Here is a 72,089-nt window from a genome sequence, read left to right on the forward strand (position 1 = left end):
AGCATTCACTGCCCCCTTTGCAAAGCTGAGACCTGCCAGTGTAATGGATTGTTCTCAATCATCATCTGGGAAGACCAGGTGATGTCAATCTCAAAGGTTTTAAATGCCCAGACTCATCTGACCTTGCCCCAACAATCAGCACCATGGCTTCTTCAAAGCAGTTGTCTAGAAATCTGAAACTGAAAATAGTCGATGCTCACAAAGCTGGAGAAGGCTATAAGAAGATAGCAAAACTATTTCAGATGTCAATATCCTCTGTTCGGAATGTAATTAAGAAATGGCAGTCATCAGGAACAGTGGAAGTTAAAGCAAGTTCTGTAAGACCAAGAAAAATATCAGACAGAACAGCTCGCAGGATTGTGAGAAAAACAATTCAAAACCCACGTTTGACTGCACAATCCCTCCAGAAAGATCTGGCAGACATTGGAGTTGTGGCACACTATTCCACTATAAAGAGATACTTGTACAAATATGGTCTTCATGGAAGAGTCATCAGAAGAAAACCTCTTTGTTACGCCGAGCGCTCCGGGTCCCCGCTCCTCCCCGGAGCGCTCGCAGCGTTCTCTCATTCGCAGCGCCCCGGTCAGACCTGCTGACCGGGTGCGCTGCAATATTACTCCCAGCCGGGATGCGATTCGCGATGCGGGACGCGCCCGCTCGCGATGCGCATCTCGGCTCCCGTACCTGACCCGTTCCCCGTCTGTGTTGTCACGGCGCGCGCGGCTCCGCTCCTTAGGGCGCGCGCGCGCCGGGTCTCTGCCATTTAAAGGGCCGCTGCGCCACTGATTGGCGCAGCAGGCCTAATCAGTATTCTCACCTGTGCACTCCCTACTTATACCTCACTTCCCCTGCACTCCCTCGCCGGATCTTGTTGCCATTGTGCCTGTGAAAGCGTTCCCTTGTGTGTTCCTAGCCTGTGTTCCAGACCTCCTGCCGTTGCCCCTGACTACGATCCTTGCTGCCTGCCCTGACCTTCTGCTACGTCCGACCTTGCTCTTGTCTTATCCCTTGTACCGCGCCTATCTTCAGCAGTCAGAGAGGTTGAGCCGTTGCTGGTGGATACGACCTGGTTGCTACCGCCGCTGCAAGACCATCCCGCTTTGCGGCGGGCTCTGGTGAATACCAGTAGCAACTTAGAACCGGTCCACCAGCACGGTCCACGCCAATCCCTCTCTGGCACAGAGGATCCACCTCCAGCCAGCCGAGTCGTGACAGTAGATCCGGCCATGGATCCCGCTGAAGTCCCACTGCCAGTTGTCGCCGACCTCACCACGGTGGTAGCCCAGCAGTCGCAACAGATAGCGCAACAAGGTCACCAGCTGTCTCAACTGACCGTGATGCTACAGCAGCTATTACCACAGCTCCAGCAACAATCTCCTCCGCCAGCTCCTGCACCTCCTCCGCAGCGAGTGGCCGCTTCCGGCTTACGATTATCCTTGCCGGATAAATTTGATGGGGACTCTAAGTTTTGCCGTGGCTTTCTTTCGCAAAGTTCCCTGCACTTGGAGATGATGTCGGACCAGTTTCCAACTGAAAGGTCTAAGGTGGCTTTCGTAGTCAGCCTTCTGTCTGGGAAAGCTCTGTCATGGGCCACACCGCTCTGGGACCGCAATGACCCTGTCACTGCCTCTGTACACTCCTTCTTCACGGAGATCCGAAGTGTCTTTGAGGAACCTGCCCGAGCCTCTTCTGCTGAGAATGCCCTGCTGAACCTGGTCCAGGGTAATTCTTCTGTTGGCGAGTACGCCATCCAATTCCGTACTCTTGCCTCCGAATTATCCTGGAATAATGAGGCCCTCTGCGCGACCTTTAAAAAAGGCCTATCCAGCAACATTAAAGATGTGCTGGCCGCACGAGAAATTCCTGCTAACCTGCATGAACTTATTCATCTTGCCACCCGCATTGACATGCGTTTTTCCGAAAGGCGTCAGGAGCTCCGCCAGGATATGGACTTTGTTCGCACGAGGCGGTTTCTCTCCCCGGCTCCTCTCTCCTCTGGTCCTCTGCAATCCGTTCCTGTGCCTCCCACCGTGGAGGCTATGCAAGTTGACCAGTCTCGCTTGACACCTCAAGAGAGGACACGACGCCGCATGGAGAACCTATGCCTGTACTGTGCCGGTACCGAACACTTCTTGAAAGATTGTCCTATCCGTCCTCCCCGCCTGGAAAGACGTATGCTGACTCCGCACAAAGATGAGACAGTTCTTGATGTCTACTCTGCTTCTCCACGCCTTACTGTGCCTGTGCGGATATCTTCCTCTACCTTCTCCTTCTCTGCTACGGCCTTCTTGGATTCCGGATCTGCAGGAAATTTTATTTTGGCCTCTCTCATCAACAGGTTCAACATCCCGGTGACCAGTCTCGCCAGACCCCTCTACATCAATTCTGTTAACAATGAAAGATTGGACTGTACCGTGCGTTACCGCACGGAACCTATCCTAATGTGCATCGGACCTCATCACGAAAAAATTGAATTTTTGGTCCTCTCCAACTGCACTTCTGAAATTCTTCTTGGATTACTGTGGCTTCAACGCCATTCCCCAACCCTTGATTGGTCCACAGGAGAAATCAAGAACTGGGGTACTTCTTGTCACAAGGACTGTCTTAAATCGGTGCCCAGTACTCCTTGCCGTGACCCTGTGGTTCCCCCTGTATCCGGTCTTCCTAAGGCTTATATGGACTATTCTGACGTTTTTTGCAAAAAGCAAGCTGAGACTTTGCCTCCTCACAGGCCTTATGACTGTCCTATTGACCTCCTCCCGGGTACTACCCCACCCCGGGGCAGAATCTATCCTCTGTCTGCTCCAGAGACTCTTGCCATGTCGGAGTACATCCAGGAGAATTTAAAAAAGGGGTTTATCCGCAAGTCCTCCTCTCCTGCCGGAGCTGGATTTTTTTTTGTGTCCAAAAAAGATGGCTCCCTACGTCCTTGTATTGATTACCGCGGACTTAATAAAATCACGGTAAAAAACCGCTACCCCTTACCTCTTATCTCGGAACTCTTTGATCGCTTACAAGGTGCCCACATCTTTACCAAACTGGACTTAAGAGGTGCTTATAATCTCATCCGCATCAGGGAGGGGGACGAATGGAAGACCGCATTTAACACCAGAGATGGACACTTTGAGTATCTGGTCATGCCCTTTGGCCTATGCAACGCCCCTGCCGTCTTCCAAGACTTTGTTAATGAAATTTTTCGTGATCTCCTATATTCCTGTGTTGTGGTTTATCTGGACGATATTCTGATTTTTTCTGCCAACTTAGAAGAACACCGCCAGCATGTCCGCATGGTTCTTCAGAGACTTCGTGACAATCAACTTTATGCCAAAATGGAGAAATGTCTCTTTGAATGTCAATCTCTTCCTTTCCTAGGATACTTGGTCTCTGGCCAGGGACTACAAATGGACCCAGATAAACTCTCAGCCGTCTTAGATTGGCCACGCCCCTCCGGACTCCGTGCTATCCAACGTTTTTTGGGGTTCGCCAATTATAACAGACAGTTTATTCCACACTTTTCCACTATTGTGGCTCCTATCGTGGCTTTAACCAAGAAAAATGCCAATCCCAAGTCCTGGTCCCCCCAAGCGGAAGACCTTCGTTTCTCCACGCCAGCGTCTCGGGATTCTCAAATGGGGACACTCCTCCCACCTCGCAGGCCATGTGGGCATCAAAAAATCCTTGCAACTCATCTCTCGATTTTATTGGTGGCCGACTCTGGAGACTGATGTTATTGATTTCGTGCGGGCCTGTACTGTCTGTGCCCGGGATAAGACTCCTCGCCAGAAGCCTGCTGGTCTCCTTCATCCTCTGCCTGTTCCTGAACAGCCTTGGTCACAGATTGGTATGGACTTTATTACGGACTTGCCCTCATCCCGTGGCAACACAGTTGTTTGGGTGGTCGTTGATCGATTTTCTAAGATGGCACATTTTATTCCTCTTCCTGGTCTTCCTTCAGCGCCTCAGTTGGCAAAGCAATTTTTTGTACACATTTTTCGCCTTCACGGTTTGCCCACGCATATCGTCTCAGATAGAGGCGTCCAATTCGTGTCTAAATTCTGGAGGGCCCTCTGTAAACAGCTCAAGATCAAATTAAACTTCTCTTCTTCTTATCATCCCCAATCCAATGGGCAAGTAGAAAGAGTTAATCAGGTCCTGGGTGACTATTTACGGCATTTTGTTTCCTCCCGCCAGGATGACTGGGCAGATCTTCTACCATGGGCCGAATTCTCATACAACTTCAGAGTCTCCGAATCTTCTGCCAAGTCCCCATTTTTCGTGGTGTACGGCCGTCACCCTCTGCCCCCCCTCCCTACTCCCTTGCCCTCTGGTTTGCCCGCTGTGGATGAAGTGACTCGTGATCTTTCCACCATATGGAAAGAGACCCAAAATTCTCTTTTACAGGCTTCATCCCGGATGAAAAGATTTGCTGATAAAAAAAGAAGAACTCCCCCCATGTTTGCTCCCGGAGACAAGGTATGGCTCTCCGCTAAATATGTCCGCTTTCGTGTCCCCAGTTACAAACTGGGACCACGCTATCTTGGTCCTTTCAAAATCAAGTGCCAGATCAACCCTGTCTCTTACAAACTCCTTCTTCCTCCTTCTCTCCGTATTCCCAATGCCTTCCATGTCTCTCTCCTTAAACCACTCATCCTTAACCGCTTCTCTCCCAAAGTTGTTTCTCCCACTCCAGTTTCCGGATCTTCTGACGTCTTTTCTGTGAAGGAGATTCTTGCATCCAAAACGGTCAGAGGTAAAAGATTCTTCTTGGTCGACTGGGAGAATTGCGGCCCTGAGGAGAGATCCTGGGAACCTGAGGACAACATCCTGGACAAAAGTCTTATCCTCAGGTTCTCAGGCTCCAAAAAGAGGGGGAGACCCAAGGGGGGGGGGGGGTACTGTTACGCCGAGCGCTCCGGGTCCCCGCTCCTCCCCGGAGAGCTCGCAGCGTTCTCTCATTCGCAGCGCCCCGGTCAGACCTGCTGACCGGGTGCGCTGCGATATTACTCCCAGCCGGGATGCGATTCGCGATGCGGGACGCGCCCGCTCGCGATGCGCATCTCGGCTCCCGTACCTGACCCGTTCCCCGTCTGTGTTGTCCCGGCGCGCGGCCCCGCTCCTTAGGGCGCGCGCGCGCCGGGTCTCTGCCATTTATAGGGCCGCTGCGCCACTGATTGGCGCAGCAGGCCTAATCAGTATTCTCACCTGTGCACTCCCTACTTATACCTCACTTCTCCTGCACTCCCTCGCCGGATCTTGTTGCCATTGTGCCTGTGAAAGCGTTCCCTTGTGTGTTTCTAGCCTGTGTTCCAGACCTCCTGCCGTTGCCCCTGACTACGATCCTTGCTGCCTGCCCTGACCTTCTGCTATGTCCGACCTTGCTCTTGTCTTCTCCCTTGTACCGCGCCTATCTTCAGCAGTCAGAGAGGTTGAGCCGTTGCTGGTGGATACGACCTGGTTGCTACCGCCGCTGCAAGACCATCCCGCTTTGCGGCGGGCTCTGGTGAATACCAGTAGCAACTTAGAACCGGTCCACCAGCACGGTCCACGCCAATCCCTCTCTGGCACAGAGGATCCACCTCCAGCCAGCCGAGTCGTGACACTCTTCTACATCCTCACCACAAAAATCAGCGTTTGAACTTTGCAAATGAAAATATAGACAAGCCTGATGCATTTTGGAAACAAGTTCTGTGGACCGATGAGGTTAAAATTGAACTTTTTGGCCGGAATAAGCAAAGGTACATTTGGAGAAGAAGGGGAACAGAATTTAATGAAAAGAACCTCTATCCAACTGTTAAGCATGGGGGTGGATCAGTCATGCTTTGGGGTTGTATTGCAGCCATTGGCACAGGGAACATCTCACGAGTAGAAGGAAAAATGGATTCAATATAATTTCAGCAAATTTTGGATGCTAACTTGATGCAATCTGTGAAAAAGCTGAAGTTAAAGAAAGGATGGCTTCTACAAATGGATGATGATCCTAAACACACCTCGAAATCCACAGGGGATTACATCAAGAGGCGTAAATTGATGGTTTTGCCATAGCCTTCACAATCTCCTGACCTCAACATAATTGAAAATCTATGGATAGACCTTAAAAGAGCAGTGCGTTACAGACAGCCCAGAAATCTCAAAGAACTGGAAGACTTTTGTAAGGAAGAATGGGCAAAGATACCTCTTGGCTGGCTACAAAAAGCGTTTACAAGCTGTGATACTTGCCAAAGGGGGCAGTACAAGATATTAACTCTGCAGGGTGCCCAAACTTTTGCAGAAGCCATTTTTTTCTGTTATTTTGAAAGTGTAAATGATGGAAATAAAATCTTACTTTTGTTGACATATTATAAGAATGTCTAGTCTGAAATGTGATGCCTTTTGGAGATTTTTCCATTTTTTCTTGGCTTCTTTATGCACATTAATACAAATTTTTACCTGGGGTGCCCAAACTTTTGATCCCCACTGTATAAAATGTTCAAGGACCTTTGGAGGTCATGTGATATACCCAGAGTTCACTGGGTTCATAACTTACAGGTTTGCCAACCAATGAGCTTTTGTCCAGCCCTCTTAATATATAAGGGGCTGCAGCCACTAAATTTGGGTTCTTATTTCCTGGCTTCAAAGCAAGCAGAAGCATCTCAGCATCAGCATCAATTCAAGCTAGGCCTGAAGAATTACTTTCAACAGCCACAAAACGTGAGTTACTCAACGCTCAAACTACTAAATCCTACTATCAGCTCAAAGCTTCTAAAATAGAAGAACAGTGGCTAGCATCAAAAGCTCATTGCTTCCAAGTCCCAGCAAACCTGTGAGGAACCTGTATCCCAGTTCACTCTTGAAAAGACTTATGTTCAATACCTTTGCATAAAATCTGCAAGTAAAGTTTCTTCAGTTTACTTCATAAAATCTGCTGTGGACATCCCTTTATTTCTCCCTGCCGTTTGTGGGACGGTTGGCGGTAGGAACATTACTATTGAGGAAACCGCACCCTGGCGTCACAACATTCAAGGGTTAATACCACCAGATCCTACACTATTAGACACCATCACTCTCCCGGCACCACACTTCTGATTTTCCCCCCATCTAACTTCAATTTGTGCCCCCATGTTCACAGAAGAAGCATAGAGTTCTTGACAAGTACCTCTTATGGGGAACTGCCTTACCTAATAGCAGTGTAACACTCACGTTTCAGCAGACAGGTACAACGGTGGATGTGGATCCACTGGACCTGTGTGGCAGATGAGACGAACCGTACCAGGGAGTGGAGTCTAAGGTGCCGCTGATTTTCACCAGAGCCCGCCGCAAAGCGGGATGGACTTGCTGCGGCAGCGGCACCCAGGTCGCTACCCCGGAATGGCTCGACCAAAGGCATAGGTAGGATACGGCAACTAATGGTCAGGATAGCAGAAGGTCAGGGCTGGCAGCACAGTAGCATAGTCAGGAACGTAGCAAGTGGTCAGTAGGCAGGTGGCAAAGGAGCAAGGTCAGTGCAAAGGATATGATACATGGCAAAGCAATACACAGGAACACTTTCTCTCAGGCACTAGGGCAACAAAGATCCATCAAGGAAGAGTGGTAGGTTGAGAAATGTATTAAGTGAGCCACAGCTGTTTACTTAATTAATGGGCATACTGGCCCTTTAAATTTCAGAGCTCCGACGCGTGCGCCCTAGGGGATGGGGACACGTGCACCGGAACAGAGAGGCAGGAGAGAAGGCAGAAGAAACAGGAGATGAGTAACGGGCTGGGATTTGCATACGGGTGCGTCCCACGATGTGAATCCCAGCCGGACTATGGATCTGTTCATATTATAGGTCTGTTTTGGAAATTGATGTGCTAAGTCTCCCATATTGACAAATGCTACTGATCTTTGCAGTGTTGGCTTACTGTATATATGGCAAGACATTCTGCCTTGTAAGTATTGTATCATAGAACCTACCTATATGGTAACAACAGTAGTCACTTTATGGTATAGAGAGTTGCATTAGTAGTTAGTATGTAAGAAGAATATGAAACTAGTAATTTTGCAGTTAGAAGTACACTAAAAGTAAGCTGCAAAACATTTCACATCATACCTCAAACCACACAACAATCCGATCTGGTGCTAAGTATTAGGAACGCTACCATTTTCCTATTTCTAGTATCTTACTGTTTTTTGAAAGCATCCATGGACCAGGGAGCTGACAGCAGAACACTGATGGTGTCCAACTGGACAATAAGAGAAGTTAACAATAAAAAGAGAAAAAACACAGGGGCGCTTGGGGCTTTAACACAGAATATGCAGTGTTGGTGGTTGTGTATACTTCTTACCTGGAGCGTATTAGTAATACGTCTATCACCCTTAAATTTAGGGTAGAGATGGTTTTTCCACTAAAGTGCTGCTGGGCCATAGGGTAGCAGAAAAGGTAATCCACATAGAAGCAACCAAGAAAATCATAAAAGTTCCCTTTCAAAGGCGCTGCACCTTGCACTGGATTCCACAAAGACAATTGTATTTCAATATATTTATCTAGTAACAAACCAAAAACACGTTTCAGGATTAACCCTTTATCAGATTGTAAAAAGAGTAGTTAGGTAGATGGTGTAATTTGTATCTTTTAGGGTGCGTTTACATCACTTTTTTGTTTCCTAGAAAAAAATGTATGTGTTAACGGATGCTAAAAATGAATGCTACTGTATGCCCCCAGTTTCCCATTGACTCAGATTATTAAAATAAAATAAAAATACTATAGCATAGTTTTATACAATAGTGCAGGCCCAAAAGATATAGACTACCGTATTTATCGGCGTATAACACGCACTTTTTAGGCAAAAATTTTTAGCCTAAAGTCTGTGTGCGTGTTATACGCCAATACACCCCCAGGAAAGGCAGGGGGAGAGAGGCCGTCGCTGCCCGCTTCTCTCCCCCTGCCTTTCCTGGGGTCTAGAGTGCTGCTGTCGGCCCTTTTCACCCCCTGGTTATCGGCGCCGCTGCCCGTTCTGTACCCCTGACTATCGGTGCCGGCGCCGATAGCCAGGGAGAGAGAAGCGGCGCCGACATTCTCGGTGGCAAAATTACCTGAATCGGGTCCGCGCTGCTCCTGGCCTCCCTCGTGCGTCCCCGGCGTCATTGCTATGCGCTGAACGGCGCGGCGCATGACGTCAGAGCGCCGCGCCGTGCATAGCAACGACGCTGGGGACGCACGACGGAGGCCTGGAGCAGCGCGGACCCGACTCAGGTAATTATGCCACCGGGGATGGGGGGAGGCAACGGGGCAGCGGCGCCGGCAATGGGTGCCGCTGCCCCTTCTCTCCCCCTGGCTGTCGGCGCCGCTTCTCTCCCTGGCTATCGGCGCCGGCACCGATAGTCAGGGGGACAGAACGGGCAGCGGCGCCGATAACCAGGGGGTGAAAAGGGCCGACAGCAGCGCTCTAGACCCCAGGAAAGGCAGGGGGAGAGAAGCGGGCAGCGACGGCCTCTCTCCCCCTGCCTTTCCTGGGGGTGTATCGGGGTATACACGCACACACACGCACCCTCATTTTATCATGGATATTTGGGTAAAAAACTTTTTTTACCCAAATATCCTTGGTAAAATGAGGGTGCGTGTTATAGGCCGTTGCGTGGTATACCCCGATAAATACGGTACGTTTGCATACAGAAAAATTTAACATACTGTGATGGAAATGGTGAAGCTGTTTGGATGTAAACATTGCTATGAATGGAATAGTCTTCTTAAAGGAATTGCCAAGAAAAATAAAGAAATTAATCCGGGAGCAGAAAAAATAAACATTACTCACCTGTTGAATCCTGTTTGAAGTTTCTGTTGCCAGATTCATTTCTTGATCTCTCCTATAGCCGCTTTTAATCAAATATCATCACAAATCTCATTGGGGTTTATTTCTCATTTAAGGACTATGCATTTAGAATTGCAGGTGTGCAATACATGACTATTTTATATTCGTAGAAAAATTTACTTACAGTACCTTGATGTTGCAAACCTGTCATGTGTTTTTCAAACAAGGAATCCATGGCTTTATGATGTAGAACTTAGTCTTAGAATATGAATTGAATGAATAACTAAAAAGGTGGGGTTTAATGTAAACATAAAACAATGTAATATCAGTATTGGGAATTGGGGGTTCACATTTACATAACTCATTTAACCGGATCTACAATTTGATTCACAGCATGATTGCTAGTTGGAAACCACCACAAACATGTTTATTATGCATTCAACCATGCTTAAATGTAGTGCTGGCGATATGCAAAACATGTGCAAACATACCCCCCATGTGTTTTCATAGTTACAGCAACCAAACCCTGTGCAGGCTGATCCTGAGGTCTGTAGTGTCTTTAGATCAACTATGTAGCAAGTTATGTATTGCTCATTTAAAGGGCCATATATAGTCCACTTATTAGGAGTAAACAGCTGCGCAAACAACCATACATGTAGCCATTCACTATGTCCACCGTTTACAATGCGCTGCAAAGAAATAATGATATTATATAATAATAATAATATATAATAATATTACATGTTATATGTTACTATGTTCAGCCCTGCACATGCTCATTCATTTGTTGATCACAGGGTCTTTTATGCTAGGCCACCATCAGGAGCGAATGCCTAGGGCCTGAAACCTTTTTGATGTAGGATCACATGAGAGTCGCCTAAATATGTCCAAAACATTTTGGAGCTATTTGGAAATTTGGGGGTTAGCTCCCCCCTCATGTTTATATGATTTGTATGTTTTTATTGGCACAAACAGCACTCCCATTCTCAGGGTGGGATAATTGTTACATGTGCTTCTAGATATTTCCAGAAAGTATACATACATCTCCTGGCAGATTAGAGCAAGAAGATGATGGTTCAGCATTCCCATTAGTGGGGGGGGGGGGGGGGAAAGAGGAAATAAGCTTCCAGCAAGAAATGACCAGCAATACCGGTTTGGTGTAAAGTGGTTTAAATTTAAAGAAAAACTGTCACTTGATTTCTCCCGCACTATCCACAGGTACTGGTGGATAGTGCAGGAGACGCTGATTAAAATGAGCCCTACCTTGTCCGGATCTGCGCTGCCGTACGCAGTTCTCCCGCAATTGTAATTTTATTATCTGTTGAAATCTTCCTGTAACTGGCACGGGCAGGGCTTCGGCGCTTAACTGGCACTGACGTCAGCACCGCTTATGAATATTCATCCCCCCTCCCCCCAGTTAGAAGCGGCAAAGAGAGGGAGAACTGGAGGGATGGGGGAGGAATATTCATAAGCGGCGCTGACGTCAGTGCCAATTAAGCGCCGAACCCCCGCCCATGCCAGTTACAGGAAGATTTCAACAGATAGTAAAACTACAATTGCGGGAGAACTGCATCGCAGAAATTTCTCAGTGAGTTTACCTCTTTTTCTTGTGTATTTTTATGTGCAAAAAATGTGCGCAGTGACTTTCATTGCACCTTTTTGTGTGTCTTTTTTAATAGAGCAAAAGGCGAGTACTCTATTTTCTGCGTATTATGGAATGCATTCTACAGTGGATACAAATTTATCATGTGCATTTTTTGTTTAGATGCATTTTTTTGTGCAAATACGTTTATTTTTTTACGCAAAAATACACCACCATAAAGGACATGTAGGAAAGTGTTCTACCGGGACAGCCGGGGGATGCAGGAGTCGTCCCTCAACACTGCTAATCAACAACTACTCCCATTATGGGACAGAGCCTGTCCCATAATGGGAATAGTTGTAGTACTGCAGCGCTAAGAGACTGCACTTGCAAATCCCAATAGCTATTCACCAATCAGAGCTCCCATCTCCCAGGTGGGGATTATGAAATGTGACAGCTGTATATAGGAGCCGTGGGCAGCTCAGTGTAGCCGCATGTGCCGCTGGCTCTTACAGTTAATAAATGCGGATCGCAGCTGGTCTCTGGAGAATGACCTGCTGCGATCTGCACCTCAGCCCCTGGACTATAATTCCCATCATGGGTAGAGTCTGTCCCATGATGGGAGTAATTGTAGTACTGCAGCGCTGAGGGATGGCCCTTGCACATCCCCGGCTGTGGGACTTTTAGGACTACTACTCCCAGACTCCGTCCATGATGGAAGTTATAGTACAGGGGCTGAGGTGCAGATCTCAGCAGGTCATTCTCCAGAGACCTGCTGCGATCCGCATTTATTAACTGTAAAAGCCGGGGACACATGCAGCTACACTGCGCTGCCTGCCGGCTCCTGTATACAGCTGTCACATTTCATAATCCCTGCCCGGGAGACGGGAGCTCTGATTGGTGAATAGATATTCACCAAGCAGAGCTCACGTCTCCAAGCGGCAGCGATTATGAATTATGAGCGGTGTATACAGGAGCAGGTGCAGTGTAGCCGCATGTGCCGCCGACTTTTACAGTTAATAAATGCAGATTACAGCGGGTCTCTGGAGAATAACCCGGTGCGATCTGCCCCGCTACACTGCGCTCCCTGCCGGCTGCAGGCGGGAAATACTGTATACATTGTCATAATTCATAAAATTAAATAAATAAATCAAATAAATATAAAGTGTGTGGTTCCCCCATTTTTTCATTAGCAGCCAGATACCAACCAAGCAGCAACAGCCTGATGTTACCAGGGTGGGCGAGGACCATTGTTACTGGCCATCCCCAGCCTAAATAATGCCAGCCTGTTACCGCATAGGCCCAGGAGTGCCATTTTTGACACTGGGGCCTGTTGGTACTGTGTGACAGTGGGTACCGGGGAGCAATAATTGGGGGTTAGCGCTAACTGATTTTGGTGCTAATGCTAAGCCCTGGCTTAGTAATGGATTCTGTCTACAAGACGGCTTCCATTACTAAGCCTGAAAATTAAATTATAAAAACACAACACATTGAAAAAAATGTTTTATAAAAAAAAACACTCCCCCCACAGCCCACGTTAACCATTTAATTGACATATTTAAAAATGCTGTTCATCATTGCAATCCGACAAATCTGACATAGTCGTCCGCATTCACGTATCTAAAATGAGAAGAAAACAAAAACAATAAAACTACAATTATTTCTGGTTCCAAAAAGATGGTGTGAAATTTTTGATGTAAACTCGACTCTCAAATCTTTCAAAATACTATGTAAAGCAGACAATATATGTGGACACGCCCACTTTTACAAAATTGACGTGAACAGTGTAAACCACGGCACAAAGCTCTTCGAAAATGTGGTCGATACTTTTCGCGCCATAATTTTTTGGGGGGGCAGAAAATTCTTTGAGAATCTCCTCCTCTGTGTACTTTATAAAGATTTATGATTTTACTATGGTGCAAAGTTTTGTTCGGCACACACTGCTGCTCCAGCACTTCTAGATATGTGAGCAGTGTACAGCTGGAAAATGCCACAGCTCTGTAGAGTGATAGATAGAGAAGGAGTGCACGGTAGAGCGAGGGGGGGAGGGTTCTATATTTGCACAAAATGTATCAAAGGAGTGCACAACTTTTGTAAATCTTGAGCAAGAGTGTAAATTAGACAAGCAGTGTAAAAGGTTAGATCTATGTCTACAATAGACACCTAATGATAAATTTCCCGGTGTGACCTTACATGTGTGTTTATTTTTAGATAGTAAGATGGGGGTTTGGGGATTATGGAGGCTTTTACTCCCATATTAATTCAGCCAATAATATTTTGTATTTCCATCTGCCCCCTTTCTACCTAAGGCTAGGTCTACATCTTTGTTTGAGGCTCTCATGCAGGTTCTGTTTTTTGAGATATATATACACACAGTCATGGCCATAATGTTGGCACCCCTGAAATTTTTCAAGAAAATGAAGTATTTCTCCTAGAAAAGGATTGCAGTAACACATGTTTTGCTATACACATGTCTGTTCCCTTTGTGTGCAGTGGAACTAAACCAAAAAAGGGAGGAAAAAAGCAAATTGGACATAATGTCACACCAAACTCCCAAAATGGGCTGGACAAAATTATTGGCACCCTTAACTTAATATTTACTTGCAGACCCTTTGGAAAAAATAACTGAAATCAGTCGCTTTCTATAACCATCAATAAGCTTCTTACACCTCTCAGCCGGAATGTTGGACCACTCTTCCTTTACAAATGTCTCCAGGTCTCTCTTATTGGAAGGGCACCTTTTCCCAACAGCAACTTTAAGATCTCTCCACAGGTGTTCAATGGGATTTAGATCTGGACTCATTGCTGCCCACTTCAGAACTCTCCAGCACTTTGTTGCCATCCATTTCTGGGTGCTTTTTGATGTATGTTTGGGGTCATTGTCCTGCTGGAAGACCCAAGATCTCGGACGCAAACTCAGCTTTCTGTCACTTGGTTGTACAGTGCGACCCAAAATCTGTTGGTAATCCTCAGATTTACTGATACCTTGCACACATTCAAGGCACCCAGTGCCAGAGGCAGCAAAACAACCCCAAAACAGCATTGAACCTCCACCATATTTCACTGTAGGTACTGTGTTCTTTTCTTTGTAGGCCTCATTCCATTTTCGGTAAACAGTAGAATGATATGCTTTACCAAAAAGCTCTATCTTGGTCTCATCTGTCCACAAGACATTTTCCCAAAAGGATTTTTTGCTTACTCAAGTTCATTTTGCCAATTTTGGCTTTTTAATGTCTCTGTGTCAGTAGTGGGGTCCTTCTGGGTCTCCTGCCATAGCGTTTCATTTCATTTAAATGTCAATGGATAGTTTGCGCTGACACTGATTCTCCCTGAGTCTGCAGGACAGCTTGAATATCTTTGAAACTTGTTTGGGGCTGCTTATCCACCGTCCGGACTATCTTGCATTGACACCTTTCATAATTTTTTCTCTTCCGTCCAGGCCCAGAGAGATTAGCTACAGTGCCATGGGTTGCAAACTTCTTGATAATTTTGCGCACTGTGGACAAAGGAAAATCTAGATCTCTGGAGATGGACTTGTAACCTTGAGATTGTTGACATTTTTCCATAATTTGGGTTCTCAAGTCCTCAGACAGTTCTCTTCTCCTCTTTCTGTTGTCCATGCTTAGTGTGGCACACACAGACACACAATGCAAAGACTAAGTGAACTACTCTCCTTTTTATCTGCTTTCAGGTGTTATTTTTATATTGCCCAGATCTGTTACTTACCCCAGGTACATTTAAAGGAGCATCACATGCTTGAAAAAATCTTATTTTTCCACAATTTTGAAAAAGGTGCCAATAATATTGTTTAGCCCATTTTTGAAGTTTGTGTGACATTATGTCTAATTTGTTTTTTTTCCTCCCTTTTTTGGTTTAGTTCCAATACACACAAGGAATAAACATGTGTATAGCAAAACGTGTTACTGCAATCCTTTCCTGTGAGAAATACTTAATTTTCTAGGAAAATTTCAGGGGTGCCAACATTTATGGCCATGACTGCATGTACTGTGTATTATATATAAATGATTTATCAACACAATACAAGAATAAAACAACATACAGCCAGAGATAGACCCATCCCCACCACCCTCAAAAAAACAGGAGCAAATGAGCAGCAGGACAACACCCCTGAAGTAAGCAATCAATAAGAATAAGAAGATCACTAGGCGATTTATTTGGAACAACGCGTTTCGACGCCAGGACAGGCGTCTTTTTCAAGTTCACAACATCTAATGGTCACATAGACATTTATACAAGCTTAAAACACAACTCATCAGGGTCATCAGGGTCATGGCGCGTCAGAGGAAACACAAGATCAGGGTCACGGCGTATCAGAGGAAACACAAGATGAACAGACCGGAATGCATCAAAACAGTAAGTTTCAATATACACATTAAAAATCATAAACTTAGAGGTCTACAGTGCATAGAAAGACATAAAACAAGCAATAAAACCTAAATGTATCAATTATGTTACATTTTCAATCGTCTCGTTTAAACCATCAGGATGAAGGCATTTCAGTTTAAATATCCAGTAGGATTCCTTATTGATCAATTTGCGAAAGCGATCTCTCTGATCTTCATGGAAGTTTTAGAAGTTCCGTATTATTATTGTGTTTCAATGCAAAATGTCGGGATACACTTTGCAGTGGATATCCCTTCCTGATGTTAAAGCGATGTGCGTTCATGCGGGACCGCACCGTTCAGACGGTGCGGCCCACATACTGTAATTGACACGGGCACTCTAATAGGTAAACCGCATAGTTTGTATCGCAGTTATAATTGCGTTTAATCTGAAAAGTTTCATTGGTAATATTAGAAGAAGGAGAATGTCCAGCGCAGTAGAAGCTCAATTGCAGATAAAATTTATTCTGACACGGCAGTACAGGTAAAAGAACAGCAGTGACGCGTTTCGACCGCTTAAGCGATCTTAGTCATACTGGTGTACGGTTCAGACTGTTGGATGTCCTATATAGGGGAGGTGCTCACACCCACAGGTGTTAATCATCCTATCTTAGTGAGGAGTACCTCCCCAGCACAGGAAGTTCCATTACAAATAAGAAAGGTAAATAAACATAGTCCATTTACATACATCAAATTAAACATGGACAAACCCAAAGAAAAAAAGGGAAAAACACCATGTGTAAATCCAATAAAATCTTTGTAATGTGCAATACAGAAAAGAAAAGGAACAAACAGAAAAACATACAAGGGCTTATGAGGAAGTTTGGTTTGACGCACCATGTAATGCCTATGTAGGTATATTGAAATATTGAAAAAAGTGCAGACAAACACAATGGTAACACTGATACACTTATTCTCCAAGGCATAGAGAGAGTAGCCATGCCAACGAGGGGAGGAAATCATAGGCAAAAACTTCTCGACAGGGAAGTTTACTGGATCATGTGTTTGGACAGTAGGTACCCGAAAGGGTTAAATAAAAAACAAGATGTTATATTACACTATTGAGTATATTGAGCATATTACACTACTGAATATATCCAAACAATCATGTTTTTACCCCCCATCTGGGAAAAAGGTTTTTTTCTTTACATTTGTTATTACCATTTGCCCTCATTTGAGTCATGATAGCCGCAAGTTGTTGTTTTTTCGCACTGTGTAATTGCATATGACATATACTGTCGGAATAAAGAAAATAATAATATTTCAATATACCTACATAGGCATTACATGGTGTGTCAAACCAAACTTCCTCATAAGCCCTTGTATGTTTTTCTGTTTGTTCCTTTTCTTTTCTTTATTGCACATTACAAAGATTTTATTGGATTTACACATGGTGTTTTTCCCTTTTTTTCTTTGGGTTTGTCCATGTTTAATTTGATGTATGTAAATGGACTATGTTTATTTACCTTTTTTATTTGTAATGGAACTTCCTGTGCTGGGGGAGGTACTCCTCACTAAGATAGGATGATTAACACCTGTGGGTGTGAGCACCTCCCCTATATAGGACATCCAACAGTCTGAACCGTATACCAGTATGACTAAGATCGCTTAAGCGGTCGAAACGCGTCACTGCTGTTCTTTTACGTGTACTGCCGTGTCAGAATAAATTTTATCTGCAATTGAGCTTCTACTGCGCTGGACATTCTCCTTCTTCTTGTATGCTGACAGCCTAGTCCGGGCTGAGTCCGTTGCGCGTGAGTGGAAACTTGTTAGGGGTGAGCTGGATATACTTGTGGACTGTACTATTGGTAATATTAGATTTAAAATTAGAACACTTGTCCTGGAGAATATTGCAACACAAACATTTGTTCTTTCCACAGATGTTTATTGCTGGTTTAAATATTTGCACTGTATCTTTTTTTTGTTGCTGTTATTTTGTTTTTGAATTTGCTGGGGGCTAAATAGTTGTGCAGGGACATTGGTTTTCTAAAAGTGATCCGGGGACAGTCAGGGACCAAATCTTTCAGGATAGGGTCGTTTTTTATAATCGGCCAATATTTTTTTTAAATTTTCCTTATAGAATCAGAGGCACAATTAAATGTGGTAAGAAAATTATATTTAATCTTATTAATCTTATCATTTGTTTCATTACTTGGAATTTTTACTTTTGTTTTAGTAAGTTGATGTTGTTTTAACCTTTTAATTCTATTGTATGCCTGCACAAGAATTTGTTTAGGATAGTTTTTTTCTAAAAATCTTTTTTGTAAAATCTGTGATTGTGTTTTCAAATCTGAATCATCTGTACAGTTTTTTCGGATTCTGAGATACTGACCAAATGGCACATTTCGGAGACACTTAGGGTAGTGGCAACTGCGGTAATCTAAAAAACTATTAACATCCACAGTTTAAAAAAAAGTTTTAGTTTTAAAATGGCCAGAATCCGATTTAAAAATTTCCAAATCTAAAAACTGGACGGATGTGTCAGAAAAATGAGGTGTAAAATTGACCCCCCAGGTATTACTGTTAAGACATGAAACAAAATTAAGAGCCTGTGCATGCAATCCAGTCCAAAGGATAAAAAGGTCATCTATGTAACGCCTATAATAATAAATATATTTAAAAAAAAGGGAGATCAGGCTGTGCGATGTGTTGGGACTCGAAACGCCCCTTGCCCAAGATTGAGACAACCTACCCAGGGGAACAAACTCATTCCGGAGGGAAAACCAACTCTCTTATAAGGAGCCAGGGCATCCAGATTTTATCAAATTTCTTGGGGCACTTGCGACTAATGTACAGCATCCTGTACAGCAATAGGAGGAGGGGAAGTATCCTTCCAGGCCATAATCAGAACTTTCCGAGCACAGAACAATAGGAACCGAATAAGTAGACGCCTATGGGAGCCCGAGGCTAAGTCATCAATAACACCCAACCGACAAACAACAGGGGAAAAAACATGAGGAAATTCCAAGTGGTCCGCCAAGAACTGCAGCACCTCCCTCCAGAAGGGTTCCACACAAGGACAACTCCACATGGTATGCAAAAGAGAGCCCATATCCGCATGCCACCAAAAAAAAACATATGAAGAAGAGATACTCATACAGAATAGCCTAACCGTAGAGTAATATAATCTAAGGATGAACCTAACCTGAATAAGCAGATCTCGAGCATTAACCACCTTGGGGTAGTAGGTCTTAACAACTTCCTTCCACTGATTAACCGTCAAATCAGGAATATCATCTACTCACTTTGCAAAATCCAGCTCAAACAGACCCGCCGACTGCAATAATGTATAAGCCAAAGGTTTAGTGAGGTCAGCGGTACCCAGAAGCAACTACGCTTCAAAAAAGGCCGGGGTCACATCAAGGGAGCCAAACTGCACCACCACCACCGCATGTCTCAACTGGAAGTACCTAAACAGGGCACTCTGAGGGAGATGGAAGCGGTCACACGTTTCTTGGAATGAAGTGAAAGCAGGAAACTCCTAAAACAAGTACATGGCTAAATTGACTCCGTGAGTGCTCCAGAACCTGGCAGCCTCCATCTCCTGCAGGTGCTCAAAATGAGGATTTCCCCACAGAGGTGCCCTGCGAGACATAACCAGTAATGGAAAGCATCTAGAAACCTCCAGAAGCATCTAGAAATGGGGGACAATAACCTAGAAGTAGGGGTATACCTGTACACGGAACCGAGGACCAAACCATAGGGCCCCCAAAACACCATGCAAATACAGCCATTCCACAGAATCAAAGGCTTTATAGACATCTAGGCTAACTTAATAACCCCCAGAGGCATACCTTTCAGCTGCAGCTATGTTAAGGTGCAATCTTTGTACTTTAATATCTGTGGCCCTCCTTGGCATAAAACCCATTTGGTCAGGATGTATGACAGCGGCTATAACCCTACACAGCCGATTAGCTAGAACTTTGGCCAGAAGTTTAATATTTACATTAAGGAAAGAAATGGGCCTATAGGAATCCGGTAGAGTCGGATCCTTGCCTGGTTTGGGAAGAACCACAATAAGGGCCTCTCTCATAGAGTTAGGGAGTCTCCCAGTCTACAGGGCCACGCTGAAACTAGTCTGTAAAATAGGGATAAGTCGTTCCTCATTCGCCCTGTAACAGTTACCAATCATGCCATCTAGCCCCGGGGTCTTCCCCGATGGAAGAGAAGCAATAGCCCTCGAGATTTCGGCATCAGAAAAGGGGGCATCCAACACAGCAGCCTGAGACGCATTTAAAGGCGTCAGAGGCAAACCTTGCCAAAAAGACACTAAACCAGCTGGAACAGTCGGTGAGTGAGAGGTATGAAGACAACTATAGAATTCCCGAAATACCTCATTAATACCAACAGGGTCAGTTACAAGTGTCCCAGTAGCCCCCCTAATACAGGGCATAGCAGCGACAGGTCTACTTTCCCTAGCCAAGTATGCCAACAACCTACAATTTTTATCCCAAAATTCAAATAAAGCAGCCTCCCTATCCACCATTTTCTTTTGAATCTTCTCCTTCTGAAGGATTAATAGAGCCCGTTGAACATTCAACCATTTACTTTCATTATCAGGGGAAGGGTTCCTCACTACCTCTGCTTACAAAGCCCCAATCTCAACCTGTAACGCTCTCTCTCTAGCGGAGTAAAACCTCCTGTGTCCTGCGACCCCTGCCATAAAAGCGCCAAACCTCAGTAAGGGACATCGCCATACTCCAATTGTTGAGACTAGGAGAACCAGAGTCTGCTGCACCATCCGGGACCGCATTAAAGTCACCTATAAGAAGAACAGGCAGAGAAGGAAATGTTAATAGTTTGGACATGATACAATATAAGATGTCGACATGGAACGGAGGAGGGACATACACAGACACCAACAGAAAACAGTAGGAGTGAAGGGAACACTGGACGATCACAAACCTACCAAAATGATCACAAACCACTTGATCAATAACCAGGAGAAGGGATTTAGTAACCAAGATAGAGACCCCCTTCTCAGAAGACGAATAAGTGGAATGATATCCCCTCGCTATCAAAGCCCTCTTTAGGGCAAGTGTTTTCAGACCCATTAAATATGTTTCTTGTAAGCAAATCAGATGTGGGGACAGCTTCTTAACAAAATCCAGACATAGCGCCCGTTTGAACTTGGAATTAAGGCCCCAAACATTCCAGCTCAAGATTTTAAGTGACCCCATTTATCCATAGCTAAAAAGACCATTCGCAGTAAAAAATACAACCTTACTGGAGTAAGGACTCACCTAGGACATAACACCATTGCTCGAGGTACTCCGGGAACACACACCTCCCAAATTACAGAAGAGACAACAGTCAACACTGACAGACAAACCAAGAAACAAACACAAAAACAAATGCATCCCCTACCAATACATCCCCAACAATACCCTAACACTAAAACTCGTGTAGACCTGGACCCTGTAACACTAGCCTAACAGAGGTAGCAAAAGTCCTAGTGACCTAAACAGTCCCGCACTAAGGGACCCCCCTTAAAGGCCGGAAAGTCCCAGGGGGAAGTCCGTGGTCAGAACTCAAGGATGGGAGTGGAAAGAAACATCCTAATTCCCTACTCTCGCTAACTAACACAGTAAGGCAAGACCAAGGATCCATTGAACAGGTCAGTCCGGAGGAGCCGCAGCAGGAACCGCATCCACCCACTGCAAGGCCTCGACTGGGGATGTGAAGAATCTGGTATTCGTCCCATCCACCACACAAAGACGGGCTGGGAACAGCATGGCATAGCGATATCCATTGGTACGGAGACGGCTACGAACTTCAGTGAACTTGTTTCTCTGGTTACACAGCTCCATAGAAAAGTCCAGATAAAATGCCACCCTGGTGTCATTAAAGCTGACCTCTCCTTTAATTCGCAGAGCACTCAGGATAGCGTTTCTGTCCCTATCATGTAGAAGCTTTGCCAGGAACAGTCTAGGAGGAGCCCCCCCCCCCCAGGTGGGGGGAGGCTGAGCAGGGACCCAATGGGCCCTCTCTACAGTAAAATGAGGTGAGAAGGTATCAGAAGGCAACAATTCCTTGAGCCAGGGTTCCAGAAAGGCCACAGGATCCAAACCTTCAGCTTTTTCAGGCAGGCCCACCAGGTGGATATTATTATGCTTCAGTCTATTCTCCATGTCATCCGCCCTGTCAAGTACTGACTTAATCTGTCGCTGCATGGTCGTCAATTGCGCCGGCATAGGTGAGTGTCTTCGATGGTGGAGACCTCTGCTTTACCTCGCCAGTGCACTCATGGAACTTTTGAGTCTTGTGACAAAGTATCACAAAATCTTAACCTTGGAAACCATCATTGTTTGGCAGGAGGTGATTGCTGCTAGAAGTTGCGTAAACTTCTGATCCACTGAATCAGCAGGACAGGCAGAGTGGTGAGGGGAGCAGCATCTCTCTGAGTCAGTAGAACTGGGGAACATAGGGGGGAGGGAGCAGGAGACAAGCCCTCCGCCATCCCCTGCATTGGCAGAAATCTTAGAGACCAGAGAAGTAGGAGCACAAGGGTCAAATCCGGCAGGCTCACCGGCAGGCGGGGGACCCTCATCAGAGGAGACCTCATCTTTTGAAAAATGTCTGTCTGCCTTAGCCGCTTGTTTGTTCTTTCTAGACCTGCTCCTCGGACCCCCCCATGTCCACCACTAACAAGATTACCACAAAGTCCCGAGAAGAGTCACAGTAGAGGCCCAGCAGCTGCACAGCAGAAACCCAGAAGAGTCACTGTGGGTGCCCAGTAGGTGCGCAACAGATGCACAGTAGAGCACAGTAGAGGCACAGCAGAGGCACAGAGGTTGCACAGGAGTAGTGTTGCTCGCGAATATTCCCAATGCGAATTTTATTCATGAATATCGCATATTCGCGAATTCGCGAATATAGCACTACATAATCGTAATTACGAATAATCGTTATTTTTTTTTCACAGTACACATCACAGTGATCACCCCTCTCTGCTTCCAGCTTGTGTGGTGTAAAGAAGGTTCTAATACTACTGTGTGAGACTGGCGTGCGAATGTTCGCATATGCGAAAATTTGCATATGGTAATTTTCGCATATGCGCATTTCCGCATATGCTCATTTTTGTACATGCTAATTTTCGCATACGCAAATTTTCGCATATGTGAAAATAAAATGCTAATATTACGAATATGCGAATTTAGCAAATATATGACGAATATTCATCCATATATTCGTGAAATATCGCGAATTCGAATATGGCCTATGCCGCTCAACACTACGCAGGAGACTCACAGTAGATGCACTGCCGATGCACAGGGATTGCCCAGTAGATGCACAGTAAATGCTCAGTGGATGTTCAGCAGGTGTGACGCAGATGCACAGCGGTTGCCTGTAGATGCACAGTAGGTGCACAATAGATGCGCTGCAGATGCACAGCAGTTGCACAGTAGATGCACATTAGAGGCACAGTGGATGCGCAATAAAAGCTCTGCAGATGCACAGGGGCTGCATAGTAGTTGCACAGTGGATGCACAGAAGATGCAGAGTCACCGCAGAGACACTGACGATGCCAGTAGATGCACAGTAGAGTAACTGCAGATGCACAGGAGATGCACAGTAGACAAAACAGAGATGGGCACCACAGAATCAGCTTGCAGGCAGTCAATACCCTTTAGAGAATAACTCACACCCTGGAGGCCAAAGCTGCAGCAGACATGTTAGTTGGAGCCCAAAAGGGTGATTAATCAGGATAAAACAGAGCTGGGTCAGCGGGAGCACGACGATGTGCGTCAGCTCAGCTCTCCATGCAAACCATGCCCCCCGTATTGAATGTGTTTAACAGATGCTTCAATAATAAGTAGTGTGAAAAGAGATGACTACAGGAGATGTAGCAAAAAAAACTTTGGAATATTTGAATCCACAACTATTTGCAAAGTTTCTTTATTTGTTTAGAGACTTTGTCATAAAGGGTACCTTATGCCCAAGTAATACTTTCTTACCTTGTGGTGCCTACCATAATGAAATAGTGCTACAATAAATGATCTAATCTTTCCAGGTGGTGCTGTTTGATTTATGTTTATTTTGTGTAGCAGATTAAATCTTATTTTCACAGCAGTGAATAAATAACTGTTGACAAGTTGTGGGAAAGCCTACTCGTTTACATGAAATGAATGTTTTCCATAATCGTAACAAGGTACAACTTGTTTGACTGGATATGCTTCTTGCATTTTGACAAGTGCAACTTCCAACCTACTATAGTGTCTGAATTTGCCTTGATAGTTTTGTACTGTCTTTTCTGTATATAAAGTGACTGTATTGGACTTTACACAGAATTTTCTATTCATCAAAAGTACAAGTCAAGCAGGCTTTTATTATTAATATGAGCTAGATTGTATGATTAATAATATGCTTTCATTGCAGTACACCATTATATTGTTTCCCTTTTATTGCAGAATAAATGTTTTCCTTGGTGTTTTGCCATTTACCTTTGAGCATCAGTTTAATAAGCTTTTATACAAGTTCATTTTAAGGCTAGCATTGCTTACTAAACTATATGAGACTTTTGTCAACTAAAACTGGATATACAGTAATAGATGAATGATGTCTGAACCTACCAATTTTAGCAGGAATAGCCAACCATCTAAGATGTATGGCCATCCGATACTCCCCTGTAGACAGATGTCAGAAGAGAAAAGTATCAGGCTTTGGAATTTAAAATACTTGATCATGTGTTCTCTGACAGTAGCTCCTACCCTTCTCCATTCAGAACACATGTACCCTCAAATGAGCCAAGCGTGTATGTGTACAGGAGGCCAGAGATATAGCTGTTGGCCAAAGTCATTAACAATCATTATCAGTGAGAGGTGTATTATATGTGACCCCAAACTGTGTGTCCATAACATAATATGGGTAATGCATCTTTTGTTGTGGTGTTTTGGTAGGTTTTATTTCCTATTTTTACCCATAGGCTTCTACATAGGACTTGAAAGATGCCAGAAAAAAAACATTTTCCAAATGTAAGAAAACACAAATGGGTTGCATTCCATTTAAAAGACCAATGTTTTCTAACCAGGGTTCCTACAGCTGTTGGAAAATTATCTCTGTGTGGTAGCCCCACCCATTTACGCAGGACTGGCTCCCTTTGCACACCTGACTAGTGATGTCATGTCTTGGCTGCAAGGCAACCTGGGAAAACCCAAGACCTGAGTAATTTTGTATGCTGTCAAAAATAAATATATTGGGATGTAAATCACAGTAGAATTGCAAGATCACTGTCACACACAGGTAAAGATACTATATTATGAACTACACTAAATTTACAGTCCCTGGAGTATAGTCAATGTCACGATGCCGGCTGGCAGGAGGTGGATCCTCTGTGCCAGAGAGGGATTGGCGTGGACCGTGCTAGTGGACCGGTTCTAAGTCACTACTGGTGTTCACCAGAGCCCGCCGCAAAGCGGGATGGTCTTGCTGCGGCGGTAGTGACCAGGTCGTATCCACTAGCAACGGCTCAACCTCTCTGACTGCTGAAGATAGGCGCGGTACAAGGGAGTAGACAGAAGCAAGGTCGGACGTAGCAGAAGGTCGGGGCAGGCAGCAAGAATCGTAGTCAATAAGGCAAAAGCAGGAGGTCAAGTACACAGTATGGACAAACACAGTAACGCTTTCACTAGGCTCTAAGGCAACAAGATCCGGCAAGGGAGTGCAGGGGCAGTGATCAGAAATAGTCTGGGAGCAGGTGGAAGCCAATTAAGCTAATTGGGCCAGGCACCAATCATTGGTGCACTGGCCCTTTAAGTCTCAGGGAGCTGGCGCGCGCGCGCCCTAGAGAGCGGAGCCGCGCGCGCCAGCACATGACAGCAGGGGACCGGGACGGGTAAGTGACCTGGGATGCGATTCGCGAGCGGGCGCGTCCCGCTGTGCGAATCGCATCCCCGACGGCCATGACAGTGCAGCGCTCCCGGTCAGCGGGACCGACCGGGGCGCTGCGGAGAGAGAGACGCCGTAAGCGCTCCGGGGAGGAGCGGGGACCCGGAGCGCTAGGCGTAACAGTACCCCCCCCCTTAGGTCTCCCCTTCTCTTTGTCCGGTAACTGCCTCCCCTGGGATGAGGACACCGGGAAAGAATGGAGGGTTTCCTCAATGGAAGGCAGTACAGCAGGAGTGGGAATGGGGAGGGAGGGCAGAGGGCGAGGCCTGGCACGGGGCAGTGTGACACCAGGACGGGGGCCATGAGGAGGCACCGAGGCTTGCCTGACTGGACTGGGAGGGGGGGAGAGGCACTTCTTATGGCAGGCAGAGTCCATAAAGACCTTAGGGAGACCGGTTACAGGGGGAACCACAGGGTCACGGCAGGGAGTACTGGGAACCGGTTTAAGGCAGTCCTTGAAACAAGAGGTACCCCAGCTCTTGATCTCCCCTGTGGACCAATCCAGGGTTGGGGAATGGTGTTGAAGCCAAGGTAGTCCAAGGAGAATTTCGGAAGTGCAATAGGAGAGGACCAAAAACTCAATTTTTTCGTGATGAGGTCCGATGCACATTAGGAGGGGCTCCGTGCGGTAACGCACGGTGCAATCCAACCTGACTCCGTTGACCGCGGAAATGTAGAGTGGCTTGACGAGACGGGTCACCGGGATGCGGAATTTATTCACCAAGGAATCCAGAATAAAATTCCCAGAGGCACCGGAGTCCAAGCAGGCCACGGCTGAGAGGGAAGAGTTGGCTGAAGGAGAAATCCGTACGGGCACCGTGAGACGTGGAGAAGCCGACTTAGCATCAAGAGACGCCACACCCACGAGAGCTGGGTGCGAGCGTGCGTTTCCCAGACGTGGAGGACGGATAGGGCAATCCACCAAGAAATGTTCGGTACTGGCACAGTACAGACAAAGATTCTCTTCCCTACGGCGATTCCTCTCTTCCTGGGTCAGGCGAGACCGATCCACTTGCATGGCCTCCTCGGCGGGAGGCCTAGGCGTAGATTGCAATGGAGACTGTGGGAGAGGTGTCCAGAGATCTAAGTCTTTTTCCTGGCGGAGCTCTTGATGCCTCTCAGAAAAACGCATGTCAATGCGAGTGGCTAGATGAATGAGTTCATGCAGGTTAGCAGGAGTTTCTCGTGCGGCCAGAACATCTTTAATGTTGCTGGATAGGCCTTTTTTAAAGGTCGCGCAGAGGGCCTCATTATTCCAGGATAGTTCAGAAGCAAGAGTACGGAATTGTATGGCGTACTCGCCAACGGAAGAATTACCCTGGACCAGGTTCAGCAGGGCAGTCTCAGCAGAAGAGGCTCGGGCAGGTTCCTCAAAGACACTTCGAATTTCCGAGAAGAAGGAGTGTACAGAGGCAGTGACGGGGTCATTGCGGTCCCAGAGCGGTGTGGCCCAAGACAGAGCTTTCCCAGACAGAAGGCTGACTACGAAAGCCACCTTAGACCTTTCAGTAGGAAACTGGTCCGACATCATCTCCAAGTGCAGGGAACATTGTGAAAGAAAGCCACGGCAAAACTTAGAGTCCCCATCAAATTTGTCCGGCAGGGACAAGCGGAGGCTAGGAGTGGCCACTCGCTGCGGAAGAGGTGCAGGAGCTGGCGGAGGAGATGGTTGTTGCTGCTGTAGCTGAGACTGAAATTGCTGTAGCTGTGACTGAAGCTGCTGTAGCTGCGACTGGAGTTGCTGTGTCATGGTGGTCAAGTACGACAGCTGGTGATCTTGTTGGGCGATCTGTCGGGCTTGCTGGGCGACCAGTGTAGTGAGGTCGGCGACAACTGGCAGAGGAACTTCAGCGGGATCCATGGCCGGATCTACTGTCACGATGCCGGCTGGCAGGAGGTGGATCCTCTGTGCCAGAGAGGGATTGGCGTGGACCGTGCTAGTGGACCGGTTCTAAGTCACTACTGGTGTTCACCAGAGCCCGCCGCAAAGCGGGATGGTCTTGCTGCGGCGGTAGTGACCAGGTCGTATCCACTAGCAACGGCTCAACCTCTCTGACTGCTGAAGATAGGCGCGGTACAAGGGAGTAGACAGAAGCAAGGTCGGACGTAGCAGAAGGTCGGGGCAGGCAGCAAGAATCGTAGTCAATAAGGCAAAAGCAGGAGGTCAAGTACACAGTATGGACAAACACAGTAACGCTTTCACTAGGCTCTAAGGCAACAAGATCCGGCAAGGGAGTGCAGGGGCAGTGATCAGAAATAGTCTGGGAGCAGGTGGAAGCCAATTAAGCTAATTGGGCCAGGCACCAATCATTGGTGCACTGGCCCTTTAAGTCTCAGGGAGCTGGCGCGCGCGCGCCCTAGAGAGCGGAGCCGCGCGCGCCAGCACATGACAGCAGGGGACCGGGACGGGTAAGTGACCTGGGATGCGATTCGCGAGCGGGCGCGTCCCGCTGTGCGAATCGCATCCCCGACGGCCATGACAGTGCAGCGCTCCCGGTCAGCGGGACCGACCGGGGCGCTGCGGAGAGAGAGACGCCGTAAGCGCTCCGGGGAGGAGCGGGGACCCGGAGCGCTAGGCGTAACAGTCAAATAAAAAATAAATCCTGGAATACCCCTTTATTCCCTGCACTCACGTTCCTTTTATATATCCTGCTGATCTAATCTGTATTTTCTGACCTATTGCCTGTGACTTTACTACCCCTTACCTTGATGTTCTGTTCTTTAGCTGCCCTCTTGGTTTCTGACCCTGGTTAACCTCTTGTTGAAATTACAATCCTTTATTTTACCATATTTGTGCACTGACTGACATTTTTCTATTGACAATGGAACACAATATTATAAGATTTTTTTTACAAATCTGCTATTTTCAAATGCAGTTTTATGGCAAAAAATTGAAGAAAGAAATCCTGGCACTCACTGTTATCTTCTGCCAAACGTAGTGTGTTTATTTACACAGTGCTGAATACAAAGACTTGTTTCGGCCAAAGCCTTTCTCAGACTGACATGCCCAGTCTGAGAAAGGCTTTTGCCGAAACGCGTCTTTGTATTTAGCACTGTGTAAATAAGCACACTACGTTTGGCAGAAGATAACAGTGAGTGCCGGGATTTCTTTCTTCAATTGTTCTGCAACTGTCCTCGTGCACCACTAATAATAGTGCCAACCCTTCCCACATCTCCATTATGGCAAAAAATGGCCAGTTTTATTGTGTATGAACATAAGTCTAAAGCAGAGCGCTGCCTAGTATGTGTTGAAAATATGTAATGAGACCAGGCCCTTCGCTACAGGACAGGCAAACCAAGCAATTGCTTGGGGCCCCGAGCTGGCTGGGGGGCCCGAGCAGAGCCGGTGCTTGCCCGTCCTGTAGCAACGGGGCAATTCCCCCATCACTATTAAGGACATCCCTGTGTCCCAAAAAATCTTTTTGGGACACAAGGATGCCCCGGTTACCTCTGTGTGGCCGCCGGCCCTGCGTTAACTTTAAAAACGCAGGGGCCAACGGGAAGTAGCGCACGCAGGGACGTCACTGATGTCCCGTGCGTGCGCCCATGGCAACAGAGCGGATCGGTGAGGACGCGCGCGCATGGTAGGTAAGTGACCAGCGGGCAGCGGCAAGTCATCTTCAGTATTGCACCTAATGTGGGGGACTATATACTGCACATAATGGGGGGGAACTATATACTGCACCTAATGTGGGGAACTATATACTGCACCTAATGTGGGGAACTATATACTGCACCTAATGTGGGGGACTATATACTGCACCTAATGTGGGGGACTATGTACTGCACCTAATGTGGGGGACTATGTACTGCACCTAATGTGGGGGACTATGTGCTGCACCTAATGTGGGGGAACTATACTGCACCTAATGTGGGGGGAACTATACTGCACCTAATGTGGGGGAGCTATACTGCACCTAATGTGGACGAGCTATATTGCACCTAATATGTGGGGAACTCTGCCGCACCTAATGTGGGGGGAACTCTGCCGTACCTAATGTGGGTGGAACTCTGCCGCACCTAATGTGGGGGGAACTCTGCCGCACCTAATGTGGGGGGAACTCTGCCGCACCTAATGTGGGGGAAACTCTGCTGCACCTAATGTGGGAGGAACTCTGCCGCACCTAATGTGGGGGGAACTCTGCTGCACCTAATGTGGGGGGAACTCTGCTGCACCTAATGTGGGGGGAACTCTGCTGCACCTAATGTGGGGGGAACTCTGCTGCACCTAACGTGGGGGGAACTCTGCTGCACCTAACGTGGGGGGAACTCTGCTGCACCTAACGTGGGGGGAACTCTGCTGCACCTAATGTGGGGGGAACTCTGCTGCACCTAATGTGGGGGGAACTCTGCTGCACCTAATGTGGGGGGAACTCTGCTGCACCTAATGTGGGGGGAACTCTGCTGCACCTAACGTGGGGGGAACTCTGCTGCACCTAACGTGGGGGGAACTCTGCTGCACCTAACATGGGGGGAACTCTGCTGCACCTAACGGGGGGGTTGACTCTGCTGCACCTAACGGGGGGAACTCTGCTGCACCCAATGGGGGGGAACTCTGCTGCACCTAACGGGGGGAACTCTGCTGCCCCTAACGGGGGGGGGGGGAACTCTGCTGCACCTAACGTGGGGGGAACTGTGCTGCACCTAACGTCGGGGGAACTGCGCTGCACCTAATGTGGGAGGAACTGTGCTGCACCCAATGTGGGGGGAACTGTGCTGCACCTAATGTGGGGGGGAACTGTGCTGCACCTAATGTGGGGGGGGGGAACTGTGCTTCACCTAATGTGGGGGGAACTGTGCTGCACCTAATGTGGTGGCCTCGTATCGATGTTCGCTCACGTCGCGCTCCCAGAATTCAAGGGCCAGACTCTGCCGCACCTAATGTGGGGGGAACTCTGCCGCACCTAATGTGGGGGAACTCTGCCGCACCTAATGTGGGGGATCTCTGCTGCACCTAATGTGGGGGGATCTCTGCTCCCAGAATTCAAGGGCCGGCGTTACTACGTCCTGATGCCGGCCCTAGAGCGTGACGTGCGTGAACATCAAGGGGGGGGCCTCCATGTCCATTTTGCTTGGCCCCCAAATTCCTTCAAATGGCCCTGAATGAGACCAGGATGTTCTGCAACCTATGTGAATTTTTATTGAAGATCTCACAGTAATTTGGCACCTAAAACATATCTTTTCTAGGATAATCTTTAAATTGTAATAATAGGCAGAGAGATAATGAAGCTCTCTACCCGATCATAGAGAGAACCATGTAACAGCCCTCAAGTCTCTCCCTGCACTCATCTCTTATGAAACAGAAAGCTGAGCACTCAATGTTAACATAAGCGTTGTTCAAATCGGTTATATGTTCGTTATTGACACATAACGGATATAAAACTGATGTTGACGGAAGTAAAATGTTTTTTGTTTTTGTAAACTTGCATATAAAATAACAGATTGTTAACATCCATTATTAGCTGTTAAAACATCCGTTTATCTCTATTTAGTGCCCGTTTTTATTTAACCAGTTTTTATTTTCTGAGAATGCTCGGGTAATAATAACCCAGGTTAACAGAGGTTACTTCTGTCACCATAGACTACTAATGTACGTTAGAATATTGGTTATTTATGACGGGAAAAATAATACTGCATGCCCATTATTTTTCTATAAGCATAACTGATGATAACTGAGTACAACAGATGATAACTGAGTACAACAGATATTTTAAAAAGCCCATAGGAATGAATGGGATCCGTTAACTCCATTTTCATTTCTCAATTTCTCTTATGGAAGTAAGAAACAGAAACGTATGGGGGATGTAAACCCACCCTCAGTTTCCTTCTAGGGATCAGACCAAAGCTAATAGGAACATGGTCTAAAAGGCTTTGTGGAGGTGAACATTGTGTGTGTTCAATGGAGCTGTTAGTGTGCAGGGGGAGCTGTCCGTGGGGAGAAGAAATCAGTCTGTATATAGGGGGAGCAGTCACTGTGGAAGGAGAGCGGTCTGTATGCAGGGGGAGCTGCCCCTGTTTGAGCTGTCTTTGTGGAGGTGAGAGCTTTCTCTGTGGAGAGGTGACCTGTGTATGTGGAGCTGTCGGTGTGTAGAGGGAGCCATCTGTTTGTAGAGGGCAGTATGTGTGGTGGCCCAGTACCGGAATTGTACCCATGTACCCTTGCTGCCCTGTCAGGCACCCTCCCTACAGTGTCCCCTGGGCCCCCCTGCATATTCATTTGTATATATGTTACCCAGTGTATTATACCTGTAACATGTTATAGCTTTAATAACAAGTGGCATGTGAGAAACTGTCACGATGCCGGCTGGCAGGTAGTGGATCCTCTGTGCCAGAGAGGGATTGGCGTGGACCGTGCTAGTGGATCGGTTCTAAGTCACTACTGGTTTTCACCAGAGCCCGCCGCAAAGCGGGATGGTCTTGCTGCGGCGGTAGTGACCAGGTCGTATCCACTAGCAACGGCTCAACCTCTCTGGCTGCTGAAGATAGGCGCGGTACATAGTTACATAGTTACATAGTTAGTATGGTTGAAAAAAGACATACGTCCATCAAGTCCAACCAGGGGATTGAAGGGAAGGATGTAAGGGGATAAGGGAAAGGGATGTAGTTTTATAATTCTGCATAAGCTTTAATGTTATTTTGTTCCAGGAATGTATCTAACCCTGTTTTAAAGCTGTTAATTGTTCCTGCTGTGACCAGTTCCTGAGGTAGACCGTTCCATAAATTCACAGTCCTCACGGTAAAGAAGGCGTGCCGCCCCTTTAGACTAAACCTTTTCTTCTCCAGACGGAGGGAGTGCCCCCTCGTCCTTTGGGGGGGTTTAACCTGGAACAGTTTTTCTCCATATTTTTTGTATGGGCCATTAATATACTTATATACGTTTATCATATCCCCCCTTAAACGTCTCTTCTCAAGACTAAACAATTGTAACTCCTTTAATCGCTCCTCATAGCTAAGATGTTCCATGCCCCATATTAGTTTGGTCGCGCGTCTCTGCACCCTTTCCAACTCTGCAGTGTCCCTTTTATGAACAGGCGACCAAAACTGAACAGCATATTCCAGGTGAGGCCGTACCAATGCTTTATAAAGGGGGAGTATTATGTCCCTGCCCCTTGAGTCCATGCCTCTTTTGATACATGACAATATCCTGCTGGCTTTGGAAGCAGCAGCCTGACATTGCATGCTATTCTGTAGTCTGTGATCTACAAGTACACCCAGATCCTTCTCTACCAGTGACTCTGCCAGTTTAATCCCCCCTAAGACATACGACGCATGCAGGTTATTAGTACCCAGATGCATAACTTTACATTTATCCACATTGAACCTCATTTGCCAAGTGGATGCCCAGACACTTAGTCTATCCAAGTCATCTTGTAACTTATGCACATCCTCTATAGACTGTACCGTGCTACAAAGCTTGGTGTCATCTGCAAAGATAGAAACAGAGCTGTTAATACCATCCTCTATATCATTGATAAATAAATTAAACAGCAGCGGGCCCAGTACTGAACCTTGGGGTACACCACTAATAACCGGGGACCAATCAGAGTACGAATCATTTACCACCACTCTCTGGGTACGATCCATGAGCCAGTGTTCAATCCAGTTACAAACTAAAGTTTCCAAGCCCAAGGACCTTAACTTACCTGTCAGACGTCTGTGAGGGACAGTATCAAACGCTTTGGCAAAATCCAGAAACACTATATCCACAGCCATTCCTCTGTCAAGGCTTCTACTCACCTCTTCATAAAAGCAAATTAGATTGGTTTGACAACTTCTATCCTTAGTAAACCCATGCTGGCTATCACTTATAATACTATTATCCCCTATGTATTCCTGTATGTAATCCCTTATAAGTCCTTCAAACAATTTACCCACAATGCACATTAGACTTACCGGTCTATAATTGCCTGGCGAAGACCTAGAGCCCTTCTTGAAGATTGGTACCACATTAGCCTTGCGCCAGTCCCTTGGCACAATACCAGACACCAGAGAATCTCTAAATATCATGAACAAGGGTACAGATATTACTGGACTTACCTCTCTAAGAACTCTTGGGTGTAGTCCATCCGGCCCTGGAGATTTGCTTACATTTACTTTACTTAACTTACCTTGTACCATCTCTACATTAAGCCAGTTCAGTACATTACATGATGTGTTACCAGCACTGACCTGACCAATGTCAGCTCCTTCTTCCATAGTATATACAGAACTAAAGAACCCATTCAGTAGCTCCGCCTTCTCTTGATCGCCCGTGACAACCTCCCCATTATCATTATTAAGGGGTCCTACATGCTCTGTCCTTTGTTTTTTTGTATTTATATATCTAAAAAAATATTTAGGATTAGTTTTGCTTTCTTCGGCCACCTGTCTCTCATTTTGAATTTTTGCTGTTTTTATTACATTTTTACAGATTTTATTAAGCTCCTTGTACTGTTTAAATGTTATAGCTGACCCATCAGATTTGTATTTTTTGAAGGCTATTTTTTTGTTGTTTATTGCTCTTTTAACCTCATTTGTCAGCCATGTAGGATTTAGTTTTAATCGTTTATATTTGTTCCCCTTTGGTATATATTTAGCTGTATAGTTATTTAGAGTTGATTTAAAGATGTCCCATTTACCTTCTGTATCAGTATTTGAGAACACCTCCCCCCAGTCTATGTCCTGTAGTGCAGCCCTCAACCCAGGGAAGTTTGCCTTTTTAAAGTTATATGTTTTTGCTTTCCCCGTCTGTCTTTGTTTTCTACATTTTAAGTCAAAAGTAACTATATTGTGGTCGCTATTACCAAGGTTTTCCCGCACAGTTACATTACCAACCAGCTCTGCGTTGTTGGAAATGATCAGATCCAACAAGGCATCACTTCTTGTTGGGTCCTCCACAAACTGGCCCATAAAATTATCCTGCAATAAATTTAGGAATTTTCTCCCCTTTGTAGTTTTAGCCAACCCCGGACCCCAATCTATATCTGGATAGTTAAAATCTCCCATTATTACCACTGTACCTGCCCGGGCGGCCCTCTCTATTTGTTTATACAGCCGACCTTCTATCTCTTCAGTGATATTAGGGGGTCTGTAGATTACACCAAATATTATTTTTTCAGTATTTCCCTCCTTTTGTAATTCTACCCACAGTGATTCCACATCCTCAGAATCATCACACACTATGGCATCGTTCACATTGACTTTCATACCACTTCTTACATACAGACAGACTCCACCACCTTTTCTGTTCATTCTATCCTTGCGAAACAATGTAAACCCCTGCAGATTGACAGCCCAGTCATGCGAGGAGTCCAGCCATGTCTCAGTGACCCCAACTATATCAATGTGTTCCTCCAGTATCAAGGCCTCAAGCTCCCCCATTTTATTTGCTAGGCTTCTGGCATTTGTGAACATACACTTTACATTTCCATTAAGTTTTACACATATAGTCTCACTAATGGGATTTTCAGAGTTATTGGGGTTAATGTCATTTTTTGAGTTATAAGGGCTAATTGTACTATTTAAGTTATTGGGGCTAATGGGATTTTTTGAGTTATTGGGTCTAACGTTATTATTTAAGTTATTGGGGCTAATGGGATTTTTTGCGTTATTGCGTCTAACGTTGTTATTTAAGTTATTGGGGCTAACTGTATTTTTTGAGTTAATGGGGCTTATTGTAGTTATTGAGTTATTGGGGCTAATGGAATTTTTTGAATTATTGGGATTACAATTTTTCGGGCTACATTTATTTTTACAGCTGGTTTGTAACGCATGAATCTCCTTATCCACTGTTCTTAACCTCCCCCCACAGGACTCCTCTCCACCCGCCATTATGTCCTGACCCCTCTCTAACCTATCCATCCCACTGTCTGCTTTCTTTGCTTTATTATCCTCCCCCCACTCACCTAGTTTAAATACTCAGCCACCCCTTCCAGGATTCTCTCCCCCAGCACAGCAGACCCCCTTCCATTCAGGTGCAAATTATCCGTAGAATAGAGTTTGTACCCCAATGAAAAGTCAGCCCAGTGCTCTAAAAACCCAAACCCTTCCCCCTCACACCACGACTTAAGCCATGCATTTAACTCCCTAAGCTCCCGCTGTCTTTCCTGCGATGCGCATGGCACAGGAAGTATTCCAGAGAACACAACCTTAGAGGTCCTTCCCTTCAGCTTGGCACCTAGTTCCTTGTAATTATTCTTCAAGGACCTCCACCTACCATGTATTCTGTCGTTGGTTCCCACATGGACCACGACAGCTGGGTCATCCCCAGCCCCCCTAGTAATTTGTCCACCCTTTCCACCACATGCCGAACCCTGGCACCAGGGAGACAGCAAACCATTCGGTTGAGGTGGTCTTGGCGACAAATTATTCTATCCGTCTTCCTGATTATAGAGTCCCCTACCACAACTAACTGTCTTGGCCTACCTGCGTTACCATCCCCCACACTACTAGTTGAGCTGTTCCCCCGGCTGTTAGGGAGAACAGTATCCACTAGGGTTGCCATCTCTGACACTGAGGCCCTCGCATCATCGCCCAACTTGGCAATTTTACTTGGGAGATCAGAAGCAGAAGTACAAGGGAGTAGACAGAAGCAAGGTCGGACGTAGCAGAAGGTCGGGGCAGGCAGCAAGGATCGTAGTCAGGGGCAACGGCAGGAGGTCTGGAACACAGGCTAGGAACACACAAGGAAACGCTTTCACTGGCACGATGGCAACAAGATCCGGCAAGGAAGTGCAGGGGAAGTGAGGTAATATAGGGAAGTGCACAGGTGATCAGACTAATTGGAACCACTGCGCCAATCAGCGGCGCAGTGGCCCTTTAAATCGCAAAGACCCGGCGCGCGCGCGCCCTAGGGAGCGGGGCCGCGCGCGCCGGGACAGGACCGACGGAGAGCGAGTCAGGTACGGGAGCCGGGGTGCGCATCGCGAGCGGGCGCTACCCGCATCGCGAATCGCATCCCGGCTGGAGGCGGTATCGCAGCGCCCCGGGTCAGTGGATCTGACCGGAGCGCTGCAGTGAGGAGAGTGTAGCGAGCGCTCCGGGGAGGAGCGGGGACCCGGAGCGCTCGGCGTAACAGTACCCCCCCCCCTTGGGTCTCCCCCTCTTCTTAGAGCCTGAGAACCTGAGGAGCAGACTTTTGTCTAGGATATTGTCCTCAGGTTCCCAGGATCTCTCTTCTGGACCACAACCCTCCCAATCCACTAAAAAAAAGGTTTTCCCTCTGACCTTTTTGGATGCCAGAATCTCTTTGACGGAGAAGATGTCCGAGGAGCCGGAAACAGGAGTGGGAGGAACAGATTTGGGAGAGAAACGGTTGATGATAAGTGGTTTAAGAAGAGAAACGTGAAAGGCATTAGGAATACGAAGAGAAGGAGGAAGAAGAAGTTTGTAAGAGACAGGATTAATCTGGCACAAAATTTTGAAAGGACCAAGATAGCGTGGTCCCAACTTGTAGCTAGGGACACGGAAGCGGACATATTTAGCGGAGAGCCATACCTTGTCTCCAGGGGAAAAAATGGGAGGAGCTCTTCTTTTCTTATCCGCGAACTTCTTCATGCGTGATGAAGCCTGTAAGAGAGAATTTTGGGTCTCTCTCCATATGATGGAAAGGTCACGAGAAATTTCATCCACAGCGGGCAGACCGGAGGGCAAGGGGGTAGGGAGGGGGGGAAGAGGGTGACGGCCGTACACCACGAAAAATGGGGATTTGGAGGAAGATTCAGAGACTCTGAAGTTATACGAGAATTCGGCCCATGGTAGAAGATCTGCCCAGTCATCCTGGCGGGAGGAAACAAAATGTCGTAAATAATCACCCAAGACCTGGTTAATTCTTTCTACTTGTCCATTGGATTGAGGATGATATGCAGAAGAAAAATTTAATTTAATCTTGAGTTGTTTACAGAGAGCCCTCCAGAATTTAGACACGAATTGGACGCCTCTATCCGAGACGATCTGCGTAGGCAACCCGTGAAGACGAAAAATGTGTACAAAAAATTGTTTAGCCAACTGAGGCGCTGAAGGAAGACCAGGAAGAGGGATGAAATGTGCCATTTTGGAGAATCGATCAACGACCACCCAAATAACAGTGTTGCCACGGGAAGGGGGTAAGTCAGTAATAAAATCCATACCAATCAGAGACCAAGGCTGTTCGGGGACAGGCAGAGGATGAAGAAAACCAGCGGGCTTCTGGCGAGGAGTCTTATCCCGGGCACAGATAGTGCAGGCTCGCACAAAGTCCACAACATCCGTCTCCAGAGTCGGCCACCAATAGAAGCGAGAGATGAGTTGCACAGATTTCTTGATGCCCGCATGACCTGCGAGATGGGAGGAGTGACCCCATTTGAGGATTCCGAGGCGTTGGCGTGGAGAAACAAAGGTCTTTCCTGGAGGAGTTTGCCTGATGGAGGCTGGAGAAGTGGAAATCAGGCAGCCAGGAGGAATGATGTGTTGCGGAGAGAGTTCAATTTCAGAAGCATCCGAGGAACGAGAGAGAGCATCGGCCCTAATGTTCTTATCGGCAGGCCGAAAGTGAATTTCAAAATTAAATCGGGCAAAGAACAGAGACCACCTGGCCTGGCGAGGATTCAGCCGTTGGGCAGACTGGAGGTAGGAGAGGTTCTTGTGATCGGTGTAAATAATAACTGGAAACCTTGATCCCTCCAGCAGATGCCTCCATTCCTCAAGTGCTAATTTAATGGCTAGAAGCTCTCGATCCCCGATGGAGTAGTTCCTCTCCGCCGGAGAGAAGGTCCTAGAAAAAAAACCACAAGTAACAGCATGCCCGGAAGAATTTTTTTGTAGAAGGACAGCTCCAGCTCCCACTGAGGAGGCATCAACCTCCAATAGGAAGGGTTTGGATGGGTCAGGTCTGGAGAGCACGGGAGCCGAAGAAAAGGCAGACTTAAGCCGTTTAAAGGCGTCTTCCGCTTGAGGAGGCCAAGACTTGGGATCGGCATTTTTTTTGGTTAAAGCCACGATAGGAGCCACAACGGTAGAAAAATGTGGAATAAATTGCCTGTAATAATAGGCGAACCCCAAAAAACGTTGGATAGCACGGAGTCCGGAGGGGCGTGGCCAATCTAAGACGGCAGAGAGTTTGTCTGGATCCATTTGTAGTCCCTGGCCAGAGACCAAGTATCCTAGGAAAGGAAGAGATTGGCATTCAAACAGACATTTCTCTATTTTGGCATAGAGTTGATTGTCACGAAGTCTCTGAAGAACCATACGGACATGCTGGCGGTGTTCTTCTAGATTGGCAGAAAAAATCAGGATATCGTCCAGATATACAACAACACAGGAGTATAAGAGATCACGAAAAATTTCATTAACAAAGTCTTGGAAGACGGCAGGGGCGTTGCACAGGCCAAAGGGCATGACCAGATACTCAAAGTGTCCATCTCTGGTGTTAAATGCCGTTTTCCATTCATCCCCCTCTCTGATGCGGATGAGATTATAAGCACCTCTTAAGTCCAGTTTGGTAAAGATGTGGGCACCTTGGAGGCGATCAAAGAGTTCAGAGATGAGGGGTAGGGGGTAGCGGTTCTTAACCGTGATTTTATTAAGACCGCGGTAGTCAATGCAAGGACGTAGGGAGCCATCTTTTTTGGACACAAAGAAAAATCCGGCTCCAGCAGGAGAGGAGGATTTACGGATAAAGCCCTTTTTTAAATTTTCCTGGACGTATTCAGACATGGCAAGAGTCTCTGGGGCGGACAGAGGATAAATTCTGCCCCGGGGTGGAGTAGTGCCCGGGAGGAGGTCGATAGGACAATCATAAGGCCTGTGAGGAGGTAGAGTCTCAGCTTGTTTTTTGCAAAAAACATCCGCAAAGTCCATATAGGCCTTAGGGAGGCCGGTTACAGGAGGAACCACAGAGTCACGGCAAGGGTTACTGGGAACCGGTTTTAGGCAGTCCTTGGAACAAGAGGGCCCCCAACTCTTGATCTCCCCAGTGGACCAATCCAGGGTTGGGGAATGAAGTTGAAGCCAGGGAAGTCCAAGGAGAATTTCAGAAGTGCAATTGGGGAGGACCAAAAGTTCAATCCTCTCGTGATGAGATCCGATGCACATTAGAAGGGGCTCCGTGCGGAAACGTATGGTACAGTCCAATCTTTCATTGTTTACACAATTGATGTAGAGGGGTCTGGCGAGACTGGTCACTGGGATGTTGAACCTGTTGACGAGAGAGGCCAAAATAAAATTTCCTGCAGATCCGGAGTCCAAGAAGGCCATAGTAGAGAAGGAGAAGGCAGAGGCAGATATCCGCACAGGCACAGTAAGACGTGGAGAAGCAGAGTAGACATCAAGGACTGTCTCACCTTTGTGCGGAGTCAGCGTACGTCTTTCCAGGCGGGGAGGACGGATAGGACAATCCTTCAGGAAGTGTTCGGTACTAGCACAGTACAGGCAGAGATTCTCCATGCGGCGTCGTGTCCTCTCTTGAGGTGTCAGGCGAGACCGGTCGACCTGCATAGCCTCCACGGCGGGAGGCACAGGAACAGATTGCAGGGGACCAGAGGAGAGAGGAGCCGGGGAGAAGAAACGCCTCGTGCGAACAGAGTCCATATCCTGGCGGAGCTCCTGACGCCTTTCGGAAAAACGCATGTCAATGCGAGTGGCTAGGTGAATGAGTTCATGTAGATTAGCAGGGATTTCTCGTGCGGCCAGAACATCTTTAATGTTGCTGGATAGGCCTTTTTTAAAGGTCGCGCAGAGGGCCTCATTATTCCAGGATAATTCTGAAGCAAGAGTACGGAATTGTACGGCATACTCGCCAACGGAAGAATTACCCTGGACCAGGTTCAACAGGGCAGTCTCAGCAGAAGAGGCTCGGGCAGGTTCCTCAAAGACACTTCGGATTTCCGAGAAGAAGGAGTGTACAGAGGCAGTGACAGGGTCATTGCGGTCCCAGAGCGGTGTGGCCCAAGACAGGGCTTTTCCAGACAGAAGGCTGACTACGAAAGCCACCTTAGACCTTTCAGTGGGAAACTGGTCCGACATCATCTCCAAGTGCAGGGAACATTGGGAAAGAAAGCCACGGCAAAACTTAGAGTCCCCATCAAATTTATCCGGCAAGGATAGGCGTAGACCAGAAGCGGCCACTCGCTGCGGAGGAGGTGCAGGAGCTGGCGGAGGAGATGATTGCTGAAGCTGTGGTAGTAACTGCTGTAGCATAACGGTCAGTTGAGACAGCTGTTGGCCTTGTTGCGCTATCTGTTGTGACTGCTGGGCGACCACCGTGGTGAGGTCAGCGACAACTGGCAGAGGAACTTCAGCGGGATCCATGGCCGGATCTACTGTCACGATGCCGGCTGGCAGGTAGTGGATCCTCTGTGCCAGAGAGGGATTGGCGTGGACCGTGCTAGTGGATCGGTTCTAAGTCACTACTGGTTTTCACCAGAGCCCGCCGCAAAGCGGGATGGTCTTGCTGCGGCGGTAGTGACCAGGTCGTATCCACTAGCAACGGCTCAACCTCTCTGGCTGCTGAAGATAGGCGCGGTACAAGGGAGTAGACAGAAGCAAGGTCGGACGTAGCAGAAGGTCGGGGCAGGCAGCAAGGATCGTAGTCAGGGGCAACGGCAGGAGGTCTGGAACACAGGCTAGGAACACACAAGGAAACGCTTTCACTGGCACGATGGCAACAAGATCCGGCAAGGAAGTGCAGGGGAAGTGAGGTAATATAGGGAAGTGCACAGGTGATCAGACTAATTGGAACCACTGCGCCAATCAGCGGCGCAGTGGCCCTTTAAATCGCAAAGACCCGGCGCGCGCGCGCCCTAGGGAGCGGGGCCGCGCGCGCCGGGACAGGACCGACGGAGAGCGAGTCAGGTACGGGAGCCGGGGTGCGCATCGCGAGCGGGCGCTACCCGCATCGCGAATCGCATCCCGGCTGGAGGCGGTATCGCAGCGCCCCGGGTCAGTGGATCTGACCGGAGCGCTGCAGTGAGGAGAGTGTAGCGAGCGCTCCGGGGAGGAGCGGGGACCCGGAGCGCTCGGCGTAACAGAAACCAGTTGTCATGTGATTGTTACCCAGTGAGGTACCAGTGACCATCTGACCAAGGGGTGACCCATGGGACCCCACTTAAGTCTCCCCTATGTAAGCCCTGGGAGGAGTCTCTTTATTCTCTTGGCTCTTAAGAATCTGTGCTGAGTTGCAGTGAGGTCAAGCCTAGGTGTGTGTCTGGAGTCCCGAGGAGGCCTAAAGCCAGTCCAGCAGCCGCGTATTCTCAAGTCCATTGCCCCATAGGTCCAGTCAAAGCCTGGTAAGCTACAGAAGGGGTGAAGTCAGTCATAGCCTGTCATAGTCAAGTCAGTCGAGTCATCTTGTCTCAAGTCAGCGTGGTATGTATGCAAATCGCCCAAGTCCACTATAATTCCCAGCAAGCCCTGAGGTCTCTGAAGTCACCTCCGTGGGCCTAGCCAAGCTGTATAGACTGCTACATCTGTCTGACTCAGTAAAGCTGCCGTTGTTCCATAACTTGGTATCTGAGTCATTATTGCCCATGTGCCTAGCCCTGGATCCAGCGGTATTCCTTCAGGTGGTATAGAGGATAAACCACTCCCTGGCGTCACGAACACAAGGGGTTAATGCCATCTTCCCTGCATTACACCCTCTACCACATATGTGTAACTAAAGAAGGCCCCTAGAGCATGAATAGCAGACTGTGTTAGGCATTTCTGAGCTTCCTAGTCCCAGCCTTTCTTCTAATGGGTCAATTTTGGATCAGTAATACACTGGACACCAACTATGCAACATTACCCTTTTTTGTGCGACAGACCACAAGGAATACTGAAATGAACTGCCCTAGATCATCAATGATGCAGACATTAATACCTTCTAACCCTAGACCAAGTGATGTTACTACCCTATTTATTCAAGGTAAATAATTTGTAACTACTGTATATACTCGAGTATAAGCCGACCCGAGTATAAGCCGAGGCCCCTAATTTCAACCCAAAATCCCAGGAAAAGTTATTGACTCGAGTATAAGCCTAGGGTGGGAAATACATCATTCCCCCCTGTCATCATCCAGACCCCCGTCATTAACATCCTCATCATCATCACCCTGTCATCATCCAGACCCTCATCATCATCACCTGTCATCATCCCCTTGTCATCATCCCACACACCCCCTTCATCATCCCCTTGTCATCATCCCCACCCCCCTTCATCATCCCCTTGTCATCATCCCACACCCCCCCCCCTTCATCATCCCCTTGTCATCATCCCCACCCCCCTTCATCATCCCCTTGTCATCATCCCACACCCCCCCTTCATCATCCCCTTGTCATCAAGTGCTGAAAAACTCGGCTTATACTCAAGTATATACGGTATACAGTAATATTTATTTGCCATTGACTTGATTGTTCAGTTTAGAAGGAACAGTGCCCAGGTTGTGGAAAAGTTGACCAGTTGCCCATAGCAACCAATCAGATTGCTTCTTTTATTCTTCAGAGGCCTTTTTAAAGAATGATTGGTTTCTATGGGCAATTGGTCGATTTTTCAAGTGTTGATAAATGTCCCCTTTTGCTCCCAACTGTCCTTAGTCCCAGCTTGATGCGCTGACATACAGGCTGCCAGATGCATAGAGTCAATGTGGACCGACTGAATGCTGTACTGAGCATGTAAGCAAAAAAAAAATATATATATATATACCGGTACCTGTAGGAGAAGATGCTTGGGGACCCCGGATCGTCGCTGGAGACTGCTGGATCCTGGCTCAGGTATGGAAACTACGGGGGGGAATGAAAGTGAAAGTGAAGTAAAAGTAAAGTGATCTTTACTGTGGCAACCACTAGGAAGGCCAAACTGCAACTCCCAGCATGCCCAGACAGCCAAAGGCTGTCTTGGCATGCTGGGAGTTGTAGTTTTGCAACATCTGGAGGGTCACAGTTGGGAGACCACTGTTACAGTGGTGCCCAAACGGTAGCCCTCCAGATGTTGCCAAACTACAACTCTCAGCATGCCTAGACTGCCCAGGCATGCTGGGAGTTGTAGTTCTGTAACATCTGCCCCTTCAGATTTAGCAATTTTCATGACATTTTTGAAAATTATTGCTCTACTTTGAAACCCTCAAATTTTTTCAAAAAGCAAAAATATGTCCATTTTATGATGCCAACATAAAGTGGACATATTGTATTTGTGAATAAAAATAAAATTTATTGGGAATATCCATTTTCCTTGCAAGCAGAGAGCTTCAAAGTTAGAAAAATGCAAAATTTTAAACATTTTCATGAAATTTGGGGATTTTTCACCAAAAAAGGATGCAAGTAATGCCGAAAATTTACCACCAAAATAAAGTAGAATATGTCACGAAAAAACTATCTCAGAATCAGAATATTCAGTAAAAGCGTTTTCGAGTTATTCATTCATAAAGCGATGGTGGTCAGAATTGCAAAAAAGGGCTCAATCCTTAACCTGTTAAGGACCCAGGGCGTACCTGTACGCCCTGAGTCCGCTCCCGATCTATAGCGGGTCGGGCCCGGCCTCTAACAACGGCCGGGACCCGTGGCTAATAGCGCGCGGCATTGATCACGCTGCCGCGCGCTATTAACCCTTTAGACGCGGCGTTCAAAGTTGAACGCCGCGTCTTAAATGAAAGTGAAACCATGCCGGTTAGCTCAGGGAGTTGTTTGGGATAGCCGCGGTGAAATCGCGGCATCCCGAACAGCTTACAGGACAGCAGGAGGGTCCCTACCTGCCTCCTCGCTGTCCGATCGTCGAATGACTGCTCAGTGCCCAAGATCCAGGCATGAGCAGTCAAGCGGCAGAATCATCGATCACTGGTTTCCTATGAGAAACCACTGATCAATGTAATAGATCAGTGTGTGCAGTGTTATAGGTCCCTATGGGACCTATAACATAGCAAAAAAAAAGTGGAAAAAAAAGTGAATAAAGATCATTTAACCCCTTCCCTATTAAAAGTTTGAATCACCCCCCTTTTCCCATAAAAAAAACCAGTGTAAATAAACATATGTGGTATCGCTGCGTGCGGAAATGTCCGAATTATAAAAATATATTGTTAATTAAACCGCACGGTCAATGGCGTATGCGCAAAAAAATTCCAAAGTCCAAAATAGTGCATTTTTGGTCACTTTTTAGATCATGAAAAAATGAATAAAAAGCGATCAATAAGTCCTATCAATGCAATAATGGTACCGCTAAAAACTTCAGATCACGGCGCAAAAAATTCGCTCTCATACCGCCCCATACGCGGAAAAATAAAAGATGACAATTTTAAATGTATACATTTTCCTGCATGTAGTTTAGATTTTTTGCAGAAGTACGACAAAATCAAACCTACATAAGTAGGGTATCATTTTAACCATATGGACCTACAGAATAAAAAGAAGGTGGCATTTTTACCGAAAAATGTACTGTGCAGAAACGGAAGCCCCCAAAAGTTACAAAATGGCGTTTTGTTTTTTTATTTTGTCTCACATTGATTTTTTTTTTCCGTTTCGCGGTAGATTTTTGGGTAAAATGACTGATGTCTTTACATAGTAGAATTGGTGGCGCAAAAAATAAGCCATCATATGGATTTTTAGTTGAAAGATTGAAAGAGTTATGATTTTTGTAAAAGGTAAGGAGGAAAAAACGAAAATGCAAAAACGGAAAAACCCTGGGTCCTTAAGGGGTTAAGGTGAAAAAGGGCTGCGTCCTTAATGGGTTAAAAAATCTTTACCCTTCCAGTACTTTTTAGCAGAGGTATGCTACAGAGGAAATTCTTTTCTTTTTGAATTTCTTTTTGTCTTGTCCACAGGGCTCTCTGCTGACACCTGATGCCCGTATTAGGAACTGTCCTGTCAGATAAGAGCACTGTGCACAAGACAAAAAATAAATTCAAAAAGAAAAGAATTTCCTCTGTAGCATACAGCTGCTAAAAAAGTACTGGAAGGGTAAAGATTTTTTAATAGAGGTCATTTACAAATCTGTTTAACTTTTTGGCACCAGTTGATAAAAAAAAGTTTCCACCGGAGTACCGCTTTAATGAACAATAATAATGCCCCTTTATACATAAATAATGCCCCCTGTGCCATCTAATACATTTATAATGCCCTCCTGAGACTTCTTTCACATTAATGAGGCCCCCTCATGCCTATACATTTATAATACACCCATGTCCCCTTATACATTAGCAATTCCCTTATACATTTATAATGCCCCATGTGCCCTCTTAGTGTTCCGTTGTGGCTAAACAGAAAAAAACTAAAATAATAATACTTACCTAGTCAAGGTTCCTGGAATGTTCGGAGCACTTTTCTCCTCTCTCAGCTTTTGAACTGCAGTGCTAGGATCCCCGGGCCAGAACTATGGGGGAGATTTATCAAAACCTGTCGAGAGGAAAAGTTGCAGAGTTGCCCATAGCAACCAATCAGATCGCTTCTTTCATGTGTAACAAGGCCTCTGCAAAATTAAAGAAGCGATCAGATTGGTTGCTATGGGCAACTCAGCAATGTTTTGATAAATCTCCCCCAATGACCATACATCATTGTGCTGGTTTGCCGGGGATGCCGTAGTAGTGGCTCATATGCTGCAAAGCTAAAAGCTAATGACTGTCACTCTGCTATTCTACTGTACGGTATCTGCTTCTGGAGGAGGCAGATGCAATGACTGGTGGCTGGGGTGACACCACCACAGGATGATTAGCCAAAGGGTACATTTGAGAAGGAAGCGTTTCAGATTTTGTATGTAGATTGTCTTTTGCATGAAGGTTTATAATGGCGTGGGATAGCTAATGCTGACGGTTGTATCGTGTTTGTATGTTAAATAAAGAATGTAAAAATAAAAAAAAGATTGTCTTTTGGTTTGTCAACATGAAATTGGAAATACCGTAGGTCTGTTGCCATTATACATCCTAGGTCATGTCATCCTAAATAGAAATGTTGACAACAGAGATGAACAATCAGCACTTTCTTTTATCTATAACATTATTTAAAAAAAAAAACTTTTTACGGTCACTGTAACCTAGCTTGTCTTTAATAGTAACTGAATCAGTGTAGCCTATATGCTGATTAAAGGGAATGTGTTATCAGAAAATAAACTAATGTTTGAATCAAGTTTTCATGTTAAACATGTTATTTTTAAGAATTTTTCGTGATTATGTCTAATATTTAATTTTACTATCTTTCTTATATGATAATCATGAAATCTTGCATTTTTCATTCTGACTACTAGGCTTAATAAAAAGCTAATACTTTCTGTCCTGTACAGATCACTTTTCGCAGCACCCTACTTATCACAGACAGGAGTTTAGGGAAAGGTGATACCAGTATGTACAGGTTATAGATAGGAAGGAATAGGTGATGGTTAGCATTCAGCATTTCTTCCTCCTGCATACTAACCTTTGCACAGGTCACAAACATGTCTAGAAAACTCTTTCATAGAATTGCATAGGGTCAGGTCCAGACTAATCTGCTTGTGTTCATGAGGCTTGCTGCAAAGCATATCTCTAAATGTTGTTTAGCTTTCTTCAATCTAACTAATCCTCCATCTATATCTTAGACGTCATCCACTTTGGCTGAGATCCACACCATCGCAATATCTTAGTATCACATCCTATTTTCCCCTTCCCACCCTTCTTAAAGGGGTTTTCTACCTTAAGGTGACTTTAGTACTTACCTGCCAGAAAGTAATAGACATGCTTAGGAAGGATCCGTGCTTGTCTTGGTGGTACATGGCCGAGTCCACCAGCTGTTTTCCTTTTGTGAAATGGTTATTTCCTGTTGGTGTTTTCTCCCTTCAACTAAAAGGCCCAGGATGCCCCATAGCTATAGAGGTAGCAGTCGCACCGGGACCCTGGTGCCTAAGGGGGCCCCAAAGCACATCTTCCCCATAAGAGACCAGTATTATAATTGGCTTTTGGGGCCCTGTTGCAGATTTTGCATCGGGACACAGAAGCTACAAGCTACGCCTCTGCTTTTTTGTAAGTGTGAGGTCACTTTTCTCCTTCCCACACATCAGTCACCCACCCATTGAAGCACACCTAAGCTCCCTTCCATGCTGTGCTGTGGTGAAACTACAATTGCCTGGAGCCCTCTGGAGAATGATCTTCCTCCCACCCAGCAGTCGCTCCACCCACTGAAGCAAGGAGAGGCTCCCTTTCAACACCTGACTAGTGATATAATGTCTCGGGTTGCACTGCAACCTGGGAAAGACTGAGACAACAGTCATATTGTATGCTGCTAAAATGAACATCAGGGCTAAGATCACATAAGAATGGCAAGACCGGCCATCAAACACAGGTACAGACACTATAGTATGAACTACACTGTCTTTACAGCCCCTGTAGCAAAGTCAAATAAAAAATAAACCTGGAAAGAAAAAGTTGTTCCTTAAAAATCTTTATCATTACTGAATCTTTATTAACCATATTATTCAAAACATGCATCAATTTAGCATATTTTAAAAAAGCAAACATTAATTAGAGATGAGAATTGTATATTCAACTCATCAAAAGTCGTAAGTTCTCCTTCCTTGAAAAATTGTGTTACATATCTTTTTTTCATATTTCTCCCAAAACCGCCATTCTTGGCTCTCTTCTATTTCTTCAAACTGTGTATTTTGAAACAATGGGTGAAAATTTAATCTCCCCCTTTATCCTCATTACCTTCTTCATTTGCGCCAATACCCTATGGGTTTACTTATCTAAGGACCCTCCCCCCCCAGCTTTACCTAATTCCACCACCTCCCACACATCTTTACATCTAAATTATTTTTTTCCACCATTCAGACCAACTAGTCCATTTCTCCCCATTTGTTTAAATGGTGAAATTGTGCTGATGAAAAATACTAAAATCTGGACCGCCCTTTTTTACTTTCACACCACTTCTTTCACTAGAGCATCTATCTCTTTGAACACCCTTTCTCCTAGTACAAAAAGTATAATTTTTAATAACCAATTTTATATTGTATATATTTAATATATAGTATATATATTGAATGTATTTAAACGTGTCTCCTTTTGATCACAACTCACAAGTCCACTTGCCATGTCAAGGCCTGCACATCCACAACTTGTACAATGATCTAACTGCTTCGCAGCACAATTTAAAGAACAAAGAGGTTGATAGTGTACCTTTTGATAAATACATGCATGCCCACTCGCCACGTCAATGCCACCTAGTCAGAGTGGGTCTCTAAGCCAACACTGGTGTAATGACCATCGCCACTGCAACATCAAGCCCACAGGGGGAATGACCCAGTGGCCAGGCAGCCCCACTGCTGCCCAAACAAGCCCCCAGCTTGGTTGGAGCGGGAGTATGGCTTCCTGGTCACTGGGTCATTTCCCCGTGGGCCTGGTGTTGCGGCGGCAAAGGTCGCCGCTCGGTGCTACAACAGTGTTAGTTTAGGGACTCACTCTTATCAGAGTTTTGATCAAAAGGTATATTAAAAGGGGTATTCCAGACAAAAACTTTTTTATATATATATATCAACTGGCTCCGGAAAGTTAAACAGATTTGTAAATTACTTCTATTAAAAAATCTTAATCCTTCCAATAGTTATTAGCTTATGACGTTTTCTGTCTAACTGCTCAATGATGATGTCACGTCCCGGGAGCTGTGCATGATGGGAAAATATCCCCATAGGAACTGCACAGGGACGTGAGTCCCGGGACGTGAGTCATCAGAGAGCAGTTAGACAGAAAACAACAACTCAACTTCAGAAGCTAATAACTATTGGAAGGATTAAGATTTTTTAATCGAAGTAATTTACAAATCTGTTTAACTTTCCAGAGCCAGTTGATATATAAAAAAAAAAAAGTTTTGGCCTGGAATAACCCTTAAACAACCTGTTAGTTTTTGAAATTATGCTTTGAAGCAAATAGATCATAGTATATGTTGTAGATGTGTGGCTATGTTTATGTTTTTCTATTTTTGATAGAATGTACAGTGTAACAAAACACAATTTTTTTGGGAGGGGAGGGTTCAAATTGACAAAAAAAATATTTTGCTACTTTTGGGGGATTTTTTTATGGAGTGCACAGTTTGGTAAAACTGGCACGTTATCTTTATTCTGTGGGTCACTATGATTGCTACGATACTTATGTTTACATAGTTGTTGTATTATTGTGCTACTTTGAAACAAAAGTTAAACATTTTTAAACAAATTAAGTATGCATAAAATTGCCCTATTTAGACATCTATATCTTTTTTCTTATTTTTCTGTCTTTTGGGCTGCTTGAGGTCTCATTTTTTGTGCCATAATGTAATTTTTATCAATACCACTTTGCTTCTATTTAAATTTTTGTCCATTTTTATTGAATTGTTTCTGGAATGTGATGTGACAAAAAAAATAAAATAAATCAGCAATTCTTTTATTTGGTATTGTTTTACATTTACATCGTCCACTATATAGGATCATCAATCTGATATTTTAATATGCTACACAATTCTGCATGTGGTCATACCAAATGTGTGTTTTTTTATTTTAAAAAGGGGGTTGATTTGAATTTTTTATTGGGGTTTGGGGTTTTTATATTGGTAAAAAAGTTTAAAAAAACTGTAAATATTTGTATTACAGTATACCTGTTGTTAACAAAATCTTTTTATATAATGTAGATACTACCATTAGAATTAAATATGTAATATACATTGGTTGAAAAATGTGTATATTTTTTTCCCTACAGTCTGTGTGAGGAGTCCAAATACAGGAAGTGTGGGCGGGACATGTAGGGCTATGTGCACTGAAGACAAGCAGGGCTCTGTGCACTGAGGCTCTATGACACGTTCCAGGTTCATACATGAGGATGCCAAGCCAGGAGCCACAAGCCAGGAGCCTGCACAGAGCCCTGCTTTTTTTGCCTTCTCTTCCTGTATTTGGATTCCTCATAGAGACACACAAGCAATAGCTGCAGGGACAGCATTTTTCTTGCACCCAAAAATAAATTTTAATCTATGTATATTACAAATATACATATAATGATATTATCCACATTACATCAAAAGTTTTTGTTAACAACAGGTGCACTTTAAGGGGTAAAATCAAAGTTCATCTACTAGGACAAATGGAAGTGCCTACTTTTATTGATACTGTTGAAAATCCCCAATTTGGTTGTGTGTATAAGCCCATAGCCAATAAAACTAAACAGACTAGTTGAAGATGGTTTTACCAGACCTAACTAAAGTTGTATTAGTCATAAATTGATGCCACTGATGCAGATATAGGTATGGTCAATCGATATATGACCCTGCGTGCTACTCAACAACAGCTCTCCTGACACCTTTCTACCACAGTTTGTGGTGTCCTCAGGGGAGAGCACGACTACCTAATACACGGGTGCACGCTGCTGAGGCAAATACTAAGTATACAAAAAAATTAAGGCTCTTAGCGCACTTTTTGATCAAAACCTGTCCCCCATCCACCAGGCGGAGTTGGCCTCATTTCGGATGGGACCCTAACACTTATTCCACTCATCTCGGCTGGGCTCTGGCTGGGTGACATGCTGGATCCACTATAAAAAAAAAATCTTTTTGCTTTTGCTGTGCAATTTAGGGGGAGCGACCCCCTCTGTAGCTGTGCACCCCTCCCTATTCACAGGAGGTTTTTACATTGATAGTGGATCTAGCATGTCACCCAGTCAGAGGCCATATGCCCAGCAGAGGTGAATGGAATAAGTGTTAGGGTCCCATCCGAAATGAGGCCACCTCCGCGTGGTGCATGGGGGACACGTTTTGATCAAAACGTGCGCTAAGAGCCTCCATTTTTTGACCAAGTGTGCTGCTGCAACCTTTGTTTTTTGTCCCCTGAGATAATAGACGAACCCTCAGTGCTTCAAAATTGGGTTTGTATGTAAAATACAGCTGTTATAGTAACTCAGGCAGCTGTGTATACAAATAAACAATGCAATATTGTATTGTCACATCTTGTAGCAACCAGATGGAAAAAGAGGAGACTGCAGCCATCCAGAGGGTACAGCAAGGTGGTCATCTTAAGGGTTACAGTCTCCTTGTCCGGTATGTAATCCACAGAGAAAATAGTGCACTCTCAGTGGCAGGGAACTGTACTGATTTAGCTACTGTGCACTCACCTAGTGAGGTCCACTTCAAGACCATTTATCCAATTTATTAACACTTTTTAAAGGGGTACTCCGGTGGTCAACGTGTTTTTCCGTTTTTGACTTACCCTATTTGTTTTGTTTCATTTCTATTCTTGTTGTTTAGCCTACTCTATGTCCGTTCTTTGTTGTCTTTTTAACCCCCACTTTGTTTTCCTATCTTTGCTTCTATTTCCTGTTTCTTGCTGTACTGAAAACTACAAATCCCAGCATGCCACATGCCTTGCTGGTTTGAGGCGGCTCCTTTTTTTTTTGTTCCGCCCTTTACCCACCCTACTTTTTTCCCGGGCCGGCCCCCTTATACACAGCACACACACAAACGGTACTACAACTCCTAGCATGTGTCATTCAGGAGTCTTCAGTCTATGGTATAACACTGCCTCTGTAGTCTCCTGGGGGTTGTAGTTCACCACACCTCTATAGGGTATACACCAGTGTTTCCCAACAAGGGTGCCTCCAGATGTTGCAAAACTACTACTACCAGCATGCCAAAGCTGTCTGGGCATGCTGGGAGTTGTAATTTTGATACAGCTGAAGACACCCTGGTTGGGAAACAATGCACTTTGTTTATAATGTACTGAATAGGCTAGGCCAGTGTTTCCCAATCAGTGTGCCTCCAGCTGTTGCAAAACTACAACTCCCAGCAACCCCAAAGGCTGTCAGGGCATGCTGGGAGTTGTAGTTTTACAACAGCTAGAGGCACCCTGGTTTGGAAACACTGGTGTAACATGATGTGTTTGCTGAATAGGCTAGGACAGTGTTTCCCAACCAGTGTGCCTCCAGCTGTTGCAAAACTACAACTCCAAGCATGCCCACACGCTGTCAGGGCATGCTGGGAGTTGTAGTTTTGCATCAGCTGGAGGCACACTGGTTTGTAAACACTAGCATACACACACATAACAGGGACTACAACTCCCAGCATGTGTCATTCAGGAGCCCCCCCCCCCCTTCACACACAGAAATCATCCCCAGTCTGAGATTTATTCCCCTGCAGTCTATACATTCCCAGCCCGTGCACTTTATCCTCCCCTTCACATAACACTCTTATCTTCTCTGTCTTCTTTCAGTGCAGACCTGCATCCTCAGAAATATGTCCTCTCTCTCCCCCTGCTCTGGCTTCTTTCTCTCATGCACACCTGTGTCAGGAAGGGGGAGATGAGGGGGCGTGGCTGATTTCTCTCATGCACACCTGTGTCCTCCGGGAGGGGGGGATGAGGGGGCGTGGCTTATTTCTCTCATGCACACCTGCGTCCTCCAGGAGGAGGAGATGAGGGGGCGTGGCTTATTTCTCTCATGCACACCTGCGTCCTCCGGGAGGGGGGGGATGAGGGGGCGTGGCTTATTTCTCTCATGCACACCTGCGTCCTCCAGGAGGGGGAGATGAGGGGGCATGGCTTATTTCTCTCATGCACACCTGCGTCCTCCAGGAGGGGGAGATGAGGGGGCATGGCTTATTTCTCTCATGCACACCTGCGTCCTCCGGGAGGGGGGGGATGAGGGGGCATGGCCCATTTCTCTCATGCACATCTGTGTCCTCCAGGAGGAGGAGATGAGGTTGCGTGGCTTATGCAGTTCTGAAAGAACAGAGAGAAAAAAAGCCATGACATGTTGTCCACAGCCTAATCCTAACATGGCTGACGTTGTGGCCAACAGTAAGAGATCCAACACAGAACTACAGAACTTCCTGGCTCACAAACAGGTAAGAAAGAAAGACACATTCTACAGAAATATATAATACATGTCAATTGCAAAAAACATGAACATTAACCCCTTCATGACCCAGCCCATTTTCACCTTCAGGACCTGGGCATTTTTTGAAAATCTGACCACTGTCACTTTAAACATTAATAACTCTGGAATGCTTTTAGTTATTCTGATTCCAAGATTGTTTTTTCGTGACATATTCTACTTTATGTTATTGGTTAAATTTCACTGATATTCGCATCCTTTCTTGGTAAAAAATCTAAAAATTTCATGAAAATTTTGAAAATTTAGCATTTTTCTAACTTTGAAAGTCTCTGCTTGAAAGGAAAATGGATATTCCAAATAAATTACATATTGATTCACATATGTAATATATCTACTTTATGTTTGCATCAAAAAATTGCCAAGTTTTTACTTTTGTAGACATCAGAGGGCTTCAAAGTTCCGCAGCAATTTTCCAATTTTTCTCAAGATTTTCAAAATCTTACTTTTTCAGGGCCCAGTTCAGGTTGGAAGTGGATTTTAAGGGTCTTCATATTAGAAATACCCCATAAATGACCCCATTATAAAAACTGCACCCCCCAAAGTATTCAAAATGACATTCAGTAAGTGTTTTAACCCTTTAGGTGTTTCACAGGAATAGCAGCAAAGTGAAGGAGAAAATTCAAAATCTTAATTTTTTACACTCGCATGTTCTTGTAGACCCAATTTTTGAATTTTTACAAGGGGTAAAAGGAGAGAAATCACCCTAAAATTTGTAACCCAATTTCTCTCGAGTAAGGAAATACCTCATATGCGTATGTAAAGTGTTCGGCGGGCGCAGTAGAGGGCTCAGAAGGGAAGGAGCGACAATGGGATTTTGGAGAGTGAGTTTTTCTGAAAGGGTTTTTGGGGGGCATGTCCCATTTAGGAAGCCCCTATGGTGCCAGAACAGTGGACCCCCCACATGTGACCCCATTATGGAAACTACACCCCTCATGGAATTTAATAAGGGGTGCAGTGAGCATTTACACCCCACTGGCATTTGACAGATATTTGAAACAGTGGACTGTGCAAATGAAAAATTTTATTTTTCATTTTCACAGACCACTGTTCCAAAAATCTGTCATACACCAGTGGGGTGTAAATGCTCACTGCACCCCTTATTACATTCCGTGAGGGGTGTAGTTTCCAAAATGGGGTCACATAATGATATTTATTGTTTTGCGTTTATGTCAGAACTGCTGTAACAATCAGCCACCCCTGTGCAAATCACCTCAAATGTACATGGTGCACTCTCCCTTCTGGGCCTTGTTGTGCGCCCCCAGAGCACTTTGCGCCCACATATGGGGTATCTCCGTACTCGGGAGAAATTGCATTACAAATTTAGTGGGTCTTTTTTTCCCTTTTACCTCTTGTGAAAATGAAAAGTATAGGGCAACACCAGCATGTCAGTGTAAATTTTTTTTTTTTTACACTAACATGCTGGTGTAGACCCCAACTTCACCTTTTCATAAGGGGTTAAAGAAGAAAAAGCCCCCCAAAATTTGTAAGGCAATTTCTTCAGAGTACGGCGATACCCCATATGTGACCATAAACTGTTGCCCTGAAATACGACAGGGCTCCAAAGTGAGAGAGCGCCATGCGCATTTGAGGCCTAAATTAGGGATTTGCATAGGGGTGGACATAGGGGTATTCTATGCCAATGATTCTCAAACAGGGTTCCTCCAGCTGTTGCAAAACTCCCAGCATGCCTGGACAGTCAATGGCTGTCCGGCAATACTGGGAGTTGTTATTTTGCAACAGCTGGAGGCTCCGTTTTGGAAACAGTAGCGTACCAGACGTTTTTCATTTTTTAGGGGGAGGGGGGCTGTGTAGGGGTATGTGTATATGTAGTGTTTTTTACTTTTTATTTTAGGTTAGTGTTAGTGTAGTGTAGTGTTTTCAGGGTACAGTCACATGGGCAGAGGTTCACAGCAAGTTTGCCACTGGGAGTTTGAGCTGCAGCGCAAAATTTGCACCATCTCAAACTTGCAGCACTCACTGTAAACCTCCGTCCATGTGAGTGTACCCTGTACATTCACATTTGGGGGGAGGGGGCAAACATCCAGCTGTTGCAAACTCCGAGCATGCCCTTTGGCTGTCCGTGCATGCTGGGAGTTGTAGTTTTGCAACAGCTGGAGGCACACTGGTTTGGAAACACTCAGTTAAGTAATAAACTTTCAAGTGTTTTGCAACCAAACTTAGTGTTTCCAAACCAGTGTGCCTCCAGCTGTTGCAAAACTACAACTCCCAGCATGCATGGTCTGTCAGTGCATGCTGGGAGTTATAGTTTTGCAACAATTGCAACAGCTGGAGGTACTGAGGTAGGAAACGGACAATATTTCCCAACTAGTGTGCCTCCAGTTGTTGCAAAACTACAACTCCCAGCATGCCCAGACTGCCCAGGCATGCTGGAAGTTGTAGTTCGGCAATATCTGAAGGATCAGATGTTGCCGAACTACAACTTCCAGCATGCTTGGGCAGTCTGGGCATGCTGGGAGTTGTAGTTTTGCAACATCTGGAGGTCCACAGTTTGGAGACCACTGTATAATGGTCTCCAATCTGTGCTCTTCCAGATGTTAGAGAACTACAACTCCCAGCATCCCTGGACAGACTGAGCATGCTGAGATTTGTAGTTTTGCAACAACTGGAAGAGCACAGATTGGAGACCATTATACAGTGGTCTCCAAACTGTGGACCTCCAGATGTTGCAAAACTACAACTCCCAGGATGCCCAGAAAGCCAAAGGCTGTCTGGGCATTCTGGGAGTTGCAGTTTTGAAACTCCCAGAGGCAGCAGTGAGATCGCTTTACGGCGATCTCACTGCTGCCAATGAAGATGCCGCCCTGCTGCCGGAAACTTACCGCCGGGATGCAGCGCCGCCGAAACCGCCTGGAGGACGCCGCTCGCGCCGGGACCGCTCGGGACACCGCATGGCCGGGTAAGTGGCGCCGGGGGACGGGTAAGGGGCACTTAGCAGAGCAGTGTGTGTCCCGATCCCCGTGATCGGGACTCACACACCGCGATGCTAAGTATTCTGATAGCAAAACGCTGCTATCAGCTAGTCAGATTTGACTAGCTAATAGCAGCGATCGCTGGGGGGGGAGGGGGGTATGGGGGATGAAACCCCCCATGGTCGCATGGTAAGATGGCTGGCTATCAGTGATAGCCACCATCTTACCGGGCGCTGCGGGATGCCGCGAGTAGCGGCAAAAATGTTCATGACGTACCTGTATGTCATGGGTCGGGAACACCTTGCCACTCATGACGTACAGGTATGTCATAGGTCGAGAAGGGGTTAAAAGAAGATGCAATATAGTCAAATATCTTAACCCTCAGGAGTACCCCTTTAACCCCTTAAGGACCGGAGGTTTTTCCGTTTTTGCATTTTCGTTTTTTGCTCCTTGCCTTTAAAAAATCATAACTCTTTCAAATTTACACCTAAAAATCCATATGATGGCTTATTTTTTGCGCCACCAATTCTACTTTGTAATGACGTCAGTCATTTTGCCCAAAAATCTATGGTGAAGCGGGAAAAAAAATCATTGTGCGACAAAATTGAAAAAAAAACGCTGTTTTGTAACTTTTGGGGGCTTCCGTTTCTACGTAGTACATTTTTCGGTAAAAATGACACCTGATATGTATTCTGTAGGTCCATACGATCAAAATGATACCCTACTTATATAGGTTTGATTTTGTCGGACTTTTGGAAAAAATCATAACTACATGCAGGAAAATTAATACGTTTAAAATTGTCATCTTCTGACCCCTATAACTTTTTTATTTTTCCGTGTATGGGGCGGTATGAGGGCTCATTTTTTGCGCTGTGATCTGAAGTTTTTAACGGTACCATTTTTGCATTGATAGGACTTATTGATCACTTTTTATTCATTTTTAAATGATATAAAAAGTGACCAAAAATGCACTATTTTGGACTTTGGAATTTTTTTGCGCGCACGCCATTGACCGAGCGGTTTAATTAATGATATATTTTTATAATTCGGACATTTCCGCACGCGGTGATACCACATATGTTTATTTTTATTTTTATTTACACTGTGTTTTTTTTTTTATTGGAAAAGGGGGGTGATTCAAACTTTTAATAGGGGAGGAGTTAAATGATATTTATTCACTTTTTTTTTTCACTTTTTTTTTGCAGTGTTATAGCTCCCATAGGGACCTATAACACTGCACACACTGGTCTATTACATTGATCAGTGGTTTCTCATAAGAAACCAGTGATCAACGATTCTGCCGCATGACTGCTCATGCCTGGATCTCAGGCACTGAGCAGTCATTCGGCGATCGGACAGCGAGGAGGCAGGAAGGGGCCCTCCCGCTGTCCTGTCAGCTGTTCGGGATGCCGCGATTAGCCGCGGCTATCCCGAACAGCCCGACTGAGCTAGCCGGGAACTTTCACTTTCACTTTTAGCCGCGCGGCTCAGCTTTGAGCGCGCGGCTAAAGGGTTAATAGCGCGCGGCGCCGCGATCGGCGCTGCGCGCTATTAGAGGCGGGTCCCGGCTTCACTATGACGCCGGGCCCGCCATGATATGACGCGGGGTTACTGTGTAACCCCGCGTTATATCAGAAGAGCAGGACCAATGACGTACCGGTACGTCATTGGTCCTTAAGGGGTTAAAGTCCGCATAGTGATTGCTGTTGTCCGCCACTGACTGTAAGTGCACGGCCATCACTCAGTCAGTCTATGAAGTGAGCTCAGCTCCTGTGCTTGCTTCATAGTCAGAAAGCAGCTCAGGGCATAAATGTACATCCTGGAACATTAAAGGGGTACTCCGGTGGAAATTTTATTTATTTTTTAATAACTGGTGCCATAAAGTTATACAGATTTGTAAATTACTTCTAATAAAAAATCTTAAAGGGGTACTCCGGTGGTCAACGTGTTTTTCTGTTTTTGACTTACCCTATTTGTTTTGTTTCATTTCTATTCTTGTTGTTTAGCCTACTCTATTTCCGTTTTTTGTTGTCTTGTTATCCCCCACTTTGTTTTCCTATCTTTGTTTATATTTCCTGTTTCTTGCTGTGCTGAAAACTACAAATCCCAGCATGCCACATGCCTTGCTGGTTTGGGGCGGCTCCTTATTTTTATTTATTTTTTGTTCCACCCTTTACCCATCCTACTATTTTCCCGGGTCAGACCCCTTATACACAGCACACTAATATAATCAGCCTTGGTTGGGATACACTGTCATACACACACAAAAGGGACTAGAACTCCCAGCATGTGTCATTCAGGAGTCTTCAGTCTGTGGTATAACACCAGCATGCTGCCTCTGTAGTCTCCTGGGGGTTGTAGTTCACCACACCTCTATAGGGTATACACCAGTGTTTCCCAACCAGGGTGCCTCCAGGTTGTACAAAACTACAACTCCCAGCATCCCTTGACAGCCTTTGGGCATGCTAGGAGTTGTAGTTTTGTAACAGCTGGAGGCACACTGGTTGAGAAACACTGGTGTAACATGATGTGTATGCTGAATAGGCTAGGACAGTGTTTCCCAACCAGTGGGCCTTCAGCTGTTGCAAATCTACAACTCCCAGCATGCCAAAAGTCTGGAGTTGTAGTTTTGCAACAGCCGGAGGCACACTGGTTTGTAAACACTAGCATACACACACACACAACAGGGACTACAACTCCCAGCATGTGTCATACAGGAGTCCCCCCCCCCTCCCCCTTCACATATAGGGGGAGATTTGTCAAAACCTGTGCAGAGGAAAACTTGCCCAGTTGCCCATAGCAACCAATCAGATCACTTCTTTCATTTTTATGATGGCCTGTGAAAAATGAAAGAAGCAATCTGATTGGTTGCTATGGGCAACTGGGCAAGTTTTCCTCTGCACAGGTTTTGATAAATATCACCCATAGAGATCATTCCCAGTATGAGATTTATTCCCCTGCTGTCCATACATTCCCCAGCCCGTGCACCTTCTCATCCTCCCCTTCAGATAACACTCATCTTCTCTGTGAAGTCTTTCTCCTGTGCAGACCTGTGTCCTTAGAATACAGAGCAGGGGGGAGGGGAGGTTAGGAGCTGTGTACTCAGCTGGATGAGATGAGGGCGCGTGGCTTATTCCTCTCATGCAGACAGAGAAAAAAAAAATCTGTGACATCTTGTCCACCACAGACTCAGAACTGTGGACAACAGTAAAAGAAAACCCTCTGAACTACAGAACTTCCTGCCCAACAAACAGGTAAGAAAAACACACACATGCTGCCAAAACATATAACACATGTATATTGCAAATAAAACGAAACTTACCAAGAAGATGCCATATAGTCAAAAAACTTAACCACCGGAGTACCCCTTTAATCCTTCCAGTACTTTTTAGGGTCTATATACTACAGAGGCAATGCTTTTTTGGGGGATTTCTCTTCTGTCACGACCACAGTGTTCTCTGCTTAACTCTGCTGTCCATTTTAGGAACTGTCCAGAGCAGCAAATGTTTGCTATGGGGATTTTCCCCTACTCTGGACAGCTGATAATAATTACTGGAAGGATTAAGATTTTTTAATAGCAGTAATTTACAAATCTATAACAAAGTCCTGAGATAAGGCTGTCAGCACCACTCCGCTGCCTCTGTTATTCTTCAGGCTCAGGATTTTAATCCTCTACATGTAAGAGGAACAGGGACAATGGGGGACATGTATCATTATTTGTGTATGGTAGAAGCAGTTTACCCCTTTTGCCGACTTCTAAATTATGCGCAGAAGCGCTAAATTTATCAATCTTGTGCAATGAGTTTCATAAATTGCGGGCAAATATAGTAATCTCCTCATACCTCCACCGCACACCGTCGCTCTATTTTGTATATGCTTTGTCTGTAGCGTATTGGAACATATTTAAATTGTAACCGTGGCCCTATTTTCTAAATTTTAAGGTCCAGTGTTTCCTTGTAAATATTTTCAACATCCCTGTTGTCCTATAGAGAAGTAACCAATATTTTTTTTTAGGTAGATGTCTAATAACAACCTTAATGGATCTGGCCCTGCAGGGGATTATGCCTTTGTTATCTTTGCACTTTGAGAAGATCAAGATCCATATCCAATATATAGAAAACATTACAGACAATCATAAAAGTATTTAAACTAATAAAGAATGTCAAGAAAATTGATTGAAGTAACATATAAGAACATAACTACACCTATCAATTTGAAGGGCATAAGATAGAGAGGAAAGGTTGAACATTATGGATACTTATTATTCCATTCTTTGAAAATGAAGATGATTTAGAACATCTTGCTACGTGCAGTCCAAGATAGCTTATATTTGCGTTAAAAATATGGTCATTGCGCAAGATTTCTGCGGGTAAATGAAATGTACGCAGTTAATAAATTTGTGCGTACTGAATATATCACTCCAAGGTACACCGAAACATACACATCTGGAGGAAACGCTCCACCAGAATGTATGCAAAAAAAGACGCAAAAAAATAGCTTTAGTTTTTAGGAAATTATAATAAGTATTTTATGTAAAACAAATGGGCCAAAAAGAATTAGGTCTCAAAAATGCCCTAATTAAATTTAATAGAAAAATAGGAGTTCCCCCGCATAATTGTTTTAGACTTATTTTGGTAATATTGACCACAACATATGTTTTCATTTATCCTATAAAAAGATGTCTACTAGTGGGGCTACCAAACCATACAATTTTCACTAAAAGGCCAATTTTCAACTAAAAGAGGACCTTAGTTACACAGATTGGGAGTTTGTCCTCAATAATAAAGTTGCACATATAAACCCTTTGCTACCTTAAACCATTGTGTAGATTTTGGTGTTGTTGTGTCCAAAAATATAACACATACTACTGTGACTAAAAGAAAAAATTGTGTGATGGTCTAAGAGTTGCTATATTTAGTAGGAGTGGTGTACATCACAACGCCACAAGACTCTGGAGTGGTGAATGCTAGAAGAACAGTACCTTTCTAACTGCATTGTGCCAACTGTACAGTTTTGTGGAGTTTTCATGGCTTGGCCTAGGCCTCTCAGCTCAAGTTAAGGGGAATTTTAATCCTTAACCCCTTAAGGACGCAGCCCTTTTTTGCAAATCTCTCATATTCACCTTAAGGATGCAGCACTTTTTTGCAATTCTGACCACTGTCACTTCAAGCATTAATAACTCTGGGATGCTTTTACCTTTCATTCTGATTCCGAGAAAGTTTTTTCGTGACATATTCTACTTTATGTTAGTGGTAAAATTTAATCAATACTTGCATCATTTCTTGGTGAAAAATTCCCAAATTTTGAACATTTTGAATTTTTTTAAGCTTTGAAACTCTCTGCTTATAAGGAAAATGGACATCCCAAATAAATTATATATTGATTCACATATACAATATGTCTACTTTATGATTGCATCATAAAGTTGACATGTTTTTACTTTTGGAAGACATCAGGGGCTTCAAATTTCAGCAGCAATTTTCCAATTTTTCACAAAATTTTCAAAATCAGAATTTTTCAGCGACCAGTTCAGTTTTGAAGTGGATTTGAGGGGCCTTCATATTAGAAATAACCCCACAAATGACCCCATTATAAAAACTGCACCCCTCAAAGTATTCAGAATGACATTCAGTAAGTGTGTTAAACCTTTAGGTGTTTCACAGGAATAGCAGCAAAGTGAAGGAGAAAATTCAAACTGTTAATTTTTTTACACTCACATGTTCTTGTAGACCCAGTTTTTGAATTTTTACAAGAGGTAAAAGGAGAAAAATCACCCTAAAATGTGTAACCCAATTTCTCTCGAGTAAGGAAATATCTCATATGTGTATGTGAAGGGCTCTGTGGGTGCACTAGAGGGCTCAGAAGGGAAGGAGCGACTTTGGAGAGTGAGTTTTTCTGAAATGGTTTTTGGGGGGCATGTCATATTTAGGAAGAAAAACCCCACATGGCATACTATTTTGGAAACTACACCCCTCAGGGAATGTAACAAGGGTTCCAGTGAGCCTTAGCACCCCACAGGTGTTTGACGACTTTCCGTTAAAGTTGGATGTGTAAATTAATTTTTTTTTTCACTAAAATGCTGTTTTTTCCCCCAAATTTTACATTTTTACAAGGAGTAATAGGAGAAAATGTCCCCAAAAATTTTTAACCCCATTTCTTCTGAGTATGGACAAACCCCATGTGTGGACGTCAAGTGCACTGCGGGTGTACTACAATGCTCAGAAGAGAAGGAGTCACATTTGGCTTTTGGAAAGCAAATTTTGCTGAAATAGTTTTTGGGGGTATGTCACATTTAGGAAGCCCCTATGGTGCCAGAACAGCAAAAAAAAAAAAAAACACATGGCATACTATTTTGGAAACTAAACCCCTCAAGGAACGTGACAAGGGGTACAGTGAGCCTTAACACCCCACAGGTGTTTGACGACTTTTAGTTAAAGTTTGATGTGGAAATTAATTTTTTTTTCCCACTAAAATACATTTTTTTCCCCAAATTTTACATTTTTACAAGGGGTAATAGGAGAAAATGCCCCCCAAAATTTGTAACCCCACTACAATGCTCAGAAGAAGGAGCACCATTGAGCTTTTGGAGAGAGAATTTGGTTGGAATAGAAGTCGGGGGCCTTGTGCATTTACAAAGCCCCCAGAACAGTGGACCCAACCCACATGTGACCCCATTTTGGAAACTACACCCCTCACAGAATTGAATAAGGGGTGCAGTGAGCATTTAGCACTGGCGTAAATGGGGTTACAAATTTGGGGGGCTTTTTTCCTATTTTCCCTTGTGAAAATGAAAAATTTAGGGTAACACCAGCATTTTAGTAAAAAAATTATTTTGGTTGATTTTCCCATCCGACTTTAACGAAAATTTGTCAAACACCTAAGGGGTGTTAAGGCTCACTATACTCCTTGTTACATTCTGTGAGGGGTGTAGTTTCCAAAATAGGGTCACATGTGGGTATCTATTTTTCTGCGTTTATGTCAGAACCGCTGTAAAATCGGCCACCCCTGTGCAAATCACCAATTTAGGCCTCAAATGTACATAATGCGCTCTCACTCCTGAGCCTTGTTGTGCGTCCGCAGAGCATTTTATGCCCACATATGGGGTATTTCTGTCGTCAGGAGAAATCGTGTAAAAAAATTTGGGGGTCTTTTTTTCCTTTTATCTCTTGTGAAAATAAAAGTATGGGGCAACACCAGCATTCTAGTGTAAAAAAAATGCATTTTTTTTACACTAACCGGCTGATGTAGACCCCAACTTTTCCTTTTCATAAGGGGTAAAAGGAGAATTTGTAACTCAATTTCTCCTTGAAATACGACAGGGCTCCGAAGTGAGAGAGCGCCATGCGCATTTGAGGACTAAAATAGGGATTGCATAGGGTTGGACATAGGGGTATTCTACGCCAGTGATTCCCAACAGGGTGCCTCCAGCTGCTGCTAAACTCCCAGCATGGCTGGACAGTCGGTGGCTGTCCAGAAATGCCGGGAGTTGTTGTTTTGCAACAGCTGGAGGCTCCGTTTTGGAAACACTGCCGTACGATATGTTTTTTATTTTTATTGGGGGGGACAGTGTAAGGGGTGTATATGTAGTGTTTTACCCTTTATTATGTGTTAGTGTAGTGTAGTGTTTTTAGGGTACATTCAAACAGGCAGAGGTTTACGGTGAGTTTCCCGCTAGGAGTTTGCGGCGCGGCAGAAAATTTGCCGCATCTCAAACTTGAAGAAGGAAACACACCAGTGTGAATGTACCCTGTACATTCACATGGGGGGTTGACAAACCTACAGCTGTTGCAAAACTACAACTCCCAGCACGTACTGACAGACCGTGCATGCTGGGAGTTGTACTTTTGCAACAGCTGGAGGCACACTGGTTGGGTTCTGTTACCTGACTCAGTATGTTCCAACCAGTGTACCTCCACCTGTTGCAAAAGATGTTGCTGCGTACCTCCAGCTGTTGCATAACTACATCTACATCTCCCAGCAAGCCGAGATAGTTTGCTGTTTGGGCATGCTGGGATTTGCAGTTTTGCAACATCTGCAGCGCTACAGTTTAGAGACCACTGCACAGTAATCTCCAAACTGTGGCCCTCCAGATGTTGCAAAACTACAAATCCCAGCATGGCCAGACAGCAAACTGTTGTGTGGGCAATCGGCATGCTGGGAGTTGTAGTTTTGCAAGATCTGGAAGGCCACAGTTTAGAGACCACTGCACAGTGGTCTGGGCATGCTGGGAGTTGTAGTTTTGCAAAATCTGGAGGGCTACAGTTTAGAGACCACTGTCTCCAAACTTTAGCCCCCCAGATGTTGCTAGGCAACTACTCACCGGCTTCTGTAGTCTTCACCAGGGAGCCACATGTCATCGCTGCCCGCCACTGATCAGGTAAGGGACCTCCACCGCCGCCGGTCACGCTACAGTTCCCCCATTCTGCCTGGATTACCATCGGTGGGCAAAACGGGGGAACCAAACTTTAACCCCCCCCCCACCCCCAATCTGCTATTGGTCAGTCTTCTGACAGACCAATAGCAGGGATAGGAGGGATGGCACCCCTGCCACCTAACTCCTATCCCTTCAGGGGGACCAGGGGTGTCCTGGACACCCCCGATCCCCCTGATTTTCCGGAAACTTGACCCGGAAACTACGAAAATCACCGGTCTGACATGGGGGGCCCGACATGGGGGGGGGGGTCTCAGGACCCCCCTGGGCATATGCACGGGATGCCTGCTGATATATATCAGCAGTCATCCCGGTCCGGTCCCCGCATGCCCTTCATCCTGAAGAGGTTAAACATTCCAATACATCTGTAATATTATGTTATCCTCCTCTGTGGTGATCACCTTACCCAGTTCAGTGTCATCTGCAAATATAGAAATTCGACTCTTTAATCCCTCTACAAAGTAATAAGTAAACATATTGAAAAGAAGTGGACCCAGTACGGACCCCTGTGGTACCCCACTTGTATCTGTCACCCAACCAGAGTAAGTTCCATTTATTCCCATTCTCTGCTTTCTTTTACTGAGCCAGTTACTAGCTTAAAGCATGTAGATATACAATCTATAATCTATGGCCCCATCTTTATTGAATGAGCAATTAGTTTCATTTGACCTATACAACCCTCTGGATTCTACCATATGTTTTAAATCCTCAAAAATGATCTACACATACTAATTTATAGGAATGAGAATAGGGCCAATATGCTATGTCCCCTTTTACCTATCCATATCAATCGCCACATGACCATAACCTTTCACATGCCCAATTGGGAATACTGTAAACTGTATAGGGTTGGCAATGTGTTACCGATTGCCTGCATTAAATGTTGTATAAAAAGCCTTTTGGATCTACTGCCCAAAAATATGAGTATATTTACTCTTGGGAATTAATGCATTCTACTATACACAAGCATATACAATCCCTTCCTTTGCGAGCACTTGATATACTTGCCTCATGAAGGTGATACATATAATTATAAACTATTAATGATGCAATTTAATTTTTCAAATAGGAGTGTAGGAATTAAACAATACAAGAATGTAACATGCCCCATTTAGGTGTAGCCGCAATATTATCCCATCGCTCTTTGTTTGAGCTAATGCCAACAAATGCCTGACAGGCTGGGCAGATTCCTGGTGGAACGCTCCATATTATGATTTAGTGGACCGCTGATCCTATAAGGGTTCTACAGCCACTGTAGCTGTTTGAGTCCGACATACACATATAGCACTAGTGTCAGCCTGTAAGGAGTCTCAGGACCTGTGTGTATGGCAGCTGAAGCATCACATACAGACACATCTGTAACTGACACAGTGAGAGGAGGCTAGAGTATCAGTAGTACCAACTTATGGGACTCTCATGTCTGCATCCTCCCTGTATTGGCTCCTCCTCCTGATAACATGTAGTTACAGGAGAAGATCATTTGGGTGAGGGGACAGGCTGAGAGGAAGTCCTGCTGTTTGACTTCTATATGGCGGCAGGAGACCTGTGACTGTTGTGTGTGTGTGTGTGTGTGTGGTTGGGAAGGGGGGTGTTGGGAACTTGCTGTGACTACTGTGTGGGGGGTATATAAAGTTCTATAATAAAAGAAAAAAAAGCACAGCAGAGCTCTTCATAGCATATAAAGACATGGATGGTGACCATATGGATAGGTGAGAGAAAAACCCTTTTAGGTAACTGCTCATTTGATGCTGTTGTGTGGTAGGCACAACAGCTCTATGCTCAATCAGTGAAGAAAATGGGACGGTGCAGCCACCGGGTGTCGGTCTTTGACCATAGATCCACCGGAACGACAGGTACCAGACAATTGGAGAAAAATACCCGGATTTCAGGTACAGGAACCGTTCCGTAGTTAAGGACTTGCTAAGGCTAATAGCAATCTAGCAACAAACCCACTATATTATATGCAATAATTAAAAAGCCACATACATCCAAATAACTACAAATAAAACTATCTGCGGTATATTGACAATTTACTGTTCCTATGGGATGGCACTGAAGCAGAATTTGCTACATTTGTGACCCACATCAACCATAATAAATGGAATTTAGTTATCTCAGGCACCTCCTCAGACACAGCAGTAGAGTAGCTAGATCTTGTAATACCATCCAAAGGTAAGAAGATCATTACCAAAACTTTTTCAAGAAAGTGGACTGTAATAGTCTTTCAGACTAAAATAGCTGTTACTACTCTAATTGGAAGAAAAATATTCCTTTCGGTCAGTTCCACAGGATAAGTCGCAACTGTACCAAGACAGCCGATTTCAAGGTGATAATGGAGAGACTAAAGGAAAAAGGCTATCCTAAAAACCTGGTACAATCCGCATACAGAATGGCTATGCAAAACCGACAAGACCCAAGAGAAAAAAGAGATCCAAAGTGGAAAAAGCTCGATAGAAACAAAGAAAAATCTTGGACTCTATGGGTATCATTTTATCACAAGTTATGCAGCGGCGCATGGGAAGATCAAGTCAGTTTTACAGGAGAGCCAATACACTGAAGAACATTCTGGCCCCTAGTTGGTTGAAGCAGGAGTAAGACAAAAGAAAACACAAGAAAGTAATGGTTATTTCAAATGCTATCATCCCCCATGCAAATGCTGTATGAATATGGTAAACGGGGCCACAAAATTTTATAGTTGAGCCACGAAAGAAAAAATTGCTATCAGATCCACAGCTAATTTTGCCTCATCTTTTGTTATTTATTTGATAGTGTTCCTGCCATTTACAATATGTGGGCATGACAATCTAACAATTCCACAGTAGGGTCAACATACACCGGTACAATGTTAATAACAGCTTTGAGCAACATAGTGTGTCAAGTCACGCCACGGAAGCTCATGGAAACTATTTCTCAGAATTCTCTTATTGAAATGATACCTGAGGATGTTGCGGATCGGTTCAACAGGCTAAAAAAAAAGGGAAACCTATTGGATTTTTCGGCTGGATACTATGGATCTGGCAGACCTCAATGAAATTATGGACAGCATATTAGATTGAATATACCCATGGCCAGCATTTCTTCTTTTAGCTTTGTTAAAATTTAGTAATTTTCCGTATTTTAATTGTCAAATTAAATTAATTGCAATTTGCCACTGTCATTGACTATAAAAATAGTCATTCACCTTGAGCAGGTTCCCCTTATATGTGGCAAGTTCCTTATTTGATATTTTCTTGATGATTATTTTATTAATATTATGAAATATTACATGCCAAACCCACTTTACATTTTTAGGTTTGGTGTTTTTTTTCGCCTGACTCCGCAGTTTTTCCAAATCACAGAAATGTTGAGTCTATGGCGTTTTTTTTTTTTAAAGCGCCATAGTTTCAGCATCCTCAGTGAGAAGGAGTGATACATAGTATCCTTACTTCCCTCTGCAGCCATACAGCATTTTCCAGAGCAGCACGCTACGCTGGAAAATGTCCCTGCATAGATCGGGACTTCAGCTGTGCAGCTGCTACAGAGACGGGAGAATAGCTGATGCTGACCAGTAGATATATGCAGGGCTGGTGCAAGGGTTTTTGCCACCCTAGGCAAAACCTCATTTTATGCACCAACCTTTTATGTGGCACCGTATCAAATTCTTTGGCAAAATCCAGATATACGACATCCAGCGATTCCCCCTGGTCCAGTCTTGAGATCACCTCCTCATAAAAGCTGATCAGGTTAGTTTGACAGGACCGATCCCTCATAAAGCCATGCTGATATGGAGTCATATATTTATTTTTATTAAGATACTCCAAATTAGCATCCCTTAAAAAACCCTCAAACTATTTACATACAACGGAGGTTAAACTAAAAGGTCTATAATTCTTTTGACCCCTTTTTAAATATTGGCACCACATCTGCCATGCACCAGTCCTGGGAATCAGTCCCTGTTACTATAGAGTCCCTGAATATTAAAAATAGGGGTCTGTCTATCACATTACTTAATTCCTTTAGAACACGGGGGTGAATGCCATCTGGACCTGGTGATTTGTCTATTTTGATTTTTTGTAGGGGGCACTGTACTTCTTCCTGGGTTAGACAGGTGACCTGTACTGGGCAGTTTACCTTATCACACTGTATTTCACCTGGCATTTCATTTTCCTTGGTGAATACAGTGGAGAATTTGTTTAATATATTAGCTTTTTCCTGATCCCCGTTTATAATTTCTTCCTCATAATTTTTTAAAGGACCTACACTTTTATTTTTTACCTTTCTACTATTTATATAGTTAAAGAACATTTTGGGGTTAGTTTTACTCTCTTGGGCAATGAGTCTTTCTGTCTCTATTTTTGCGGCTTTTATCCGTTTTTTTTTTTTTTTTACATTTTTCTCTATAGCTTTTAAATGCTTCTTCACTGCCATCCTGTTTTAGTAGTTTATATGCTTTATTTTTGTCATTTATTTCCTCTTTAACATTTTTATTCATCCATATTGGTTTTCTTTTATTTCTGACCCTTTTATTCCCATAAGGTATATACATCTTACAGTGAGAATTTAAGATATTTTTAAAAGTGCCAGAGGAAAAAAACAAGTGGAAAATTAACCTTAAGTCTAGTAGGGCGCCCCCTCTGGTCAGGCCCTGCACCATTTGGGACAGATAATTGTCTTTGAATTGGAAAGGAGGGGGGGCTCTACCACTGTAAAACATTATATGGGGTGCTACTGACAGTAAACAACAGTATATAGAGCAACGAAAGGCAAGAATGACTGTAACCAGTGCACACCCAAAAATCAATATATAGAAATAAATTCTTTATTAACAAAATATAGAAATCAATATCCAAACAAGAGACATTTAAAATCAATTAAAAATTGCTCACAAGGAGCATGACACAACATGGGAAAGGGGCCATGACCCCCCTTTCACCACATCCGTCCCCCTATATACCAAAATAGAAATACAATATGCAGTGTGTAATACACTACAGCCCTGTCTATGTTGCCTATAACACTTAAATATACAATAGAAGTGCTGCAATCACATCAATACATAGAATATAATATAGACTGTAAATAATGTCAATATTCCTAGGATGTAAACAGCTAGATGGTATAAAAAATAAGCAGGCAAACCACGACCAGACAGAGGAGCAGAGATGCAATGATGCAAAAAGAAGGGGGGTGGAGTACAGGAACCCCACGCGTTCCGTCACTGTGTGATTTCCTCAGGGGTGTTGTGTCCTTGTGTCTCCATTGTACATTTATACTCATATTCTCATTACCTGGATGCTGGACAGGTGAACACGCCATCCGCCATTGCACGCTGCGCCGCGACCATATAGAACTTCCGCCCCACTCTATGCCCCACTTCCTGTGCTTCTATCATACATAGCGCAGCGCATAGCATATACAAAGACGCTACTTCCGCTCACGTGACCTGAGGCGGTCACGAGTCGGATCATGTGATCACATATTGGAATGGTGCATGCGCCTGCACGAAAATATGTGATCACATGATCCGACTCGTGACTGCCTCAGGTCACATGAGCGGAAGTAGCGCCTTTGTATATGCTATGCGTGGCGCTATGTATGATAGAAGCACAAGAAGTGGGGCATAGAGTGGGGCGGAAGTTCTATATGGTCGCGGCGCAGCGTGCAATGGCGGATGGCATGCGCATGACTAAGGGGGCTTGCCCCTGAAACGTTGGGCCATGACTGAAGGGAGCACGGAGCTTGTATCCACCTTTGCTGCTTGCATATCATGCTGTTAACCTGATGTCCTGCGAGACAATACCTGAATATACTTGAATAAACCTGAAAGAAACTTTCCACTAAACCGTGAGTCAGAACATTCATGTGTATACTCACCTAAAATCCTGTTGCCGGCGTGTCAGCTGGAGTTGCGCCCTATACATGTGTGTCTAATCACTTCAGAACTCTCCAGCACTTTGTTGCCATCCATTTCTGGGTGCTTTTTGACATATGTTTTGGGTCATAGTCCTGCTAGGAGACCCAAGATCTCGGACGCAAACCCAGCTTTCTGACACTGGGCTGTACATTGCGACCCAAAATCCGTTGGTAATCCTCAGATTTCATGATGCCTTGCACACATTCAAGGCACCCAGTGCCAGAGGCAGCAAAACAACCCCAAAACATCATTGAACCTCCACCATATTTTACTGTAGGTACTGTGTTCTTTTCTTTGTAGGCCTCATCCTGTTTTCGGTAAACAGTAGAATGATGTGCTTTACCAAAAAGCTCTATCTTGGTCTCATCTGGCCACAAGACATTTTCCCAAAAGGATTTTGGCTTACTCAAGTTCATTTTGGCAAAATGTAGTCTTGCTTTTTTAGGTCTCTGTGTCAGCAGTGGGGTCCTCCTGGGTCTCCTGCCATTGCGTTTCATTTCATTTAAATGTCAACGGATAGTTCACGCTGACACTGATGCTCCCTGATCCTGCAGGACAGCTTGAATATCTTTGGAACCTGTTTGTCCATTCTTAGTGTGGCACACACAGACACACAGTTCAAAGACTAAGTGAACTTCTCTCCTTTCTATCTACTTTAAGGTGTGATTTTTATGTTGTCCACACCTGTTACTTGCCCCAGGTGAGTTTAAAGGAGCATCACATGCTTGAAACAATCTTATTTTTCCACAATTTTGAAAGGGTGCCAATAATTTTGTCCAGCCCATTTTTTGGAGTTTGGTGAGACATTATGTCCAATTTGCTTTTTTCCTCCCTCTTTTGGTTTAATTCCAATACACACAAAGGGAATAAACATGTGTATAGCAAAACATGTGTTACTGCAATGCTGCAATGAGAAAGACTTCATTTTCTAGAAACATTTCAGGGGTGCCAACTTTTACAGCCATGACTGTATATGTATCTATCAGAGTTTCCCAACCAGGATGCCTCCAGCTGTTGCAAAACTACAACTCCGAGCATGCCCGATTGCAGCTTTGCAACAGCTGGAGGCACCCTGGGAAACACTGGTATGCATATGTACACACACACATACCAGCATTCCCCAACCAGGGTTGTCGCTGGATTGGTGCATCTGCCTGTAATCCACTAGCACCCGAGGGGGGGTTGGCTTTGGGGCTTGCCCGCACTAACACATCAGGATGGGGGGCCGCAGGCCGGTGTTTTTATTTGCACGCGGAGAGGGGGGGTGCTGCTTGTACCCTTTGCGTGTAAGTACAGTAGCAGGGGGAGGAGTGGGGAGTAGAGGACCGGAGTTTGTTGCACGCACCGCTAACATAGTAGATAGGAGAGAGGGGGTGTGCAGCTTGCATGCGCTAAATACAGTAGCAGGCTGGT

General features: G+C 45.0%; 1 long non-coding RNA gene across 1 annotated transcript; it reads right to left on the reverse strand.

Moving 5' to 3' along the window:
- Window positions 1–12,877: 12,877 nt before the first annotated feature.
- LOC130305972 (uncharacterized) lies at window positions 12,878–59,435 on the reverse strand. Its single transcript, XR_008855384.1, has 3 exons — window positions 59,341–59,435; window positions 43,279–43,349; window positions 12,878–12,966 (listed from the first exon to the last, which is right to left on the reverse strand). It is a non-coding gene; the product is annotated as an uncharacterized LOC130305972 (long non-coding RNA).
- Between the last annotated feature and the right edge of the window lie 12,654 nt (window positions 59,436–72,089).

This window comes from Hyla sarda, chromosome 1 (assembly GCF_029499605.1).
Source record: "Hyla sarda isolate aHylSar1 chromosome 1, aHylSar1.hap1, whole genome shotgun sequence".
Classification (NCBI taxonomy): domain Eukaryota; kingdom Metazoa; phylum Chordata; class Amphibia; order Anura; family Hylidae; genus Hyla; species Hyla sarda.